We start from the raw sequence: 54,888 nt of genomic DNA, 5'->3' as shown, positions 1-54,888 counted from the left end.
ATTAAAACCCTCATCTGGAAGACAAGATAAAACAGTACTTCTGAGAAGCTACAAGATTTGTCTAAGGTCACAGTCAGTCAGTAAGTGGGTAGATTTGGGATTTTCAATTCAAGTCTTCTAATTCCTTTTCTCATCTTGCTCTCTGTCCTTTCCTACAGTTAAAAGTATCTTTAGAGTAATCAATATGTACAAAATACACTTGAATAGAACAAGTTTTTTGTTTGGCTTAGTTCATGTTAACACATAAAACCATATATTGGTTAATATTACTCCTTGTCTCAGCAGCTGATTCACACCAACTTCTGTTCCCAGCTTTGTATGACTCTCTTTCTCCTTTTTGTCTTTTCTGTTCAATAAAACAGTAAGTGGTAGGGTGAAGTTTCAAAATACTAACCTCAGAGTTTCCTCATTTCTCTCTTCAGGTGTCTTACATTGTCTCTCTCCTCTTCCCACTCACCTCTCTGGAGGAGGACCATGAATTCTTCCTACTTTTAGCTCTTTTGTGACTAAACTTCTGTCATCTTTGACTCTTCTCACACTTCTTCATGCTTCCTGACCCCAGTTTCTCTGAAAATCCTGAGTTCTTTCACCTTTTCTTCCCACAGTGTCATAAACATAGGAGCCTTTTTTTTTCTTCTTCTAGATTTACAGGTCTGATCTTTTGAACAAATGAGTACTATCTTGCTTGCATGCTCAGTCGCTCAGTTGTGTCTGACTCTCTGCAACCCCGACTGTAGCCCACCGGTATCCTCTGTCCATGGGATTTCCCAGCCAATAATACTGGAGTGGGTTGCCATTTCCTCCTTCAGGGGATCTTCCCAACCCAGGGATCAAACCTGTGTCTCCTACGTCTCCTGCATTGGCAGGCAGGTTCTTAACCACTGAGCCACCTGGGAAGTCCGAGTACTATCTTACAGATGACATAATTGCACTACTTTGCTCTGGCCATATCCAGACCAAGAATCCTCTGATCCTTCTGGTAAAAGATTTGATTTGTCTCCTTTACCTAAAATAAACACAATATTAAAAAACCAAGAGACCAAAGGTCTTGAAATGTTATGTATTAAATATTAGTCATTTAAAAGCCAGAAATTTTGATTTTTAGGATCAGGTAGTATATCAATCCTGTTTCTCAGTCTCATATTTATATGCAGAAACAAAGAAGGAAATAAAGGAATGTGCTAGAAATGAAAAGATTCAATATGGACTAATACTTGGGGCTTTGAATGAGTCTCTCTCAACCTCACAAAAACAATTTTACTTAGCACTCAAATCCCCAGTCTTATCCAAATCTCATATGCTTCAGTTGATGTGATGATTCAACATTTTCTCCCTTGCAGCTTCTCAAAATCCCTTTGGGTCCTTGAGCTTTTAAAACCAATTTTGCTTATTGTCACTTAATAGAATAATCATGATGGAAAGCAGATTTCATAGGTCAGAGTTACGGTTTTGGAGATAAGTCTGTAATTAACAAAAGGCAAAGTTTATTTTACATGGAGGATTTAGGTGAAACTTACTTAGCTACAGAACTAACTGGCACTAAATAATCTTTCTAGTTCCTCCACCAGATTCTCTCAGGCTTGAAATGTTGTAATTCTCTGGCTCTCACCTCCAAATCTCAGAGACTAATTTTTTCCATAAGTGTCTACTATGATTAAACAGAGGAAGTAAGTGAAAAGTCTGAACAAATGGTTTACTAAATAATCTGAAAATTTAAAGGCATTACGAGTATAACAGGGTCCAGTCTGGAGACAAGAACAAGATTTATTATTTGAATTGAGTGGATTTTGTATGAAAAATTTCATTTTATTTTTAAAACTTTTATTGGAGTTTAGTTGATTTATGATGTGTTAGTTTAAGGTGTACAGCAAAGTGAATCAGATATATCTATATCTATACCTATATATCCACTCTTTTAAAGATTATTTTCCCATATAGGTCCTTATTAGTTATCTATTTTATATATAGTAGAGTGTATATGTTAGTCTTAATCTTCCAATTTATCCCTTCTCCTCTTACCCTCTGGTAACCCTAAGTTTTCTTAAACTAAGTTGTTAGGTAAATAAAAGAATAAAACAGATATATTGAGATACTATAAATGTAGGAAATTCAGAAATCCGTAGGAATGTTTTCTTTGAAAGGAAAAGGGAAGGAATTAAAACTTAGAAATTTAGAGAGGAGATCATCCTGTAGAGCTGAAACAAGGCATTTTAGGGACCTGACTGACTGGTGCTGATGATTCTAAACTGCAAACCAAATTTAGGTGCTGCAGTGGAAAACATCTGTTGATACTGAAATGAAGAAAAGTTTCTGGGGTCATAATCCTCAGAACCACTAGTATAGAGGAAGCCCCAATTAAGTAGAAGAAAGCAAAAAGAAAGGAATCATCCCTTCTTCCTCCAGCTTTGCAGTTTTCCTCTGTCACCCTCTAGTGGCAAAGCCTGACCCAGAGCCGCTGGTAAGGCCATAATGAAACGAGCAGAGCACTATCACAGCATGACAAATCTGAGTATTGAAGGGAGGGTGTGAAGCTGAGAGATACAACTTCACAACTGGCACAGAGAAATCCACAGCTCCCAAAACAGCCATCTTTAAATCAGCTGAATCTCCCTACACCAGTTTCTTAGTTTCATTGTCTCTTCATGAGCTTTAGAGTCAGAGTTTAGCTCATATTTCAGATTTTATATATGAGCTGTGTGACTATAAGCAAGCTATTTAAACCTCATTTATTTATTTGATAAAAAACACTTTATTGAGATACAATTAATATATAAAAGCTACATATATCTAATATACATAACAAAGCTATAAATATATCCATTCCAAAAGTTTCCTTCTATTCTCTTTTTTTGTGATAACAAAACTTAATATCTTTCCTTTCACTGAATCTATGAATCTATTAACAGAGTACAGCATTGTTAACTATAGACCCTGTAGTGTACAGTGGGTCTCTAAGAATAAATGAAATTTCAAATAAAGAAGCTTATTCATTTTGCATAAGTGAAACTTTTACCACGTGACCATCATCTCCCCAGTTCACCCACCACCAACCTCTTATAACCAGCATTCTACTCTCTGCTTCTTTGAGTTTTAGATTCATCATATATGTGCAATCATCTGGTATTTGCTCTTCTATGTCTGGCTTATTTATCATAATGTCCTACAGGTTCATTCATGTTGTTATAATTCACATGATTTCCTTCTTTTTAAAGGCTGGATAATATTCCATTGTATATAAATACCATGTCCTCTTTCTCCATCTGTTGATGGATGTTTAGGTTATGTCCATGTTATGGATACTGTGGAAAATGCTGCAATGAAAGTGGAAGTACAAATTTCTGAGATACTAAACAACATCTTACTAAAATAACCAGTAGGTCTCTGAAGACATCAAAGAGGATGGAAAATTCACCTGGAGAAAAATGAAAATGGAAACACAGTGATCCAAAATCTAAGTCACACAGCAAAAGCAATACTAAAAGTGAAGTTTATAGTGATATAAACTTACTTCAGGAAACAAAAAAATTCAAGTAAACAACCTCTCCATATACTTAAAAGAACTAGAAAAAGAAGAACAAACAAAACCCAAAGTTAGTAGAAGGAAAGGAAAAATAACTAGAGTGGAAAGAAATGAAATAGACACTAAAAGAATAGAGAAGATCAATGAAACTAAGAGCTGGTTCTTTGTAAAGATAAACAAAATGAATAAATATTTAGCTAGATTCATTCAGAAAAAAAGAGGACTCTAATAAATAAAATCAGAAATGAAAGTTATTTCCTTCGCCCTTCTTAATACCAAAGTTGTAAATACAATAAGACAGAGTAGCTTAAGACTCCAACTATCAACCGGACATCAGAAGACTTAGCTAAGTAAGGGCTGGTCCAGGTTCCCCCATGGCTGGCTGTATAGCCAAGGAGCTCTTAGGACTGGTGTCAGCCCTTTGGTAGTTAGGTAAGCCCCTGTAGCTAGTGGGCTAGAGGGAGGATGCCAAAATTGTGCTTGGTAGTGATCTTGTGGTAGAACCAGTTCTCCAAAATGATGCTGTCAGAGTCTATGTTTCCAGGGAGAGTCCCAGTTGCCTCCTGCCTCCCTAGGCGGCTCTCTGAGATCAGCAGGTAGGTCTGAACCATGCTTCTTTCAACTTAACTGCTTCTCTTCTGGGACTTGGATCATGTGAAGTTTTGTGTTCACCCTTTCAGAGCAGAGTCTCTGTTTCTGACTGTCCTCTGGCTCTCCTGTTCTTGAGCTCTGTTGGCCTTCAAAGCCAGACTTTCTAGAGGTTCATCTTCCTAGTAGAGGAGCCCCTGGGTGGGGAGCCCAATTTGGGGCTCAGACCCTTTGCTCCTTGGGGAGAATTTCTGAATTGTGATTGTCCTCCCATTTGTGGGTCACTCACCTGGGGGTTTGGATCTTGACCATACTACATCTCTGCCCCTCCTACCCGTCTCATTGTGGTTCCTTTTTAGTTTATTTAGTTGTAGCAAATCTTTTTTAGTCTTCAGGTCTTTCTCACCTGAAAGTTATTCTATAAATAGTAGTAATTTTGGTATGCCTATTTGGAAGAGGTGAACTTGGTTTCACTGGTGGATCAGAATGACATTTTGGGTCCCTAGGATTTCGTGTCATCTCAGTGTCTAGTAATCCCTGTGGTAGGCAGAATTTTGATCCCCATGACCTCTGAGCCATTGTTTTAGGCCCATGAATTTGTTACTTTATAGTACAAAAGGGACTTTGCAGATGTAGTTAAGGTGACTAATCAGTTGACTTTAAAATGTGGATAGCGTTCTGGATTATCCAGATGGGCTGAGAGACAATAACTTAACAACTGGCTCAAAGAAGGAACATATTCTGAAGCCCAGAGCTTCCAAAATAGCTATCTTAAAAATCTACTGAGCCTCACCACACTTTTATTTACATCTAATTCCTAATTTTAGTCTCTGTGAATTTTGGAGTCAGGCAGAATTTAGTTCCAATTTCAGCTTTCTCTTTTTCTGTTTTGTTTTTACTTATGTGACTTAAGCAAGCTATTTAGCTTTTTTATATGTACTTTTCTCAGCTACAAGACAGAATAACAATATCTACTTCACAGGATTGTAGTAAGTATTAAATGAAATAAAGCTCACATGAAGTATAGTTAGCATGTGGCACCACATGTGGTACTAAATAAGGTCACGTTGGTTCTCATCTTTCTCCTGCATATGTGTCTTCACCATCACTCTTCCTCATCTTTTTCTTGCCCATTGTCCCTGCATTTGTTATCTACCTACTCATATTATGGTCAATGAACATCAATAAAAACAGTCCACACTATTGCTTTAGCATCTACAATTGATGTCCTTTTGGCATCACTCAACTTATGAATCTCAAGTACTCTTAGGTGTCATATATAGGAAGCTGCCATTTTGAAAGCTTGCTGCAGTCTATTGCTTAGTGTAACAGTTAGGGATGTTCTAGGTTTCCAGTTTTGGAAAAGCCAACAAATACTGGCTTAATCAAAGGACCTATTCTCACAGGGAGGCATTGGTTCAGAGGTTCAGCTATGTCAGGATCAGTGCTTCTTCCATTCTCCTGGGATTTTGTAGCTCTAGGAATCATTTAAAGTACAAAGATTCAGGGTGAAGAGGAAGTGGGAGCATCATCAATATGTGTCTCTTTTATCAACGAAGAGAAGCTTTCTCAGAAGCTCACTTCTGGCTTATGTTTGGATTTCATGACCATTCCTGTATCTTTTTATTTCTGTAACTTTATTTTATTTATTTATTTATTTTTTTTTATTTTTAAACTCAGCAATTTATTTTTAGTATCTTGTCTTTATCACAAAAACATGGAAGAATATTTTTTTTCTTTTTTTTCTTTTTTTATTTTTATTTTATTTTTTTTTTAATTTTTTTATTAGTTGGAGGCTAATTACTTCACAACATTTCAGTGGGTTTTGTCATACATTGATATGAATCAGCCATAGATTTACACTTATTCCCCATCCCGATCCCCCCTCCCATCTCCCTCTCCACCCGATTCCTCTGGGTCTTCCCAGTGCATCAGGCCGGAGCACTTGTCTCATGCATCCCACCTGGGCTGGTGATCTGTTTCACCATAGATAGTATACATGCTGTTCTTTTGAAACATCCCACCCTCACCTTCTCCCACAGAGTTCAAAAGTCTGTTCTGTATTTCTGTGTCTCTTTTTCTGTTTTGCATATAGGGTTATCGTTACAATCTTTCTAAATTCCATATATATGTGTTAGTATGCTGTAATGTTCTTTATCTTTCTGGCTTACTTCACTCTGTATAAGGGGCTCCAGTTTCATCCATCTCATTAGGACTGATTCAAATGAATTCTTTTTAACGGCTGAGTAATATTCCATGGTGTATATGTACCACAGCTTCCTTATCCATTCATCTGCTGATGGCCATCTAGGTTGCTTCCATGTCCTGGCTATTATAAACAGTGCTGCGATGAACATTGGGGTGCACGTGTCTCTTTCAGATCTGGTTTCCTCGGTGTGTATGCCCAGGAGTGGGATTGCTGGGTCATATGGCAGTTCCATTTCCAGTTTTTTAAGAAATCTCCACACTGTTCTCCATAGCGGCTGTACTAGTTTGCATTCCCACCAACAGTGTAAGAGGGTTCCCTTTTCTCCACACCCTCTCCAGCATTTATTGCTTGTAGACTTTTGGATAGCAGCCATCCTGACTGGTGTGTAATGGTACCTCATTGTGGTTTTGATTTGCATTCCTCTGAAAATGAGTGATGTTGAGCATCTTTTCATGTGTTTGTTAGCCATCTGTATGTCTTCTTTGGAGAAATGTCTGTTTAGTTCTTTGGCCCATTTTTTGATTGGGTCATTTATTTTTCTGGAATTGAGCTGCAGGAGTTGCTTGTATATTTTTGAGATTAATCCTTTGTCTGTTTCTTCATTGCTATTATTTTCTCCCAATCTGAGGCTGTCTTTTCACCTTACTTATAGTTTCTTTTGTAGTGCAAAAGCTTTTAAGTTTCATTAGATCCCATTTGTTTAGTTTTGCTTTTATTTCCAATATTCTGGAGGTGGGTCATAGAGGATCTTGCTGTGATTTATGTCGGAGAGTGTTTTGCCTATGTTCTCCTCTAGGAGTTTTATAGTTTCTGTCTTACATTTAGATCTTTAATCCATTTTGAGTTTATTTTTGTGTATGGTGTTAGAAAGTGTTCTAGTTTCATTCTTTTACAGGTGGTTGACCAGTTTTCCCAGCACCACTTGTTAAAGAGGTTGTCTTTTTTCCATTGTATATCCTTGTCTCCTTTGTCAAAGATAAGGTGTCCATAGGTTCGTGGATTTATCTCTGGGCTTTCTATTCTGTTCCATTGATCTATATTTCTGTCTTTGTGCCAGTACCATACTGTCTTGATGACTGTGGCTTTGTAGTAGAGTCTGAAGTCAGGCAGGTTGATTCCTCCAGTTCCATTCTTCTTTCTCAAGATTACTTTGGCTATTCGAGGTTTTTTGTATTTCCATACAAATTGTGAAATTCTTTGGTCTAGTTCTGTGAAAAATACCGTTGGTAGCTTGATAGGGATTGCATTGAATCTATAGATTGCTTTGGGTAGAATAGCCATTTTGACAATATTGATTCTTCCAATCCATGAACACGGTATGTTTCTCCATCCGTTTGTGTCCTCTTTGATTTCTTTCATCAGTGTTTTATAGTTTTCTATGTATAGGTCTTTTGTTTCTTTAGGTAGATATACTCCTAAGTATTTTATTCTTTTTGTTGCAATGGTGAATGGTATTGTTTCCTTAATTTCTCTTTCTGTAACTTTATTTTTTTAAATCCACAAGCCTATATTTTGGGCTTCCCAGGTGGCTCAGTGGTAAAGAATCTGCCTGACAATGCAGATGCAGGAGACTTGAGTTTGATCCATGGGTCAGCAAGATCCCCTGGAGAAGGAAATGGCAAGCCACTCTGAGTTTTCTTGCTTGAAGAATCCTGTGGACAGAAGAGCCTGGTGGGCTACAGTCCGGGGGGTCACAAAGAGTCAGATACAACTTAGTGACTGAGCTGGCATGCAAACTTGTATTTCAGTGTTGGACTACAGGCATCTGCAAGGCTTGGTAGGCAGGACACTTTGACAGCTTTTAATCATCTCTATAGTTTTGTCTTTTTCAGAATGTCATTTAGCTGGAATCACATAGTATGTAACCTTTTCAAATTGGCTACTCTCATTTAGCAATTTGCATTTAGGATTCTTCCATGTCGTTTTGTGGCTTGATAAGTCATCTTTTAAAATAAAGAAGTAGTATTTTATTGTATTCATGTCAGACAATTTGTTTATCCACTTCTGTCTTGAAGAACATTTTGACTGCTTATAATTTTTAGAAATTACAAATAAACCTGCTATAAATGTTTATGTGCTAGTTCTATCATGTGCTCAAGTTTTTAGCTTATTTGAGTAAATATTCAGGAGAGAAATTACTTGATGGTATGTCAAGGATACAGTATTTATCTTTTTATCTTTGATTCATTTCACTAAAGCTTAATATTCCCTGGGTCCATCCACTTTGCTGCAAATGGCAGAATTTCATTCTTTTTTCTGGCTGAATAATATTCCTATACAAATATGTGTGTATATATACATGTATGCACACACACACACACACATATGGGCTTCCCTGGGGACTCAGACAGTAAAGAATCCACCTGCAATGCAGGAGACCTAGGTTAGATCCCTGGGTTAGTGAGATCCCCTGGCGAAGGGAATGGCTACCCACTCCAGTATTCTTGCCTGGAAAATCCCATCAACAGAGGAACCTAGTGGACTACAGTCTATGGGGTTGCAAAAAGTCAGATACAACTGAATGACTAAGAATGTGCACACACATACACATGTGTGTGTGTGTGTGTATGTATGTATACTTATATACACCCATCTTCTTTATCCATTCACATGTTGATGGACAGTTGGATTATTTCCATTTCTTGGCTAGTATAAACAGTGCTGCTATGAACATTGGGGTTCATATAGCTTTTCTTTCAAATTAGTGTTCTCATTCTTTCCAGCATATACCTAGGAGTGAAATTGCTGGATTGTATGTTAGTTCTATTTTTAGATATTTAAGGAAACTCCATGCTATTTTTCATAGTGGTTGCACCAATTTACATTCCTACTAACACTGTACAAGGGTCCCCTCTTTTCCATATTCTCGCCAACATTTGTAATTGGTAGATTTTTTGATTACAGTCATTATAATAGGTGTGAGTGATCATTGTTGATTTGATTTTTATTTCTCTAATAGTTAGCTGTATTGATCATGTTTTCATGTGCTCATTGGCAATCTGTATATTTTCTTTGGAAAAATGTCTATTCAAGTCTTCTGCCCATATTTTGTTTGGGTTGCTTGTGTGTGTGTGTGTGTGTGTGTGTGTGTGTGTGTGTTTTATTGAGTTGTATATCTCTATAGTCACTCTTGGTAAAAACTCTCATCAAAAAAAGTTTCCACATTTCTCTGATAATGAGTGATGTTGAGCATCTTTTCATGTGTTTGTTAGCCAACTGTATGTCTTCTTTGGAGAAATGTCTGTTTAGTTCTTTGACCCACTTTTTGATTGGGTCATTTATTAATGTATGGCAAAACCAATACAATATTGTAAAGTAAATAAATAAATAAAACTGAAAAAAAAAACCGGTTTCCACAGAGGGAACATATCTCAATATAGTAAAGGCCATTTATGACAAACCCACACCTAACATCATACTCAACAGTGAAATGTTGACTATATTTCCTCTAAATTCAGGAACACGACAAGGATGCCTGCTCTCAACATTTGCTTTTTAACATAGTTCTGGAAGTCCTAGCCATAGCAATCAGATGAGAAAAAGAAACAAAAGGCATCCAAATTGGAAGAGAAGTAAAGCTCTCACTATTTGCAGATGCCATGATACCTGATACAGAAGACCTGAAAGTCTCCACTGATAAAGTAATAAAACTAATGAATGAATTGGGTAAAGTTGCAGAATACAAGATTAATACACAGAAATCTGTTGTTTTTCTATATGCTAATAATAATCTATCAGAAAGAGAAAGTAAAAAAAAATGATTTAAAATCATACAGGTTTAATGTGATCCTTATCGAAATACCCATGACACTTTTCATAGAACTAGAACAAATAATCCTAAAATTTATATGGAGCCACAAAAGACCCAGAATTGCCAAGGCAATCTTGAGAAAAAAGAACAAAGCTGAAAATGTCACTCTTCCTGACTTCAGACAATACTACAAAACTATAGAAATCAAAATAGCATGGCTATGGCGCAAAAAACCAGATAAATAGATCAAAGAAACAAAATAGAGAGTGCAGAAATAAGCCTATGAACCTATGATTAATTAATCTGTCACAAAGGAGGCAAAAATATGCAGTGGAGAAGTACTGTCTCTTCAATAAGCAGTGCTGGTAAAACTGGACAGGTTGGGTGCACATATTATATCATATCATGTAAAATATCATGTATTTTTTACATATCACATAAAAGAAGGATATGAGAACATTTGCCCACACTATATACAAAAATAAACTCAAAATCACCTAAATGTAAGATCAGAAACTTTAAAAATTCCAGAAGAGAATATTGGCAGAACACTTTGACATAAGCCATAGTAATATTTTTTTTGGATTTGTGTTCTAAGGCAAAAGAAATAAACTCAAATATAAACCAATAAATAATTTAAATTTAAAAGATTTTGCACAGCAAAAGAAAACACTGACAAAATGAAAAGACAACCTACTAAATGGAAAAAAATATTTGCTAGTGATACGACTGACAGTGTTTAACTCTTTTCCTTACATTTAAAATGACTTTGAAGGCCCACTTCAAAGATCACCTCCTTGTGAAACCTTCTCTGATGATTCCCCCAGGACACTCCCTTCTTGTTCCAAAGTGATCACTTCCTTTTTGAAATCCTGTTGCTGGTCCTTCTGTTTTCTCTGAAGTCTACATAACCAAGATGTTATTTTCCATAGTAATGCCTATCAAAATCTCCTCTACAATTTCTGAGAACTCCTGAGGCATTACTTTCTTGTGGTCCCACTTTTCTGCCTGGCTTCTGGGCTGAACTCCATCTTCCCTTGAATCAATCCAGACAGAAAACTCACTTCCTTCACTGGTTTTCATAGCAAAGATGATTTATACATGAGAATTTTGTAAGTTTGGTAATTTAATGGGAAAGGACAAAAAACAGAGTAATGTTCATAACTTCCTGACTAGATCTCTCCTCTCTCTTTTTTTCCTCATTCCCTTTATGGAGTAAAAAAATGTTCCTCTCTTTGATTCACGTGTAATTATTTTCCATCCTTCTCTGGGCTTTTGGGGTTGCCAACACACTTCTTCCCATGTGGACGTACCTGTTGAAAGTTCACTGTCAAGGCACACTGGCCACAAAAGCATCTGCCCCTGAGACAGAGGGAGTTTTCTTCTATCAACTGCTAAGAAAGTACAGTTTATCTTGTCATACTATAGTAACTACTTTCACACATATACTTTTTCTTGTTGGATAGTAAAGTCCTCAAGGATAAGAACCAATTTTTCATCTTTCTGATCTTCATAGTTCCCGCTTTAGACGTGGTGGTCAATAAATTTTTACTGAAGAAATGAGTAAATGATTACACTGTATATGACTTCAGTCCCTTTCAGAAAGAACCAAATGTATTTCTTTAAAATAAGCATCCTTGAATCAGAAGAAATTAACCCATTTTATGGGTAAGTGGACACAAAGACCATGATTTCTTTGCCCAGTATGTAACATTTATTAACAAATGACAGAAGACATTGAATCACAGATATAATTGAAATAGCCAACAGGCAAAGGGGAGGATGGAATCAGATGCTGAAATATGGGAAAGTCTAGTCTCCTTCTTAGAAGCTGAACATTGGGTGAAGAGCTTCTAATCTCATTGGTGACACCTGAAGATGTCACTTAGCTATACTCTGGTGCCTTTGATGTTGCAAGAATTTGGGGACAAACAGAAGCTAAAAATAGATCATAAAGCAGGAGAAATAGGCTTGTGGAAAGTCCAAAAGGGTAAATTCCATAACATGTCAGCAATATTCAACCTTGCATGAAAATCAGAAATAGTATAACCAAAGTAATTTAATGATGAGCATGTGGTATGCAGCGTCTGCCATGGAAAGTCAAGATATTCATTGCAGAATGGAATCAGACAGAACTCATATACTTGGTAGCACCCATAACAGAAACCCACATGGGAGTCTAAGAACTTGTTAGTTGTCCATGGGTGGTTGAGGCTATAAATTGTTCAGAGATACTGTGTCCTGGGCAATTTTAAATGAGCAACGTGGCTTTTAGCAGGTGGGCTCACAGCAGGTGGGCTCGCAGATGGGCTCAATACAGGTGGGCTGGCAGCAGCAGGCTGGGCGGCAGCAGGACTGCCCACAGTAGGATGGGCGGCAGCAGGAGGCCTGGGCATAGTGCAGCTGGCAGCAGGATGGGGGTGTGCAGCTCACCACACAGCAGGGAGGCAGGCTGGTGCCCTCCACGCGGCAGTCAGGGCGGCACCATCTGGTGCGGCTGCTCACAGCCCCACTGCTGCCCACCTGGCCATAGCCAATGCTGCCACCAATGCCATAGCCGGACTCACAGCCACTGGTCTGGAGGCAGGTTGGCTGGCAGCAGCTGGTCTGGATGGAGATGGGCTGGCAGCAGCTGGTCTGGATGGAAGTTGGCTGGCAGCAGCTGGTCTGGCAGCAGGTTGGCTGGCAGGGGCTGGAGCCACAGGTCCCACCAGTGGAGCAAGTGGGAAACCCACAGAAGCTGGTGGAGCAACAGGCCATGGTGTCAGGAGTTGGGCTGAGAAATGCAATGCCTGGAGGATTTTGGGTGGTGACTTCTCTGTCAGGCCTTTTATATATCTGGGCCAGCTGCTATTTATAAAATTCTTAGCATATCTTCCTTGTTTTTGTATAAATTTGTTTTTCAGTGGTCCTCTGATTGGCTTACATTGAAATACCTATGATACATTATGAGCAGCAGTTTAGAAATTACTTCGTTTTATAGTTTCATTTGGACTCCTTGTATTGGTCCTTTGCTCTTTGGAATAAGTTTGTGGTTTTCCATGTTCAAAGAGCCCTCCCATTTTTGTCCACGTCAACACCCTCATTTTGTAGAGGTAGTTATTCCATGTGATTCTCTGTCCAGGTCTCTAAGGCTAAGAATAATTGTGTTGTTTTTATCTGTTTTTTTTCCTCTTGAATATATAGAGTGAATTCTCTTGAATTTAGAACATCAAGACATCCACTGAATTGAAAGGTACCTTTGGTCACACTTACTTAAAAGCTTCCAACTCATTTATCCCAACATCAAATAAATCACCATTATTGTTCCTTTGATTTCAACCAATTTGAAATGTGTAAATCATTACTTGTATTTCAGGCCAGAAATGTTTCCTTGTGAACCAAATGATATGGCATATAGAAAGATAACCAACACAGTGCTTTGCTTCTGGTAGAACCTTAATAAATGTTTGTTGAATCTGATTTTCAATGGGTGGAGTAAAAGGCATGATTCATGGGTGTCTATACCACTTATAAATGATTAAATAGAACTTTCAAGCTGTAGTGCCTCTCATGAAGCAGTCCTTATTATTGTCAAAAGAGAACAGGAAAAGCTGACATCTTTTTATACTTAATGGTTGAACTAAGTCTTAAGAAAAAGCATCGATAAGCTCTGACATTTTGAAGGGTGCACTGTATCTACTTTACTCTTCTCTGAAGTAAGTAATCGTGTGTGTGACCTATCACTGAATGATAGAGGTGAGTGCTGGGAACTTGTAATTGTCTCAGAAATATTGTTCTCAAAGTGTTCTATGTTTTGTCCTATTGCATTTTGTATGTTGTGCTCACATACTTAAGAACTGAAAAAATCAAATGGTAAGAGGTATTTTTTGTTCCAGATGTGTGTGCATTTATTGAGAACTTTTTCAGATTGGGTTGCAAAGTATAAAATACATAGTTGTTTCAGATTTCTAATGAATGTGTCTGACACATCCATTAGAATGGTGATGGTAGAACTCAATGGTTATCTCTTCAGCTGTTTGTTCTATTCTCATTGAGACAATAGATACACCATAAAAATACAGTTAATGGTGGTTAGTGTTGGATTTGAAACTTAGAGAGCAATTTGGGAATCAGTGGGAAGAATATAATAGGCTAAGGTTTAGGAACTGAACATAAATGATCTTGGAAAATAGATAGTATCTGATAGTATCTGGTTGATATTTTGAAATCTAGTTAATAGGTAATACAATTTATTTAGATATGGGGCCTGCATGAAGGAGAACATCTAGTGTATTAAGTAGAAGGAGATGAAAATACGGTAGGATTACATCTATAGCTTTGATCAATCTGAAAATGTTAAGTAAATATGGCTTGGTGGCTCAGAGGGTAAAGAGTCTGCCTGCAATGTGGGAGACTCGGGTTTGATCCCTGGATTGGCAAGATACCCTGGAAAAGGAAATGGCAACCCACTCCAGTATTCTTGCCTGGAAAATCCCCATGGAAAGAGGACTCTGGTGGGCTACAGTCCATAGGGCTGCAAAGAGTTGGACACGACTGAGTGACTTCACTTTCTTTTCACAACAGATTAGATCAGGTAAGTATTTGAGCAACTACAAAGATTACTTGAAGCATGGAGCATTTTGCTAAGCAATAGATTTAAGTATAATGTAATTTGTATTTAATCTCTCTGGCTTAGACTTTAAGTTCATGCCTTAGCATTACTGTCAAATTCACTCTTGAACTCCAGCTAAAGGTGGATAAACTTCAAGGTAGAAGGAAGAAAATAACTCAGTTTGCTTTGCAAGTTTAAGTATTTTATTTGAAATTAACAGGGGACATTGAAGGAGAAAGCAGGTCTGAAAATATGTGGGAATCAAGAGAGGAAAGAGATCAGAGATGTCACTGAAATGAAGAGCTACTCGAGTCTGGTACTCTGCTCAAGCAAGGCAGGAAATTCAGACACCATGGTTGAGGCTTGTTTTCAATGTGCTATTTCAGAACATTCAAAAGTGTCCTAAGACTTTCATTTCTGAGCAGCTTAGAAACTTCGCGATACTTAGCATCCAAGAAAAATCGAATGGTTCTTCAGAGACCAGCACAGGTTTGTTCTGCTTCCCCTTTCATTCTTAAGTGATCAGCACCCTTGCTTTAGCAGGTGGGCTCACAGATGGGCTCAGTGCAGGTGGGCTGGCAGCAGCAGGCTGGGCGGCAGCAGGACTGCCCACAGTAGGATGGGCGGCAGCAGGAGGCCTGGGCATAGTGCAGCTGGCAGCAGGATGGGGGTGTGCAGCTCACCACACAGCAGGGAGGCAGGCTGGTGCCCTCCACGCGGCAGTCAGGGCGGCACCATCTGGTGCGGCTGCTCACAGCCCCACTGCTGCCCACCTGGCCATAGCCAATGCTGCCACCAATGCCATAGCTGGTCTCACAGCCACTGGTCTGGAGGCAGGTTGGCTGGCAGCAGCTGGTCTGGATGGAGATGGGCTGGCAGCAGCTGGTCTGGATGGAAGTTGGCTGGCAGCAGCTGGTCTGGCAGCTGGTTGGCTGGCAGCAGCTGGAGCCACAGGTTCCCCCAGTGGAACAGATGGGAAACCCACAGAAGCTGGTGGAGCAACAGGCCATGGTGTCAGGAGGTGGGTTGAGAGGAGGGCTGTTAAGAGAAGTTTGAGTTTTGGCTGCACCGTCTACATCTGCCCTTTTATATATCCTGTAGAGCCATGGTATTTCCCTAACATTTAGCATTTTTCCTGGATACCATTGCAGAGTCAGTCTCTGATTGGCTAATATTTGAGTTGTTAAGAAGGTTATAAATAGCATTTTGAATAGCCTGCTTTTGTCATTGTTCAATTAAATCTCATTATGTTTCTTCTTTGCCCTTTGGGTCAAGTCAAGGCTCATTATGGAAATTGCATGATAGATTAGACTTTGGCTAACTGTTGCCCTGGCTTGTTTTGTCATAAATATCCTTCGATAACCTTCAGGCAGAGTTTGTCTAAACTGAACATTCCCTTCCTAAGTGGTCATTCAATTAAGGATCATGATTTTGTAAACAATTTGTCTAGACTTGGAATGGCTACCACTAGTGTCATCAAAACATGAACTATCACCTGAGTCATCAACATCAAAAGAAGTATGCCTTTCTGTGCTCCATTTGTGTAAGCTACAGGATCCTCAGCACTCTAACTAGTATTTTTGTTATTAATGTACATATTCTCAACTGAAACCCTTAGTGACTTTTCCTGTAGATTGTTTTCTGACTCTGCTAATTTAAACATAATAAGATAGTAATGAATACACATTTTAATAAGTCAAACAGTATGCAGACATATAAAGAAAAGTTAATGTTATTCTCCCTTTTCCCGAAACATACATATCCCTCCCCAAACTAGTACTTCAGAGATAGTCAATATTAACAGTTTTGGGGCATGTTCTGTCACATTTCTCCCTGCTTCTGCAAACATAAACCAGAGTATGCACATATATATCATTTAGCTTAGTAGAGCTGGAATCTCCCATACCTATTTATGCAATGCAAGAGACCTGCTTTTGATCCCTGGGCTGGGAAGATACCCACTCCAGTAATCTTGCCTGGAGAACTCCATGGACAGAGCAGCCTGGCAGGCTACAGTCCATGGGGTTGCAAAGAGTTGACACGACTGAGCAACTAACACACTGTACCTATTTATTATTAAAAATTTTTAATAAAATACATATAACATAAAATTTATCATCTTAACAATTTTTAAGAGTTCACTCTACTAGTGTTAAGCATGCTCAGGTTGTTGTGCAATCAATCTCTAGAACTCTTTTTGTCTTACAAAACTGAAACTCTGTTTCAATTAAACACCACTTCCCCATTCTCCCCTCCCCAAACTCTTGGCAATCATGATCCTACTCTGTGTCTTGAATCTAACCACTCTTTGTACCTCATTTATGTTGAATCATAACAGTATTTGTCCTTTTGTGGCTAGCTTATTTCACTAAGCATAATGTCTTCAAAATTCATCCACCTTGAAGAGTATGACAGAATTTCCTTCTTTTTTAAGGCTGAATAAGATTCCATTATATGCATATTCCACAATTTGTTTATCCATTCATCCGTCAATGACACTTTGGCTGCTTCCATCTTTTAATTATTATAATTAATCATGCAAGAACCTGAGTGTACAAATATCTCTTCAAGACTAAGCTCTCAATCTTTTTGGATGTATACTTAGGAGTACAATTGCTAGATCATATGGTAATTCTATTTTTGATTTTTTGAGTAACTGTCATATTGCTTCCCATAGTGGGTATATCATTTACATTCCCACCAGCAGTGCACAAGGGTTCCATTTTTTCCATGTCCTTGCCAATACTTTTTGAGTGTTTTGAGAATAGCCTTTCAAATGGATGTGAGGTGGTATGTCACTGTGGTTTTGGTTTGCCTTTTTCTAATTATCAATGATACTGAGCATCTTTTCATGTGTTTTTTTTTTTTTTTCCACTTGTATATCTTCTTTGGAGATATGTGGATTCATGTCCTTTGCCCAAATTTTGTTGTTGTTGTTTTAGAGTTGGTGTTCCTTTTGTTGAGTTGTAGGGATTCTTTCTTTATTTTGGAATCTATGATTTGCAAATATCTTCTCCCATTCTGTAGATTGCCCTTTCATTTTGTTAATTGCTATTGTTGTTCAGTCAGTTAAGTTGTGTTTGACTCTTTGCGTGTTCTTTGATGCAGAGAAGTTTTTAATTTTGATGTAGTTCAGTTTATTTTTAACTTTTGTTGCCTATTTTTTTGGTGTCATATGCAAGAAATTATCATCATCAAATCCAGTATCATGAAGCTTTTCCTCTACGTTTTCTTTAGATAATTTTATAGTTTTAACTCTATTTTAGTTTTTGATCCATTTTGAGTTAATTTTTGCAGAAGTTTTAAGATAAGGGTCCAACTTCATTCTTTTGCATGTTGACATCCAGTTTCCCAACACCATTTGTGGAAAAGATTGTCCTTTCCTATTGAATGGTCTTGGCACCTCTCTTGCAAATCTTTTGACAGTAAGGATGAGGGTTATTTCTGGGCTCTCTGTTCTGTTTCATGTTTGTCTCTATGCCTGCTTTTGTGTCAGTACCATGCTGTTTTGACTACTCTAGCTTTGTAGTGTAGTTTGAAATCAGGGAGTAAGATGCCTCCAGCTTTGTTCTTCTTTCTCAAGATTGCTTTGGATATTCAGGGCCTTTTGTGGTTCCATACAAATTTTAGGATAGCTTGTTCTATCTATGAGGAAAATGCCATTGACATTCTAATGAGGATTGCATTGATCTATAGATTGCTTTGGGTAGTATGGACATTTAAGCAATATTAATTCTTCCAGCCACGAGCATGGACTACCTTTAATTTATTTGTGTCTTCTTTAGATCCTTTCATTCATGTCTTACACTTTTCAGTGTTCAGACCTATCACCTCCTTGGATAACTTTATTCATAAGTATTTTATTCTTTTTGATGCTATTGTAAATGGGATTGTTTCTTGAATTTTTCTTTCTGACAGAATGTTGTTAGTGTATAGAAGTGCAAGAAACTTTATGTATTGATTTTATATCCAAAAACTTAACTAAATTTATAACAGATTTTTTTTTGTAGAATGTAAAATTTTCTGTTTATAATATCACATCATTTGCAAATAGAGACAATTGTAAATCTTATGACTTTTATTTCTTTTTCTTGCCTAGTTGCTCTGGCTATGCCTTCTAGTAGTATGATTAAATAGAATAGGTGAAAGTGGACATCCTTCTCTTGTTCCTGGTCTAGAAGAAAGGTTTCAGTTTTTCACTGTTGAGTATGATATTATTCTCATGTGTGGCTTTTGTTATGCTGATGCAGTTTCCTTCTAGTTCTAGTTTGTTGAGTGTGGTTTTTTTAATTACAAAAGGGTATTGAATTATCTCAAATACTTTTTCTGCATCTATTGAGATAACCAAATATTCCCTCACTTCATTCTGTTATGTGATGTGTTACCTTGATTGATTTTCATATATTAAACCATATTTGTATCCTAGGACAAAATCTCATTTGGTCATGGTGCATAGTCTTTTTAAACGTGCTGTTGAATCCTATTTGACAGTATTTCATTGAGATTTTTTGTGTCAGTATTCATCAGGGATATTGGTCTGTAATTTTCCTTTCTTGTATTTTGTCTGGCTCTGGTATTAGAGTAAAGCTGGCCTTGTAGAATGAATTTAGAAGAGTTCCTTTATCTTCAGTTTTTTGGAAGAATCTGAGGACTAGTGCTTAATTTTTCCTTAAATGTTTTATAGAATTCACCAGTGAAGACTTCTAGTACCAGAATTTTCTTTGTTGAGAAGTTTTATTATTGATTCCATCTCCTTATTAATTATACATCTGTTAAGATTTTCTATTTATTCATGATTCAATTTCAGTGGGTTGTATGTTTCTAGAAATCTATCCATTTCATCTTGATTGTGCATATTATTCTTTCAAGTAGCTATGTAATATTCCAGAGTATGATCATACTTATTCAATCATCCCCCTATTGATAAACCCTCAATTTTTTTTAGTTTGTGCTTTTTATGGGGATTAACCTCTTCTGGATTTGATCATATTTCCTAACATGATATAAGAAGAATAGCATGGAATATCACAGTCAGATTAGAATCTTTTGTGCAACACTCAATGAAGAAAAAGAGATATGTTTGCTGTTATCAAATGTATATATTTTATTAGATCTTGGTATATTATTCCCTTTTCATAAGAAATGCAATTTGCAAAATGGTGGAGTTTAGGAAGTGAATGTATCTGAGAAGGAGAGATGGTTCTTCCTCAGCTTTGGCAGCAATGAGCTGTGAAGAGGAGGCTTGCTGAAGGTCAATCCCAACTCAAACTGGTTTTTCGCATTTATTGGGTCATATTTGTATTTCGGTCAACTTAGTGGAGAAATCAACATTTTGTTAGTATTGAATGGAATCAGATAAGTCTATTAAGTCCAAATATTTGGTAGCCCTTCATAAAATTTTGATTAAAGTTCAAGAACTTGTAAATGGTCCAAGGATGGTAGAAGAGATAATTAGTTCATGGACTGAGTTGGAAGTTGAACTTTCAAGTTGAAAATCAGCATCCTGGCTTTTAGCAGGTGGGCTCACAGCAGATGGGCTCACAGATGGGCTCAGTGCAGGTGGGCTGGCAGCAGCAGGCTGGGCGGCAGCAGGACTGCCCACAGTAGGATGGGCGGCAGCAGGAGGCCTGGGCATAGTGCAGCTGGCAGCAGGATGGGGGTGTGCAGCTCACCACACAGCAGGGAGGCAGGCTGGTGCCCTCCACGCGGCAGTCAGGGCGGCACCATCTGGTGCGGCTGCTCACAGCCCCACTGCTGCCCACCTGGCCATAGCCAATGCTGCCACCAATGCCATAGCCGGACTCACAGCCACTGGTCTGGAGGCAGGTTGGCTGGCAGCAGCTGGTCTGGATGGAGATGGGCTGGCAGCAGCTGGTCTGGATGGAGGTTGGCTGGCAGCAGCTGGTCTGGCAGCTGGTTGGCTGGCAGCAGCTGGAGCCACAGGTCCCAGCAGAGGAACAGATGGGAAACCCACAGAAACTGGTGGAACAGCAAGCCATGGTGTCAGGGGTTAGGTTGAGAGGAGGGTTGTTAAAAGAAGTTGTTGAGTTCTGATGGACACTTCCACAGGGGGCCTTTTATAAGCCCTGACTAGCTGCTATTTGCATAATCCTTAAAGTCCCTTCCTTGTTTGTTTTAAAACAACTTGTCTCTGAATGGTAATTGGCCTGTTCCTGAGTTATTTGTTCTTCTCTGAAAGCTTTGAAAGTTAATTTCATTTGGTCTTCAATTAGAATTTTTCACCATGGTCAAGTAGTCATTAGCATTCACTGCGTACATAACCCCTAATTCCACATATTTGTTGAAATATGCTCGTTGCCCAAAGAATAGCTGAGTGATGCTTCACCTTTAAAGGGAGTGTCAATATTACTCAGTGTTGATCCTTATAATTGAGCTCTTGGGTCTCATGTGACAGTTTAATTCCCAGCCAAGTGGCCTCCAATGTTGACGGATGCCCATTCTCTGCTTTTCTCATCTTCACCTTGACAGTGAAGCTGGTCAGAAAGAAAAAGATTCTGTCTTTAAGGCTAGGAAATGTGGATGATTTACCACTGATAATATTTTTGGAGCACTTATTATACGCCCAAGTGGTTCTGAAACTGTGCATGTATCTGTTCATTTATTCTTCACGGCAATTCTATAGGGGAGGTACCATTGCTATTCCCATCATCCATGTGATAAAACCAAGTCACAGATTAAGTAATTTGTCCAAGTTCACACTAACAAGTGCTTAATCTTAGATTTGAATCCACACCATGGGCTTCCAGACTAAACTAATTTTTAAACATATTTTGGCCATACCATGCAGCAAGTAGGATCTTAGTTCCCCAACCCAGGGATCAAACCCATTCTCCCTGTAATGGAAGCACAGTCTTAACCAGTGGACTGCCAGGGAAGTCCCCGCACTAAACTCTTTTAACCACTGTAGTCAATTTGTTCTTTCCTCGGTAAGCCATTGTTCTAGGGAAAATCAAAGAGTGAGTGACAAGATGTGGCAATTTGACCACTTTCTGCGGCCTTTTTAGGGTGAAGGGAAGAAAGGTAAACCTTAGGGTAAGTAGTAATGCTCTTCAGTAGAGACTTTTCTGTAGATTTTATTTCTTTTAACTATACAAAAGCACACTCCAAGGAAATAGCAAGTGCTAAAAAATTAACTTACTGGTTTGTGACTTTAATCTTTGATCTTAGGATTTTCTATAGATTTCAATGTTCTTAACTGCATAAAAATACACTCTTTAAAAAATTTTTTTTTTAATTTAAATTTTGTATCAGAGTATAGTTGACTTACAATGTTGTATTGGGTTCAGGTGCATCTTTATATGATTGAACATATAAAGATGTATATATATACATATAAAGATTCTTTTCCCATTTAGGTTATTATTGAGTATTGAGCAGAGTTCCCTGTGCTATACAGTAGGTCCTTGGTTTTCTTAAATAAACTTTCTATTTTGTATTGGAGTATAGCCGTTTAACAATGCTGTGATAGTTGCAGATGGACAGCAAAGGGACTCGACCGTATATATACATGAATCTGTTCTCCCACAAACTCCTTCCCATCCAGGCTTCTACAAAACGTTGAGCAGTTCTCTCTTCTGTACAGCAGGTCCTTGTTGATCATTTTGTAGTGTGTATATATGTTAATCCCAAACTCCTAATTTATATATCCCCCCCACCTTTCCCCTTAAAAGAAAAACCACACTCAATGTATTAATCCTGGAGTATGTAGCATACTATAATGCATTAGAGCTTCAGTGTGTAGTTTATTTCAGATGTTAGAGAGTAATCCAGTTAGCTATAAAGTTTGTATAACTGTATCATTTGAATGAGGCAACTGATAAGGTGAAGATAAGGGTTTTGTTTAGGGACAGTGAAAGGTAATCTGGACTGATGAGGCTTCAGTTCAGTTCAGTTCAGTCGCTCAGTCGTGTCCGACTCTTTGCAACCCCATGAACCACAGCACACCAGGCCTCCCTGTCCATCACCAACTCCTGGATTTATCCAAATTCATGTCCATTGAGTTGGTGATGCCATCTAACCATCTCATCCTCTGTTGTCCACTTCTCCTCCTGCCCTCAATCTTTCCCAACATCAGGGTCTTTTCAAATGAGTCAGCTCTTTGCATCAGGTGGTCAAAATATTGGAGTTTCAGCTTCAGCATCAGTCTTTCCAATGAATATTCAGGACTGATTTCCTTTAGGATGGACTGGTTGGATCTCCTTGCAGTCCAAGAGACTCTCAAGAGTCTTTTCCAATACCACAGTTCAAAAGCATCAATTCTTCAGCACTTAGCTTTCTTTATAGTCCAACTCTCACATCCATACATGACCACTGGAAAAACCATAGCCTGGACTAGACAGAACTTTGTTGGCAATGTAATGTCTCTGCTTTTTAACATGCTGTCTAAGTTGGTCATAACTTTCCTTCCAAGGAGTAAGCGTCTTTTAATTTCATGGCTGCAATCACCATCTTCAGTGATTTTGGAGCCCAGAAAAAGAAATTCAGCCACTGTTTCCACTGTTTCTCCATCTGTTTGCCATGAAGTGATGGGACCAGATGCCATGATCTTAGTTTTCTGAATGTTGAGCTTTAAGCCAACTTTTTCACCCTCCTCTTTCACTTTCATCAAGAGGCTCTTTAGTTCTTCACTTTCTGCCATAAGGGTGGTGGCATCTGCATATCTGAGGTTATTGATATTCCTCCCGGCAATCTTGATTTCAGCTTGTGCTTCCTCTAGCCCAGTGTTTTTCATAACGTACTCTACATATAAGTTAAATAAGCCAGATGACAATATACAGCCTTGATGTACTCCTTTTCCTATTTGGAACCAGTCTGTTGTTCCATGTCCAGTTCTAACTGTTGCTTCCTGACCTGCATACAGGTTTCTCAAGAGGCAGGTCAGGTGGTCTGGTATTCCCATCTCTCTAAGAATTTTCCACAGTTTATTGTGATCCACACAGTCAAAGGCTTTGGTATAGTCAATAAAACAGAAATAGGTGTTTTTCTGAAACTCTTGATTTTTCCATGATCCAGCAAAGGTTGGCAATTTGATCTCTGGTTCCTCTGCCTTTTCTAAAACCAGCTAGAAAATCTGGAAGTTCACAGTTCATGTATTGCTGAAGCCTGGCTTGGAGAATTTTGAGCATTACTTTTACTAGTGTGTGAGATGAATGCAATTGTGTGGTAATTTGAGCATTCTTTGGCATTGCCTTTCTTTGGGATTGGAATGAAAACTGACCTTTTCCAGTCCTGTGGCCAGTGCTGAGTCTTCCAAATTTGCTGACATATTGAGTGCAGCACTTTCACAGCATCATCTTTTAGGATTTGAAATAGCTCAACTGGAATTTCATCACCTCCACTAGCTTTGTTTGTAGTGATGCTTCCTAAGGCCCACTTGACTTCACATTCCAGGATGTCTGGCTCTAGGTGAATGATCACACCATCATGATTATCTGGGTCATGAAGATCTTTTTTGTATCGTTCTTCTGTGTATTCTTGCCACCTTTTCTTAATATCTTCTGCTTCTGTTAGATCCCTACCATTTCTGTCCTTTATTGAGCCCATCTTTGCATGGAGTGTTCCCTTGGTATCTCTAATTTTCTTGAAGAGATCTCTAGTCTTTCCCATTCTATTGCTTCCCTCTATTTCTTTGCATTGATCGCTGAGGAAGGCTTTCTTACCTCTCCTTGCTATTCTTTGGAACTCTGCATTCAAATGGGTATATCTTTCCTTTTCTCCTTTGCTTTTGGCTTCTCTTCCTTTCACAGCTATTTGTAAGGCATCTTCAGATAGCCAATTTGGGTTTTTTTTTTTTTTTTGCCTTTCTTTTTCTTGGGGATGGCCTTGATCCCTGTCTCCTATACAATGTCACGAACCTCCATCTGGTTTATGAATCTTAATCCAGAACAATAAATGTTTGTTGTGCCTCTCCAAGAATGACAACTTTGAGTTTATGCCATAACTCTTCCTTAGTCTGAATTAAGCATTTTCAAATCCCACATTGAATTTGGTATGTTTCTTTGTGACTATTTTGCTTTTTCTTTTTTTTTTTTTCCTCCTTTATTTATTTATTTAATTTTTTCAGTGGGTTTTCTATTTTGCTTTTTCTACTTAAGCAAATCTATATAACGTAGAGTCTTTGATTAGCTCTTTTTTTTACCTTGGTTGTTTGTAATATTCTAACTGTAATAATTGTCATTATTATGATCTCACCAGATATTTAATTCATAGTGAAACTCAGCAGAATCTTTGATACTAAAAGTATTTTTCTTCCATTGCAAAAAGTTTAGATGTTTGAAGAGCTGAAATGCGGGGCACTGGGACAGTAGCATTGCATATCAGCCTTCCATTTCTGTACTTTTCTACTGTGGCGCTATTTGCAACATCTCTCCCAGTGCAAAATTTAGCTCAATTTTCATGTTTCTGTCTTTAGTTACCCTTATATAATTAAGAGTAAGATGTATTAGTCTTTGTTTTCTAGAGAAATAGAAGTGTTGAGATAGATATAAATATGTAGAAAGGGATTTATTAGGCAATTTTGGAAGCTGAGCAGTCTTATGATCTGCTGACTACAAGCTGAAGACCCAGGAAAGTCAGTATTATAATTTCAGTTCAAACTTGAAGTCCTGAGAACCAGGGGAGCCAATGGTGTAAGTTCCAGTTCAAGTCCAAAGCCTGCAGAGCCAGGGCACCATGCCCCAGGGCTGGAGAAGATGAATGTGTGCAAGCAAGAGAGAGCTCCCTTCTTGTTCTATTCAGGCCCTCAATGAACGGGACAGTGCCTACTGATATTGGTGATAGGCAATCTTTACTCAGTCCATCAATTCAAATGCCAGTCTCTTCAGAAATACCCCCCACAGACATACCCAGAAATGTTTTACCAGCTATTTAGGGATTCCTTAGCTGTCAAAGTTGCTACATAAGATTAAACATTGCAAGATATGACACTTAAATTTGAGAATTCTACTGTTCTGCTACAGAATGAAAACTAATTTGAACATTTCTTCACCCCCTCTAAATAAATCAAGAAAATAAAGTTTAATCAGAATCTTTCTTCCTACCACTTAAACCTATTTCTTCCTGATTAGTTTCCATAGAAATAGAATAAGAAGTTGTAAGCATTTGTGATGCTTCCCTGTGTAAATTTTCTATCCTGGGTACCCCTATCTGTAGTCTTCTTTGGGGAAAAAAAATGCCAGGTCCTTTATCATTAACACTTTTTTATTGCTGTGCTTATTCTCTTTGGTTCTAATTACTTCACTGAAGCTATGGGGCCCAGACAATACCAGAGTCATAAATGTGTGTTTGCCTGTTATGCATAAAATATGTTTGTCTGTTATCCTTCAGTGTTTGCCTTTGTTCACAGCGATTAAAGTTTTGAGTTATTATTCTTTAAGATGTTAGGGTTCCAGTTTTCTAGTTAAAGTTTAAGGGGTTGTTTCCAATTTCTTAAACTCTATTTTACCATTTTTAAAATCCAGTTGCATCTACCTGTCTTAGATTCCTCAGACATAAGACATGGTTAAAGTACCAACCAAATGAATAGTCAGTCCTGCCTGGGATTCTGTGTTTCTGGGCTCCCATTCCAGTGACCAAGACTAGATAACACATAAACTTCAAGGACCTCATCTTATCCCCAACTTGTGGCTCAGACAGTAAAGAATCTGCCTGCAATGTGGTAGATCTGGGTTCAACCATGGCATTGGGAAGATCCCCTGGAGAAGGGAATGGCTATCCAAGCCAGTATTCTTCCCTGGAGAATTCCAAGGACAGAGGATCGTGAAGGGCTGTAGTCTATGATGTTGCAAAGAGTGGGACAAGACTGAGTGACTAACACACACAAACAAGACTCTTCTCTTCTCTCCTCAGTGCCCACAAGCTCTTTTTTGTGCTTTGAAGCTGAGGTCCTTCTAAATGAAAGGTGCATCTAACCTAAATCTTACCAACCTGATGGGAGATAAGAGAGTGGTATTTGAGTGGGTAGAGTGATGACCACATTTTGGAGCCACGGTGTTTCAGTTTTTAGGTTGTGTCCCAATGAGGGACTTTGCCTACTCAGAGGAAGTAGATTCTTTCTTTACACAAAGAGCTATGTCTAAACAAGATGTGTATTCCTCATTGTGTCTTCCTCAAGGTGGTGCCTTTTTCTTGAAATCCTTGAAATTTGTGCTAATGGAGACCCCATCCCTTTGATTAATTGAGGTGAAATTCACATAATATACAATGAACTGTTTTAAAGTGTACAATTGAGTGGTATTCGGTGCATTCATAATGTTGTGTAACCACCACGCCTCTCTCCAGTTTCAAAACTTCTTCATCCCCAAGAAGGACGTGTAATAACCCTTAGGTAAACATTCCTAAAGGTTGGTGCTGGGGAAGACTCTTGAGAGTCCCTTGGACTACAAGGATATCAAACCAATCAATCCTAAAGGAAATCAACCCTGAATATTCATTGGAAGGACTGATGCTGAAGCTGAAGCTCCAGTACTTTGGCCGCCTGATGCAAAGAGCTGACTCATTAGAAAAGACCCTGTTGCTGGGAAAGTTTGAGGGCAAGAGGAGAAGTGGGCAACAGAGGAGGAAATGTGGGATCGCATCACTGACTCAATGGACATGAGTTTGAACAAACTCAGGGAGACAGTGAAGGACAGAGAAGCCTAGCCTGCTTCAGTTTATGGGTCACAAAGAGTCAGACATGACTTAGTGACTGACCAACAACAACAACAACAAATCATCCCCATTCTCCTCTTCCTCCTGTGATTGACTCACCACTTTGATTTTATGACCAAAGATTTCATCCTTTAGCACAGAAGTTCCATTAAGTGTCTTTTATTTCATCTTTGCTTCATTCTGGAATGCTCCTTGGAGGTTAAAATGAGGACAGTGAATACCAACTTCGTGTTCATATAAACCCAGCCCTTCAATGGATATTTATTTTCCACTTCACAATACAGGAGGGAATTGTGTAGGTATTAAAAAATACATCAGTTGTAATTCCCTTTCCTCACTTCCCAAAGAATATTTTGAGGAGTACTAGAATTAGTTGCTAACAGGATGTTCAGAGTCAGTCAGTTTAGTCGCTCAGTTGTGTCCGACTCTTCTCGACCCTATGGATGGCAGCACACCAGGTTTTCCTGTCCATCATCAACTCCTGGAGCTTGCCTAAACTCATGTCTATCAAGTTGGAGATTCCATCCAACCATCTCATCCTCTATTGTCCCCTTCTTCTCCTGCCTTCAATCTTTTCCAGCATCAGGGTCTTTTCCAGTGAGTCAGTTCTTTGCATTAGGTGGCCAAAGTATTGGAGCTTTAGCGTCAATAGTTGGTAATAAATGACTCAAGTATTCTCTGGGAACCACTGAGTGATGGTTTAGAGATTCCTCTATTATAGGACATCTCAGTCCTTTTAATTTTCTAAGGTGCTGTATATACCTTCCATATGTTGATAACACATGCAACACTATTTGACCATTGAATATTTTTTCCCCTTTGGGCATCTGAAGGGACTAATTATTAATGTGTCACCTATTTAGGAAATGATCTAATATCCTATGCCTGTAAGGGACATTGCAAGAAATAAAACTCAATTATATCATTCTCCAGGTTAGAAACAGGGTCCCAGGCAAGCAAAGGGACTTGTTCAAGAACTCATGGATTGTGGGTTACAAAGTAGGGACTGGAGTTCAGGATGCCTTACACCTTATGATGTGCTGTGCTGTGCTAGGTCGCTCAGTCATGTCCAACTCTTTGCAACCCCATGGACTGTAGCACACCAGGCTCCTCTGTCCATGGGGATTCTCCAGGCAAGAATACTGGAGTGGGTTGCCATTCTCTTTTCCAGGGGATCTTCCCAACCCAGGGATCAAACCCAGGTCTTCCACAATGCAGGCAGATTCTTTATCATCTGAGCCATCCGGGAAGCTTAATAATACCGGAGTGGATAACCTGTCCCTTCTCCAGGGGATCTTCCTGACCCAGGAATCAGACCCAGGGGTCTTCTGCATTGCAAGCAGATTCTTTAGCAGCTGAGCTACCAGGGAAGCCCACACCTTATGCTAATAACTGTCTTTCCAATTATGTATTACTTTTGTATCCTTGATGATTTAAAAAATTGTCCACAGAATCATATGTGAATGAACTGAATATATTTGGCGACACCTCAAGAAGCCAAATGACATAAAATTGGTATTCTGGGACACCTAAACCATTAATTTGCATGCTTGAGGACTTCAGGGAATAGTGTCTAAATACTGATGTATTCTTTTAATCATATATTTTGACTGCAGATAGACAAGGAAAACCACCTTTTTTTTATATATATATTTTTCCATTTATTTTTATTAGTTGGAGGCTAATTACTTTACAAAATTGTAGTGGTTTTTGTCATACGTTGACATGAATCAGCCATGGATTTACATGTATTCCCAATCCCGATCCCCCCTCCCACCTCCCTCTCCACCCGATTCCTCTGGGTCTTCCCAGTGCACCAGGCCCGAGCACTTGTCTCATGCATCCAGCCTGGGCTGGTGATCTGTTTCACCCTAGATAATATACATGTTTTGATGCTGTTCTCTCGAAACATCCCACCCTCGCCTTCTCCCACAGAGTTCAAAATTCTGTTCTGTACATCTGTGTCTCTTTTTCTGTTTTGCATATAAGGTTATCGTTACCGTCTTTCTAAATTCCATATATATGCGTTAGTATACTGTAATGGTCTTTATCTTTCTGGCTTACTTCACTCTGTATGATGGGCTCCAGTTTCATCCATCTCATTAGAACTGATTCAAATGAATTCTTTTTAATGGCTGAATAATATTCCATTGTGTATATGTACCACAGCTTCCTTATCCATTCGTCTGCTGATGGGCATCTAGGTTGCTTCCACGTCCTGGCAATTATAAACAGTGCTGCGATGAACATTGGGGTGCACGTGTCTCTTTCAGATCTGGGAAAACCACCTTTTAAAGGCCACTGCTAAAAGCACAATAATAAAGAAAAACCGCAGCACTACGCCACATTTATTGACATTTTGAAAAATCCCAGTACCCCAATATCAATAACAGATACCAAAGAAAAGAAAGCTCCAACAATGACTTCATCACTGAAGAATGAAAAATTTTATTAAATCCAAAAGCCGATGAGTTGTTGAAACATTTCAGAAGATATTTATAGCAAAGTATTACACATTTCTTTTCACACTGTAGGACTTCTATTGATATCCAGATTTATGAAATATTTTTGGTTTTTTATTATAAATCAATTTCCATGTTAGGGAAATTATGTAGCCCTTGTGGCATGAGGTGGGCTGGGTTATGGGTACTAGTGCTTAGAAGTTTGTTGGGACTCTACATTGGCTAATTTTGAAGTGCCATGGTCTTAGGATTTCTATCAGAAGGTTTTTAACAGATGGGTTGGCAGCAGGTGGGCTTGCAGATGGGCTCAGTGCAGGTGGGCTGGCAGCAGCAGGCTGGGCGGCAGCAGGACTGCCCACAGTAGGATGGGCGGCAGCAGGAGGCCTGGGCATAGTGCAGCTGGCAGCAGGATGGGGGTGTGCAGCTCGCCACACAGCAGGGAGGCAGGCTGGTGCCCTCCACGCGGCAGTCAGGGCGGCACCATCTGGTGCGGCTGCTCACAGCCCCACTGCTGCCCACCTGGCCATAGCCAATGCTGCCACCAATGCCATAGCTGGTCTCACAGCCACTGGTCTGGAGGCAGGTTGGCTGGCAGCAGCTGGTCTGGATGGAGGTTGGCTGGCAGCAGCTGGTCTGACTGCAGGTTGATTGGCAGCGGCTAGAGCCACAGGTCCCAGCAGTGGAACAGATGGGAAATCCACAGAAGCTGGTAGAACAGCAGGCCATGGTGTCAGGGGTTAGGCTGAGAGCTGGGATGCTTGGAGAAGTTTCTGAGTTAGGTCTGCTTGTTCCACTCAGGCCTTTTATAGACTTTGGCCACTTCCTGTTTTTGTGATGGACAGCATTTTTCTCTTATTACTCTTTTAAACAATCTTTTCCAGAGCCCTCTGATTGTTGAAACAATGAGTTATTTTAAATATACCTCCAAATTGGATTTTCCTTATTGCTCAGCTACTACTCACCAAGTGTGTTTGTCTTTGGTAGAAATACTGATGTTTTGTTTTCAAATAATGCTGTAATTTCTCTTCAAGTCTCAGCCTTTGTTTTGCACTTATGATCACATCACTGTCACTCATAAGACAATGTGACTATGGGATCATATTCTCCAAACCTTCAGTCTCCAGAATAAAATTATTAACCATTGATTGTCCTTCATCTAAGCCTTCCTACTTTTTGTAGGTAATTGAAATTACAGTTTCTACAAGCAGTCAGATAGAAACTGATAAACTCCACATTCATAGGAATTCATAGATCTTTCCAGGATCTCTCCAATTTCTATGATTTCTCTTGAACTTCACACATTCAGACTTGATGAAACACTTATCACTGAGGAGATATGAAATCGCCATCCTAATTTACTGTATTTTGTTATTAATATTAATAGCACAGATTTAAAAGAAGGACTAAAATTCATACCCAGTAATTAGGGAAAAAAGTCACAAAAATTTTATGTGTAATTGACATTTCTCTCTGAAGGATAAGAATCACTTCTCTATGGATTATCTGAACAGTATTTATTTCTCAAAGGTGGGATTCATTTTCAATTTATGTCATGTTTTATGTAACTACAACTTGTTTCCTATGAAAGGATGATATTAGACCAAACAGCATGACAATTGAATTTATGAAAGAGAACCAGTAAAAGAAGCAGCAGAAGCTAGGAAACATTTTTTTTGGATCACAGTCTTATAATGCGGATTAGAGTTGGACACTACTTAATGACTGAACAACAACAACAAAGGGAATGGATAATCAAATGTCATTCAGTAGATACAAGTGAAAAGAGATTAAGATGAATTTCAGCAAAACGAAGGTCAAAACAATTCTTGGTGGTTTCCAAATGTATGTGATTTTCCATTACAAGTTTGGAGTTATACAGGAGGAAATGAAAAAAGTGGTGGCCAAAAGCATACATTATTGCTACTTGTGGTAGGTTTGTTCTTGCCTTCCAACCCTGAGTAGAAGCACATAGTTAGCTTTTATGAGGTGGAGGTTTGGTTTGTACAGTGATAGAATTACAGTAAAGAGTGATTCATGGCAGTGTCAATAAAGATGTCCATGTCATGGTAACCATGACTGTAGGTATGACATTAAAGGACGGTTAGGGGAATCACTGAATGTTAGAGATCAAAAACTTAATATATCATTTTGTCCAACCATTTAATTTTATAGGTTTGGAAACTGACATCATTCTTTTTATAAATAGCACATGTTTATTGAATACTATTATGCCTGGGGCACTGAAGGATTATGTAGAAGGGAAGACACAATCTGCTGCCTCATATCTTACTCTAGCACACAAATCGGCATAGTACCAATAAGCCAGAGTTGAACATAGGAACAGGATGTTCCTATGGAGATGCAGACCAGAGAACAGACTTGTGGACCCAGTGGGCAAAGGAGAGGTTTGGATAGATAGAGAGAGTAGCATTGAAATGTATATATTACCATATGTAAGATAGATAGCCAGTGGGAATATGCTGTATGTCACAGGGAGCTCAAACTGGGTGCTCTGGGAGTGCCTAGAGAGGAGGGATGGGGTGGGAAGTGAGAAGGAGGTTAAAGAGGGGAGGACATCCATGTGCCTGTGGCTGATTCATGTTGATGTATGCCAGAAACCAACACAATATTGTAAAGAAATTATCCTCCAATTAAAAATAAATTTGAAAAAAGATTGATGTGTGAAACAGAAAAAAAGAAGGGAACATTCAGCCTCAAAGTTCTAAATTGGAATATTGACATTGTGGTGTGAACCATTTCTAATTTCCTCTCAGCATCAGTTGATATTAGAATGCTGTGGAGTTTAGGGTTGACTGCACTTTGGAGAGGCTAGTAACTTGCTACATTCACACAGCCAGTACACAGCCAGAAGAGCTGGGTATGAAACTTCTATTCCTCATTCCTAGATCAGTTCATTTTATTTTACACTGTGTTGCTTTCCAGGATCAATTAAAGTTAGTAAAACTCACTGTCTTCTCTGTTTTCTTCTAACATTTCTGTGTGGTTTTAAACACACAGCAAGTAAGTATAAATACTTAAAAATTGTTTTAAGTGTCTTCTGACCAGAAGAGTTTCCCATAGATGTGCAATTTCTAATTATTTTATTCTTAGTTGTTTCTTATTTCCTACATTCAGATTGGTTAATTCTCCACCTGGGTTTCTATGTCTGCCATATTCTTTGTGTCTTTTTTATTCCATGGTAATATCTCAGTTAACACTTACTGTGTATCACTTAGACCATGGCAATGGCCTCTTGATTGCTTCTGTATAGTCATTATTATGTCTAGCCTTTGGCCCTTTGTTTTTATAAACATCTACCACGGAAATCATCCTTATGCTCAACTCCTGTCATGCCATTCCCCTGCCCTAAGGCTTTCAACAGTTCTTTGTGTTTGTTGAATAAATGGCATATTCCTTTGGCTAGTTCTAAAAGCACACCAGCTTTCCAAAATGATCTTCCATTATTACTCTACCTATAACCCATTCTAATCATCTCTGAACAACTTCTTTATACCTTTGTCAATACTGTTTCCATTACGGAAAATACCATCTTCCCTGAGATCTGGACTCCTAAATCTTAACTCATATGAAATGTTAGCTTCTTTTTCAATCTTCCTTGTTCTCCCCAATTGATAGTAACTTCTCTGTTGACAGTGTGTTGTACATTTTCATATTCTAATTGTTGATTAATTACTGTGAGTTTGTTTCATCTCCTGGAAATTTCTTGAACAGGGTGACATTAACCCAACTTTAATACAGTCTATGGTTTGCAGACGGTAGGCAATCAGTCTATTTTTGTTAGGCTTACATTTAATACAAAAAAATTGAATGAATAAGTAAGACCAAAGTTGTGTTTGCTAGGCCAAAAAAGAGAAGTTTATTAGAAACCAAACATGCTGCAAGACTTAAGACCTAAGAAGGGAAGAAGGAAGTTGTTACTATTACTTGAGAATAGCCCAAGCCTCAATAGATGAGCCTGGATCTCCAGCTCCCAGCTGATGTGAGGTCTTAAGGGCTCAGGGCAGGAGGTTTGTTAGGTAGAGAAATGGGGGTAGAACTTTTTCAGACGGTCGGTTGCGTGCTCGGCGCAGGCAGTGCACCGCTCAGCAGCAGGGGGAGGTCCTGCAGGTGCGGCAGGTGGTGCGGCAGGGGGCAGGCCGGCAGCAGGTGGGCCGGCAGCACGGGGACTGCACAGAGATGGGCTGGCAGCTCGTGGTGGCCCAGCAGCAGGGCCGGCAGACCACGGCCTGGCAGGACGAGGGGCAGCAGGTGATGGGCCGGCAGCAGCCCTCCTGCAGGCCGCAGGGGTCGCAGCAGACTGGGCGGCGGCAGGGCTCGCAGATGGGGCGCGTGCAGCGGGGCACGCAGGTCACGGGCCGGCTCACGGTGGTCTGGCAGGACACTGGGCGGCAGCAGCAGGGGTCGCGGTAGAAACAGGGCTGGAGGCAGCCTCCGCCACAGCTCAGGGAGGAGACGATGGGGCCGCAGCAGGAGCCGGTCATGGTGGTGTGCGGGGCTGAGTGGGGTTGAGGTGGTGAGAGGAGTTGAGTGTTCTGAGGTGTAAGTGTCTTCCCCCTGCTCTGGGCCCTTTTTATACCCTGGTCAGGAGATGATGACGACTCTTGTTTATTGTTTGCTCAATTAAATAGAAATTTGTTTTGACTAATGGTTGCATTTTTGGTGACATACTCATAATCTCATTAAAGAACATCTGTTGCATTCCTAAATATGGATGTATTCATGCTGTTCATCATCAAAATCTAAATACTCTGGAACTTTGGAGCAGCTCTTGATGCTTATTTTGAGTAGATGGCATCTGACAAATCCTGGGCAAAATGGTCCTGAAGGGGCTACACTTTTTAAAGACATTAAAGGCATAAGAGTTTCTACAGCACTGCCTAGATTCTACCATTGACCCCCAAGAGATTCCCTGAAAAAGCCTGCATGTGAATCAGACAGGTGTTAGACAGTCTTCGGTGTGGATTCCTTGGGAAAACGTTTGTGTTTCACTTGATATAGAGTTGGACTGCTGAGCACAGGAGAACTGATGCTTTTGAACTGTGGTGTTGGATGGCATTACCGAGTCAACAGACATGAGTTTGAGCAAGCTCCAGGAGATGGTGAAGGACAGGGAAACCTGGCATGCTGCAGTTCATGGGGTCACAGAGAATTGGACACAACTGAGTGACTGAACAGCATAGTGAAATGTACATGCCTTGAATAATACTGCAGCTCATATATTTGTATTGAAAAGGTGAAAGTTGATTTTCATACACTGAGTATTAGAATAAAACACCCAAGACTGACATCTATTTTTTTTCTTTTTTCCAGCTCACTTAGGGGCAACTCTGATTTTTCTGTTTTTTCTTAATATTGGTTTTCCCTGAGGCATGATATTTTTTATACTTGTCTTTCTTGTGTATGATATGGAAGATAAAATAACTTTTTTCTAACTATACCTTGACATGGTTGCTACAACTATGAAGTAATAAGGCAGAGGTTTTTTTCCTACATAAGAGATGTAGAAAACAAACTTGTTTGCCAGGGGGAAGTGGAGGAGGAGTAAATTAAAAGACTGGGATTGACATAAACATACCTATATAAAATATAGATAACTCTATATAAAATAGATAACTCTATATAAAATAGATAACTAATAAGGACCTACTGTATAGCACAGGGAACTCTTCTCAATACTTTGTAATGACCTATATGAAAAAAGAATCTAAAAAAGAGTGGATAGTGCTTGCTTTGGCAGTACCTATTCTAAAAAGCAAAGACTTCACTTTGTCGACCAAGGTCCATATAGTCAAAGCAATGATCTTTCCAGTAGTCATGTACAAATGTGAGAGCTGGACAATAAAGAAGGCAGAGCTCCAAAGAATTGATGCTTTCAAACTTTGGTGCTGGAGAAGACTCTTGAGAGTCCCTTGGAAAGCAAAGAGATCAAACCAGTCAGTCTTAAAGGATATCAACCCTGAATACTCTTTGGAAAGACTAATGCTGAAGCTGAAGCTTCAATATTTTAGCTACCCAATGCGAACACCTTACTTATTGAAAAAGACCCTGATGTTGGGAATGATTGAAGGCAGAAGGAGAAGAGGGTGACAGAAGATGAGATGGTTGGATGGTATAACCAATTCTATGGACATGAACCTCAGCAAACTCTGGGAGATGGTGAGGGACAGGAAAGCTTGGCTTGCTACAGTCCATGGGATCACGAAGAGTCAGACATGACTTGGTGACTGAACAAAAATATTCCATTGTATATATGTACTACAGCTTCTTTATCCATCCATCTGTCACTGGACATCTAGGTTGCTTCCATGTCCTAGCTATTGTAAATAGTGCCTCAGTGAACACTGTGGTACATGTGTCTTTTTCAGATATGGTTTCCTCAGGGTATTTGCCCAGTAGTGAGATTGTTGTGTTATATGGTAGTTTTATTCCTACTTTTTAAAGGAATCTTCATACTGTCTTCTGTAGTGGCTGTATCAATTTACATTCCCACCAACGGTGTGAGAGGGTTCCCTTTTCTCCAAACCCTCTTCAGCATTTATGTTTGTAGATTTTTTGATGGTGGCCATTCTGACCGGTATGCACTCTCACCACTTTTATTCAACATAGTTTTAGAAGTCCTAGCCATGGCAAACAGAGAAAAAAAAAGAAATAAAAGAAATCCAAACTGGAAAAGAGGTAAAACTGTCGCTGTTTGTTGATGACATGATACTATACATAAAAAATCCTAAAGATGCCACCAGAAAACTACTAGAGCTAATCAAGCAGCTTGGTAAAGTTGCATGATACAAAATGAATACACAGAAATTTCTTCCATCCCCACACACTAACAATGAAAGATCAAAAAAGAAATTAAGGAAACAATCTCATTTACCATTGCAACTAAAAGAATAAAACCCTAGGAATTAACCTACCCCAGGAGGCAAAAGACCTGTACTCAGAAAACAATAAGACTCTAATGAATGAAAGTAAAGATGATACAAACAGGTGGAGAGATACACCATGTTCTTGGCTTGGAAGAAGTCATTGTGAAAATGACTCTACTACCCAAAGCAATCTACAAATTCAGTACAAACCCTATCAAATTACCAAGGGCATTTTTCACAGAATTAGAATACCCCAAATAGGCAAAGCAATCTTGAGAAAGAAAAACAGAGGTGGAAGAACCAAGCTCCCTGACTTCAGACTATACTACGAACCTACAATCATCATGACAGTATGGTGCACTGGCACAAAAACAGAAATATGGATCAGTGAAACTGGATAGAAAGCCCAGAGATAAACCCACACATCTTGGTCACCTAATCTTTGACAAAGGAGGCAAGAATATATAATAGAGAAATGCAGTGTCTTCAATAAGTAGTGGTGGGAAAACTGGACAGCTACATGTAAAATAAGGAAATTAGAACACTCCCTAACACTATATACAAAAATAAACTTAAAATGGATTAAAGTCCTAAAGGTAAGGCCAGACACTATGAAACTCTTAGAGGAAAACATAGGCAGGATACTCTTGGACATAAATCACAACAAGACCTTTTTTGATTCATTTCCTTGAGTAATGGAAATAAAACCAAAAATAAACAAACGGGACATAGTGAAACTTAAAAGCTTTTGTGCAGTGAAGAAAATCATAAACAAGATGAGAAGACAGCCCTCAGAATGGGAGAAAATATTTGCAATGAAGCAACTGACAACAGATTAATCTCCAAAATACACAATACCAATATCGCTTACTATCAAAATCAAATCAGTATCAAAAAACAAACAATGCAATAAAAAAATGGGTGGAAGATCTAAATAGACATTTATCCAGAGAAGACATACAGATGGCCAGCAAGCCCATGAAAAGATGCTCACCATCACACATTATTAGAGAAATGCAGATCAAAGCTACTGTGAGGAATCACAGTCAGAGTGGCCATCATCAAAAAGTTTACAAACAATAAATCCTGGAGAGAGTATGGAAAAAAGGGAGTCCTCTTACATTGTTGGTGGAAATATAAGCTGATACAGCCAATATAGAGAACAGTGTGAAGATTCCTTAAAAAACTAAAAATAGAACTACTATATGATCCAGCAACCCCACTCCTGAAAGGATACCTGGAGAAAACTATAATTAAAAAAATACATGCATTCCAATGATTATTGCAGCACTATTACAGTAGGCAGGGCATTGAGGCAACATGAATGTCCACCAATAGAAGGATGGATAAAGAAGGTGTGATACATGTGTACAATGGAACATTACTCAGTCCTAAAAGGAATGAAATTGTGAAGTTTGCAGAGACATTGGCAACCTAGAGACTGTCATACAGAGTGAAGTAAGTCAGAAAGAGAAAAACAAACATTGTTTAATATTGCTTATATGTGGAATCTAGAAAAATGATACAGATGAACTTATTTGCAAAGCAGAAATAGAGACACATGTAGATAGTGGCCTTATGGATACAAGGGTGGGAAGTGGGTAGTGGGATGAATTGGAAGATTGGGATTGACATATATATATACTACTATATATGAAATAGATAACTAATAAAAACCTCCTGTATAGCACAGGGAACTCTGCTTAATGCTCTGTGATAACATATGGGAAGAAAATCCAATAAAGAGGGGATGTATGTATACATATGGTTGATTTGCTTTGCTGTACAACAGAAACTAACACAACATTGTAAAGCAGCTGTACTCCAACAAAAATTAATTTAAAAGAAGAGTTTTTTCCAATAAACATTGTACACATATTGATACACTGTTCAGAGGTGGTGGGTTGGGAGACTATGCAGCTGTTCTGTGATGGCACAGTCTGAAATGTGATTAATGGGCATGCTTCTTCAGGAATCATTGCCATGGGCAGTTGAGGAATTGCATGGGTGAAACATTCTCATTATTTTTCAGCTTTACTCCTCCTATGATTCACCAGACAAGGTATTGGATCACTTTAGTATCATTTCCATCATTCAAAAGAAAGCGACTCAGGCCTCAAGAGCTAAGGCTCCCAAAATGGAATTTCAAACATAATTTCAAAACTTTAAAAGGAATGTAAATTGACTGAACATGCAGTCACAGTTGGGAGAAAATCAAGCACAATCTCATCTAAGGAGATCCTCAACTCTCTTGCTTACATTTGGTTGTCCATGTACACTCAGGATTTCTTCAAAGCCATAACCAGAGCCTAGAAAGAAACTTGTTACTCTGCTCTTTTTTCCCTTCCTCCCACTCCAACTTTACTGAGATACTAAAAAAGGATGTCCTTTTCATCATAGGGGACTGGAATGCAAAAGTAGGAGGTCAAGAGATATGTGGAGTAACAGGCAAGTTTGGCCTTGGAGCACAAAATGAAGCAGGGCAAAGACTAACGGAGTTTTGCTGAGAGAACGCACTGGTCATAGCAAACACCCTCTTCCAACAACACAAAAGATGACTCTATCCATGGACATCACCAGATGGTCAATACCAAAATCAGATTAATTATATTCTTTGCAGCTGAAGATGGAGAAGCTCTATACAGTCAGCAAAAACTAGACTGGGAGCTGACTGTGGCTCAGATCATTAACTCCTTATTGCAAAATTCAGACTGAAACTGAAGAAAGTAGGGAAAACCACTAGACCACTCAGGTATGACCTAAATCAAATCCCTTACGATTATACAGTGGAAGTGACAAATAGATTCAAGGGATTAGATCTGATAGACAGAGTGCCTGAAGAACTATGGATGGAGTTTCAAAACATTGTACAGGAGGCTGTGATCAAAAGCATCCCCAGGAAAAAGAAATCAGCAGTTCAGTTCAGTCAGTCATGTCCAGTTCTTTGCAACCCCATGGACAGCAGCACACCAGGCTTCCCTGTCCATCACCAACTCCTGAGCTTGCTCAAACTCATGTCCATGGAGTTGGTGATTCCATCCAATCATCTCACCCTCTGTCATTCCCATCTCCTCCTGCCTTCAATCTTTCCCAACATCAGGATCTTTTCCAATGAGTAGGTTCTTCACATCAGGTAGCCAAAGTATTGGAGCTTCAGCTTCAACATCAGTCCTTCCAATGAATGTTCAGAATCGATTTCCTTTAGGATTGAGTGGTTTGATCTCCCTGCAGTCCAAGGAACTCTCAAGAGCCTTCCCCAACACTGCAGTTCAAAAGCATCAATTCTTTGGTGGTCAGCTATTTTTATGGTCCAACTAGCACATCCAGACATGACTACTGGAAAAACCATAGCTTTGATTAGACAGACATTTGTTGGCAAATTAAAGTCTCTGCTTTTTAATATGCTGTCTAGGTTTGTCATAGCTTTTCTTCCAAGGACCAAGCATCTTTTAATTTCATGGCTGCAGTCACCATCTGCAGTGGTTTTCGTGCCCATGAAAATAAAGCCTGCCACTGTTTCCATTGTTTCCCGATCTACTTGCCATAGGCAAAATGGTTGTTGGAGGAGGCATTACAAATAGCTGAGAAAAGGTGAGAAGTGAAAGGCAAAGGAGAAAAAGAAAAAATATATCCAACTGAATACAGAGTTCCAAAGAAGAGCAAGGAGAGATAAGAAAGCCTTCCTTTGATCAATGCAAAGAAACAGCAGAAAACAATAGAATGGGAAAGACTAGAGATCTCTTCAAGAAAATTAGAGATACCAAGGGAACATTTCATGCAAAGATGGGCACAATAATGGACAGAAACAGAAGCAGAAGATATTAAGAAGAGGTGACAAGAATACACAGAAGGACTATACAAAAAAAGATCTTAATGACCCAGATAACCATGATGGTGTAAACACTCACCTAGAGCCAGACATCCTGGAATGTGAAGTCAAGTGGGCCTTAGGAAGTATCACTACAAACAAAGCTAGTGGAGGTGATAGAATTTCAGCTGAGCTATTTCAAGTCCCCAAAGTGCTGCACTCAATATGTCAGCAAATTTGGAAAACTCAGCAGTGGTCACAGGACTGGAAAAGTTCAGTTTTCATTCCAATCCCAAAGAAGGGCAATGCCAAAGAATGTTCAAGTTACAGCAGAATTGCACTCATCTCACATGCTAGCAAAGTAATGCTGAAAATCCTCCAAGCTATGCTTCAATAGTAGCTGAACTGAGACCTTCCAGATGTTCAAGCTGGATTTAGAAAAGGCTTAGGAACTGGAGATCAAATTGTTGACATCCATTGAATCATAGAAAAAACAAGAGAATTCCAAAAAAACATCTACTTCTGCTTCATTGACTGTCTAGGTTTGACTTTGACTGTGTGGATCACAACAAACTGTGGAAAATTCTTAAAGAGATGGGAATACTAGACCTCCTACCTGACTCCTGAGAAATCTTTATGCAAGTCAAAAACCTAGAGGGGTGGGATGGGTAGGGAGATGGGAGGGAGTTTCAAAAAAGGGAGGGGTATATGTATCCCTATGCTGATTCATGTTGAGGTTTGACAGAAAACAGCAAAATTCTGTAAAGCAATTATCCATCAAAAAGAGAAAAAGAAACAGAACCAGGCATGGAACAATGGACTGGTTCAAAATTGGAAAAGATGTACGTCAACACAATATATTGTCACCCTGCCTATTTAACTTATATGCAGAGTACATCATGTGAAATGTTGGACTGGATGAAGCACAAGCTGGAATCAAGATTGCCGGGAGAAATATCAATAACCTCAGATATGCAGATGACACCGCCCTTATGGCAGATAGCGAAGAGGAATTAAAGAACCTCTTGATGAAAGTAAAAGAGGAGAGTGAAAAACCTGGCTTGAAACTCAACATTCAATAAATGAAGATCACGGCATCTGGTCCCATCAGTCCATGGCAAATATATGGGGAAATGATGGAAACAGTGAGAAACTTCATTTTCTTGGGCTCTAAAATCACTGCAGGTGGTGACTGCAGCCATGAAATGAAAAGACACTTGCTCTTTGGAAGAAAAGCTATGATCAACTTAGCACAATTACTTTGCTGACAAAGGTCCATCTAGTCAAAGCCATGGTTTTTCCAGTAGTCATTTATGGATGTGCTAGTTGGACCATAAAGAAAGCTGAGCACCGAAGAATTGATGCTTTTGAACTGTGGTGTTGGAGAAGACTCTTGAGAGTCCCTTGGACTGCAGGGAGATCAAACCACTCAATCCTAAAGGAAATCAGTCCTGAATATTCATTGGAAGGACTGTTGCTGGAGCTGAAGCTCCAATACTTTGGCCACCTGATGTGAAGAACCAAGTCTTTGGAAAAGACCCTGATGTTGGGAAAGATTGAAGGCAGGAGGAGATGGGGATGATAGAGGGTGAGATGATTGGATGGAATCACCAACTTGATGGACATGAGTTTGAGTAAGCTCTGGGAGTTGGTGATGGACAGGGAAGCCTGGTATGCTGCAGTCCATGGGGTCACAAAGAGTCAGACATGACTGAGCGACAGAACTTAACTGACATATAGCTATGTAATTTTAAGGTGCATGTTGTGATGATTTGATATATGTCTATATTGCAAAATATTTACCACAGGCTAGTTAACACATTCTTTCCTTACCTAATTGTCATTTTGTTGTTGTTGTTATGACGAGGGTATCAAAGCTCTACTCTCAGAGTACCTTTCAAGTGTACAGTATTCAGTTGACTCTTGAACAACACAGGTTTGGACTGCATGGGTCTACTTATATGGAAATCTTTTTCATTCATAAATGCTACAGTGCCACATGACCTGTGGTTGGTTTCATCATGGATATGGAGGAACTGCAAGTACAGAGGAACCATAGATATGAAGTCTCGGATATGGAGGGCAGAATATAAGTTGTACTTGGATTTTGACTGTGCAGAGTGTCGGTGCCCCTAACCCCAGAGTAGTTCAATCATCAGTCATAGTATTGTTAACTATAGTCACCATGCTGTACATTAGATCCTTGGAATTTATTCATCTCATAACTGAAAGTTTGTGCCTTTTGACCCAAATCTCCTCATTTCTCCTACCCCTCAGCCCTTGGTAATTACTTTTCTACTCTATGTTTCTTTGAGTTTGGTGGTTTTAATTCCATGTATAAGTGAAATCATTACAATATATGCTTTTCTCATGTCTAACTTATTTCATTCAGCATTATGCCTTCAAGTTTCACCCCTGTTATCACAAAAGGCAGGATTTCCTTCTTTTTGTGGCTATATTATATATATATATATATATATACACACACACATATATAATTTAGCCAAATTAATGACTAATTTTATTTAGTCATTCATCTGTTGGTCTTAGCTATTGTAAATTACTGTCTTGAACATGAGAATGTGGAAATCTCTTTGAGATAGTGATTTCATTTTCTTTGGATGTATACCAAGAAGTGGAATTGCTGGATCATAGAGTAGTTCTATTTTCAGTTTTTTGAAGAACCTCCATACTGTTTTCCATAGTAGCTGTAGCAATTTATACCCCCCCCTCCCAATAACAGTGTACCAAGGTTCTCTTTTCTCCACATCAGCACACTAGCATTTATTTTCTCTTGTCTTTTTGATAATATCCATTCTAACAGGTGTGAGGTGATATCACACTGTGGTTTTGATTTGCATTTCCCTGGTGATTAGCAATGTTGAACATCTTTTCAACATGTACTTGTTGACCGTCTATGTGCTTTCTTTGAAAAAATGTTTACAAACCCTCTGCTTATTTTTTAAGTGAATTGGTTTTCTGCTGTCTTTTGTTTGTTTTGGTTTGTTGCTTTTTAGTTGTAGGGGTTCCTTGTGTTTTGTGGATATTAACTGCTTATCAGATACACAGTTTGCAAATAGTTTCTCCCATTTGGTAGGTTGCTTTTTCATTTGTAGATTGTTTCTTTTGCTCCGTAGAAACTTTTTAGTTTGATGTAGTCCCATCTGCTAATGTTTGCTTTTATTGCTTGTGCTTTATTATTCTCAAGGCACATTGCCTAATAATCAATTTTCCTGTTGCTGGGGGTGAGGTGTCTGCATAATGATCACATTTTGGGCAAGGAGAACCTCTTCAGAGGACAATCTCAGGTAAGAAGGACTCATTACTCTACTCTAAACACTTCTGATCCAAAACTGTTCTAAGATGACTTTTTTCTTCCTTTTATAAAGATACACAAAGAATGAGAGGCCATGAGCCCTTCAGTAAAGTAATTCCAGTGTTTTCAGTCAAGGATACTCATTCTACCCGAAACCCAAGTTTCATTTCCTGGCAGAGAAAATATGGGTCATGTGTGAATAATTCATACCACTGAGCTCTGTGATTTGACACTGGTGGCAAGTTATGTGCTATTTTCTGATGCCACTTATTCTAAAACCAGACAACACTCATGAAAAACTGCAGCTTACTGACTGTGTGTCTTTGGGCCATATGGGATAATAACAGATGTGTAATCAAGGTTGTTGTGAAGATTAAATGAGCTAATAATTTTGTCAAGCACTAAGAACAGTGCCTGGCACTTAGTGTCTTATGTTTGTTGAGTTAATAAATATATTTTAATAGGTATTGTTTCAGTGGTGCTGTATAAGCTCTAAATTTTGAATTTAGAACAAAGTTGAGTGGTGTTTGATATGGTAAGTAGCCAGTTCTCTGCTCCATCACCAGAAAATACATATTAAATAGGATTATTCAGTGGGGGATTTCATTAATCATGTAAAATAAAAATATCTTGAAGGAAGATATTGGAATTCCCTCTATTTGAGCACCAATCTCTGTAAGGGGAAGTCAGGCTACTGTAAAACTGACGAGAAGAACATGTGTCAGAATTGTGGCTAGTGACACTAACCCTATTGAGAGTCCCACAGCCCATGCAACAGAGAGAGGTCTTAAAAACAACCATAAAAGAAAAGGCTTAAAGTTTAGACAGATTCTTCGTGATGATGGACAACATATTTGCAAAATGAATGCTAGGGCTTTATTTAACAGTATCATCCAACAACCACATTATGAGCGAATTTTAACATGAAAATATTGTCTTGTGTTCTCAATTCTCAGTTGCTATACAAAAGGAGAAAAGCAATTGCACATGTAATCAGAAACAGCTAGCAATTTTTAACAATTTTTATTGGTACATATTGAAAGTGCACCTTACTTTAGGCCATTGAGATGATCCTAAAAAGTTAAAATATGATTTCAGTGTTTAATAATTTGATCACATTTTAAAGACCTCAGAGAAGTCCATTATTTACAACATAATGGCATACTCTTCTATATATAATAAGAGACTTCTTTAGGAGTACAAACAGATGCTCTCTAACTTATCTGCTTTAAATTCATTTAGACTTTGGATAAATATGTTTTTAAAAAGCATAGCATAATCATAAGAAAGTTTTAAATAATTTCCCCCAGAATATATATGTTTTAATAGTCCATTTCATTAAAAATAAAATGTGTGTTCATTTTTAAAAATAATTAAGAAACCCTATATGAAGAAGAAAATATTATTCCCAGTGACTGTTAGATTTTTGTTGCATAATGTTCCAGGTATATTTTTAGGTATAAAAACACACAGACACAGACATACAGAACATACTTTTTCTTCATAAGATAATTTAATATTTTACAGCTTACTTATTTTTTACTTAAAAGTGACAGGACAATTGTATGGGGTTTCCTAATAGGTTTACAGTCTTCAACTATTTTCAACTATTTTTGGTAATGCTGATATTATGTATTATTTGACTTTTTTCTTATTTATATCTCATCTCCCTAAGTAGATTATAACCTCTTTGAAGCAGGAACTCTGTTTTATTCCTTTATCTTCCCTCAGGGCAAATCAACTCAGTGCCCTATTCATAGTAGATATTCAATAGATACATGTGGATAAGCAGTGATTTATTTGCCTGGAAGATGCCATAAATGGCCAATTCCTGAGCATCAAGACAAGCAGCTCTCAAGAGCCAGTGTGGATTTAATATCCACACTAGTTGACATTGTGAATAACAGTCTAAATAACAATCAGACCTGTAATATATAGAAGGGAGTATATTACATGAAGAAGCAGTCATACTTGGTCACAAAATACAAAACAGTTCCCCTGGGCAGAGGAACATGTCTGTGGTCATACTAAGGTGAAATGTTTGGCTTAAAAGCCTAATATCAGGGGCCATGCATTCTCTTGGGTCTTTTCTGAACATCAGTGGTTATAAATACATTAAGAAACATAGGGAGCTTCCCTGGTGGTCCAGAGGTTCAGAATCTGCCTTGCAATGCAGAGAACATAGGTTCAATCTCTGGCAGGGAACTAAGATCCGTGTACAGCGGAGCATCTAAGCCTGTGTGCCCCAACTACTGAGCCCTCACGCTACAGCTAGAGAGTCTGTGGACCACAAAGAAAGATCCTGCATGCGGCAACTAAGACCCATGCAGCCAAATAAATAAATATTAAAAAAGAAAGAAAATTATTTAATCTTTTATTACTCATTGCTCTTTAAATTCAGAGATAGACAATTGGCCAGATGCCTCTTTCTATGCTGAGCTAACAGGTGTCATTTCCCTGAATGAATACTCAGACTGGGAAGGTAAGTGGTAACCCGATGCAGACTCCTTACTGGTCACTGCTGAAGACATTTCTCAGGTGTTTAATACCTGTCCGAACTGTGGGCATTCGTGACTTGGGGACGTAGCTGTTTCTGTCTTCCGTAGTCAGCTACTGTGTCCTATAAATGCCATTTACAACGATCATGAGGAAACTACCCAGATTTTGTTTATTTTAGAGAACAACTTAAGAGGATTATTTCCTATCTTGCTTTGGATATCTCTGGAAAATAGAGACAGTATCTAATGAAAGGAAATATCACAGAGACCATGATTTCTATGCCGAAAGTGTGAAGTTTATTAGAAAACCAACAACACAATATAGGAGTGAGCAGGGGTCATGGGAGGACAGGATATTTTTCATCAGTAATTAGTTTGAAAAGGGTGCCAACGAGTTTGAAGAGAGGAGGAATGGGTTTCTCAAGAAAACAGGTGGTTCTGCTGTGAAGCTGTGGGACAGCAGGATAGACCCCGCCATCTACTTAAGGATGATGCGCGCCTAGGAAGCACCGCTCAGCAGCAGGGGGAGGTCCTGCAGGTGCGGCAGGTGGTGCGGCAGGGGGCGGGCCGGCAGCAGGTGGGCCGGCAGCACGGGGACTGCACAGAGATGGGCTGGCAGCTCGTGGTGGCCCAGCAGCAGGGCCGGCAGACCACGGCCTGGCAGGACGAGGGGCAGCAGGTGATGGGCCGGCAGCAGCCCTCCTGCAGGCCGCAGGGGTCGCAGCAGACTGGGCGGCGGCAGGGCTCGCAGATGGGGCGCGTGCAGCGGGGCACGCAGGTCACGGGCCGGCTCACGGTGGTCTGGCAGGACACTGGGCGGCAGCAGCAGGGGTCGCGGTAGAAACAGGGCTGGAGGCAGCCTCCGCCACAGCTCAGGGAGGAGACGATGGGGCCGCAGCAGGAGCCGGTCATGGTGGTGTGCGGGGCTGAGTGGGGTCGAGGTGGTGAGAGGAGTTGAGAGTTCTCAGGTGTGAGTGTCTTCCCCCTGCTCTGGGCCCTTTATATACCTAGGCCAGGAGCTGATGATTCCCCACGACACATCGTCATTTCCTTATATTTGTTTATTCCTTTTGAAATGGCCCTAGCAAGTTTAGTTAAGTTCCCTAGACATTTTTTTCAGATGCTCAAGTACTCATAAAAGACTGTTTTCCTTACTTAATGAAGACTCATTATATTTTTCTATTTATGGTTCAAATATGAATTTAATGGCCCTGACTTCAAAGTGTCCAATTATCTTTATAATTCAGTGATGCTTTTGCCAGTTGATGTTTTGATAACATAAGATTGGTTGTCATGCTCTTACTAATAGTGGAAGTGAATTCCCCAACTTATGAGTATCCTTTAATACTGTTAAGCTTCCTGGGCAAAGCAAGTTCAGAAAAATACTATAGAGATATTTTAAAAGTCACAGTTTGTCAGTAGAAGAAGAAATTTTCTGTCTACTTTTTGGAGCTACAGGAATGCATCTTAGTAAAATTCTATCATCAGTAGTCCCCCCCCCCCAATTTTTTTAGTGCTAAAATACACAGAACATAAAATTTAATGTTTTAATCATTTTTGTGTGTACAGTTCAGTAGCATTAAGTACATCCACATTTGTTGTGCCACCATCAGCACTATTCATCACCAGAACTCTTTCATCTTGCAAAACTGAAATCCTGTACCCATTAAATAATGACTCCCCATGACCCTCTCTCCCCAGCTCCTGGAAATCTTCAATGTAACTTTTAAAAAATCTCCCCTTTCCCCCCTATCCCATAAATATTATTTCCAACACAAACACTGGTCCTAGCTAAAGGACCTTAGTCAAGTCAATTATCTGGTATCTGATGTGTAAAATGTGGAATATAAACCCAGCTTCTGGAAAGCACCATTCTACTGTTACTATGTGTATAGCTGTTTTTGGTCTTAGGTACATGTTTATTAATTTGCATTAGTTATATCTCTCCAAATCATGGTGAATTTTATGTAATTTTTGTGATAGCCAGAATCCTTGAGTTCTAACCACATTCTAAGCATTATGCTAAAAGAAATAAATGGATTAATTTATTCTTCAAAAAATCTTATGACGACTAGAGAAAAAACTTATGATTTTCAAAGGGGATAGCAGGTGCTGGGCTGTACTGTGCTAAATTGCTTCAGCTGTGACTTTTTGCAACTCTATGACGGGCTCTTCTGTCCGTGGGATTTCCCAGGCAAGAATACTGGAGTAGGTTACCATGCCCTCCTTGGAGATCTTCCCAGACCCAGGGATTGAACCTGCTGCCTCTCTTATGTCCCCTGCATTGGCAGGGGGTTCTTTACCACTAGCGCCATCTGGGGAAGCCTGGATAGCAGGCAGAGGAGGACAAATTAGGAGTTTGGGATTGACATATACACAATACTCTATATAAAATAGGTAAATAGCAGCGACCTACTATATAGCACAGGGAACTATGCTTAATATCTTGTAATAACTTATAAAGGAAAATAATCTGAAAAAGAATATATATACATATATATATATAAATTATAATTGGACTGCTTTGCTGTACACTTGAAAATGATACAACATTGTGAATTAACTCTACTTCAATAAAAAGAAATCCTGTGAGGTAGTTATTGTTATATCTCTTATTTTACACATAAAGCCAGATAAGTGACTTGCCTAAGGTCATCTGCTAGTGTTGGAGCCAGTAGTTATTCCAATAGTTATTAGTTATTCCAATCTATGGCAACATTGTAAGCCTAAGGAGTTGAAGAATGAAACTGTGAAAACCTCACTCCCTGTCAATAAGGAATGTCTGCTTTATTTAGGAATTTCAACGACACATTATTTTAAAAATTGTTCTTGTGTGTGAAATGGCTAATTTTGAGAGTCATCTGGAAGAACTCTACATCTTAATTAGTATCCTCAGGAATCTGAGGAATTATCTCCCACAGAGCCTTCTTAGAATTCCAAAACACACTCTAAGGAAAAAGTATTAAAGTTGGACATAGTTGAGTGGTCCTGAGGCACTACAAACAGAACCACCATCTAGATGAAGGCTGCAGCCTGCCAGCACGATGAATCCCCCCAGGTATAGGTCCCACAGCCCGAGGTGGTCTCAAGCCCGCCCTGCCTTCACCCCACTGTCTCTTGCTTCAGTGTCCCCCATGTACTAGGCTTCCTTCTGCTTACAGGCCCCTTGTGATTTTCAATTATTTCAAATTGTCAGGGTCTGCAGGAAAATCATGTCACTCAGCAGTTTTGTTTTTTTTTTTCTCTGCCTCTGGATTTGCTTGGTTCGGACCTGTGCTTTACATCCAAGTCTGTTCTAGATCTGTGGCTGAAGGCTGCAATTTAAGCCTTCTTTTCAAGTATTCTGCCCACACAATTCCTTGCAGGCTTATCCAGACCTGCACCAGCCACTGTGGCTGACCAGGGTATGGTGTATGGTGCAACAAACATGATCCAATAGTAATGATGAGCTTGGGATCAAACAGAACATTCTACATCTGAGAAAACACGACAAGATGAGCAAGTCTCTAGAAGGTTGAGGAGGAAAATTCTGAGAAAATGAAAACAAAGTTTAGTGAGAGAATTGAAGAAAATAATTTTAAAAATTATTAATAAAAAACAAAGATCAAGAATATAAAGATAGAAATTGGACTTTTGAACTGTAAACCAGTAAACTGTCAAATACTTTGGCCACCTGATGCGAACAGCTGACTCATTGGAAAAGACCCTGATGCTAGGGATAGATTGGAGGCAAAAGGAGAAGAGGGAGAAGAGGGTGGCAGATGATGAGACAGTAAGTAGCATCACTGACTCAATGGACATGAATTTGAGCAAACTCTGGGAGCTAGTGAAGGACAGGGAAGTCTAGTGTGCTGTAGTCCATGGGGTCACAAAGAGTCAGACGACTTAGCGACTGAACAACAAAAGTGTCAAACTTAATTAAGAGGAAATTCCATTGTATATACTGACAATCGGTAAAGGTTTTAAAAATAATGAGCTACTTCTTGAGAAAACTTTATTCCAGGAAGGAACTTTATTAAGGAAGTTGTGATATATATACACTATGGAATATTACTCAGCTATTAAAAAGAATTCATTTGAATCAGTTCTAATGAGATGGATGAAACTGGAGCCCATTATACTGTGTGAAGTAAGCCAGAAAGATAAAGACCAATACAGTATACTAACACATATATATGGAATTTAAAAAGATGGTAACAATAACCCTATATGCAAAACAGAAAAAGAGACACATATGTACAGAACAGACTTTTAGACTCTCTGTGGGAGAAGGCGAGGGTGGGATGTTCTGAGAGAACAGCATTGAAACAAGTATACTATCAAGGGTGAAAGAGATCACCAGCCCAGGTTGGAAGCATGAGACAAGTGCTCAGGGCTGGTGCACTGGGAAGACCAAGAGGGATGGGGTGGAGAGAGAGGTGGGAGTGGGGATCGGGATGGGGAACACATGTAAATCCATGGCTGATTCATGTCAATGTATGGCAAAAACCACTACAATATTGTAAAGTAAAAAAAAAATAAATAAATAAACAGGAAAAAAATAAATAAAATAATCATTGAAGAAAAAGTCAGGCACAGAGATTAAAAAAAAAAAGAAAAGAAAACTACTTCTCTTCAAGAGATGGCTTATTGTTCTACTGTAAAAATGCACATGTCCAGCCTGAGAAGAGAACTGGGGTGTAATGAAATCTTTCTGTCTCCCAACTCCTTAGAATTTATTCATTCAATTATGTAGTAAATAATTTCTGATCATATACTATGTATCAAGTATTGTGCTGGTCAATGGGAATCCAGCAGTGAACAAAGTCAGTCAAGATCTGGGTCTTCACAAAGATTTCCTTGCCTGATTCCTGTAGCTGGGCAAGTAGATGAGACCAGGTGTATAAATAGCACATTCCCAAAACTCTTTAAGATCAGATGTCAGGAAGTCAATACATTATTTCTCAGGATAACAATAGTGGCTAGTTTCCTGACCAGCCTACAAGTATTTAAAAGCCACAAAAACATATCCAGTGTGGATTAATGTTATTATTTCAAATACATTGGCATGGTTTTGATAGTAAAATTGTTTAGAGTTCTAAATTAGAAATGGTTCTAGCCAAGCTACATTTCTCCTTCCTTGGCTGGAGGGATTCTGGAAAATATGGCATATTGGTTCTTCTGGGACAGGCATTTCAGTGGTTAGGAATTCCAGGTACCAATTGATATTAATCACTGCACAGTTCTCTAAGTCAGGGAACAAATGGGATTCTGACTTAGGCTGTTGTTGTTCAGCCGCCAAGTGGTGTCTGACTCTTTGTGACCCCATGGACTGCAGCACGCCAGGCTACTCCGTCCTTTGCTATTTCCCAGAGTTTGCTCACGTTCATGCCCATTGAGTTGGTGATGCTGTCTAACCGCTCATCCTCTGCTGCCCTTTTCTCCTTTTGCCTTCAGTCTCTATCAGCATCAGGATCTTTTCCAGTGAATCGGCTCTTCGCATCAGGTGGTCAAAACATTGGAGCTCCAGTTTCAGCATCAGTCCTTCCAATGAATATTTAGGACTTAGGTTTTCTCCCCCTTACCACAGATGTGAGAATGATTCATTAGTCAAGTTTGGGATCAGAGAGACTTCCTATCAACTCTCCACTTCCTCAGCATGAATGAAAACTTTGACTTGAAATATGAAGTGCTTCATGTAAGAGGTTCTAAATTATTTGGATTGCTATTAAAATTAGAGAACTTGTGCCTGAATTGTTCCTAAAATTAAAAAATGGCCCTTGGAAAATCTTTCTTCACTTGTTTCTTCTGACCCCACGTATCATAACACAAGCTTAAAAATGAACTTTTGAAGATTAATAAACAATAAAGAAACACATTTGCTTTTGAGAAACAAAAATTTATTATTTTACCATTGCAAAGCCGCAGGATAAATGTAATATTATCCTAGAAAAATATCTCATCTTGAAATAGTAGAGAAGTGATGATGAGTCAGTGGACTAGGGCTCTATTCATGAGCAACTTTGATCTTTGTTTATTCATTTTTTTTTTTCAAGCTGAGAATTCAAATCCTGAAAGCTGGAATTTTTTTAAAGATGGTCAAAGAAGGCCAGGATTAGCTACGGATTTATGTGGGAAAAGGGATAAACAGTTAATGCTCAGTTAGTTGTTGCAAGCAGGTAGGTTCCAAAAGTGGTATCTCTCATCTGATCCATCAGGGGTGGGAAGGGCTGGCACATGTTTCTGAATTCCTGGGGCGATTTCCTGCAGGGCTACTCAGCAGCAGGGGGAGGTCCTGCAGGTGCGGCAGGTGGTGCGGCAGGGGGCGGGCCGGCAGCAGGTGGGCCGGCAGCACGGGGACTGCACAGAGATGGGCTGGCAGCTCGTGGTGGCCCAGCAGCAGGGCCGGCAGACCACGGCCTGGCAGGACGAGGGGCAGCAGGTGATGGGCCGGCAGCAGCCCTCCTGCAGGCCGCAGGGGTCGCAGCAGACTGGGCGGCGGCAGGGCTCGCAGATGGGGCGCGTGCAGCGGGGCACGCAGGTCACGGGCCGGCTCACGGTGGTCTGGCAGGACACTGGGCGGCAGCAGCAGGGGTCGCGGTAGAAACAGGGCTGGAGGCAGCCTCCGCCACAGCTCAGGGAGGAGACGATGGGGCCGCAGCAGGAGCCGGTCATGGTGGTGTGCGGGGCTGAGTGGGGTTGAGGTGGTGAGAGGAGTTGAGTGTTCTCAGGTGTGAGTGTCTTCCTCCTGCTCTGGGCCCTTTATATACCCTGGCCAGGAGCTGATGACCCCCATGACAAGCTGTTGATTCCTGGAGTTGTGGTTGCCCATTGAAATGAGAACCCAAGATTGGTGGATTCAGCTGCTGAGGCAGCAATACCAGCATCTCTGATAGGTGCTTTTCTTTCTTCCTGTCTGCTTTCCCCCTTGAAATGAATACTTGATGATTTACATCATCTGAAAAATTACTCATTGAATAGCTAATCCTTCCAGAGCATGTCATGTGACAGGTGAGTTGAAAGTTTGAGGCATCCAGTGTTGTCACCATCACACTTTCCTCTGTTCATCATCCATGACTAAGCATGGGAATATAAGGTTCATGAGGTCTTAAGCCTGGTTTCTGATTGACACTGAAATGAAGGATGAGTTTCTGGAAAACCAAAATGGCTTGTAAAAGGTGATGTGTACTGCTTCTGCTATGGAACAAATGGCCCAGCGCTTCTGTAAAATAATGTGTTGCTTCACCTTGTTTATAAGGGAATAACCACCTAAGTCACTCAAGTAATGTTGTTTAGTGGCCTGAATTGGCCTATCACTTCATAGCAACATATGGGACCCTTACTAAGTAAATAGTGCTGGACTGTAGTTTCTCATCACAGAGTAATTACAAATTTTAGGAAGGCAAGACAGAGGCAGGGAAACCAATTAAAGGAGACAAACTTTTCATGCGATAGTAAGGCCAAACAAAGTAAGGATTTTATTTGTATTATGCCTTTCTGAGTATTCCTTCTTGAGTCTTAGAAATAACATAGAAATTGGAATATTTCTTGCTTCCTAGGTGTGACACAAGCACTTGTACTGAGTTCTTCAAAGCACATTAAAATATTCATAAAGGGACTAATTATCCGTTGTAGATGATTTGGTTTGTAGGCTGAGGATTTTGCTTGCTTATGTATCAAGTGTGAAGGTGGGCTTCTAAGAAAGACAAGGGGAGGGACTTCCCTGGTGGTCCAGTGGTTAAGACTCTGTGCTTCCACTGCAGGGGGCATGGGTCCCACCCTTGGTTGGTGAAAGAAGATCCCAGATGACACATGGTACAGTAAAAAAAAAATAATAAAAATTTAAAAAATGACAAAGGGAAGTAAGTGAGCTGAAGATTGATAAAATTGTTTTGTCTGTTTCAGTCTCAGCTAAGACAAATGGGGGTACAGAAAATAAATGTAAATTGGAAAAAAAGTTAAAAATAACACTGTACTCTTTTCTATTGGCATAACATTGTAAACCAACTATACTTCAAAAAATGTGACAATAAATAAATAAGCGCTAAAAAAAGATAACATTGTACAAAGGTTGCTGAGGCAGTCGGCACACTTTGGTCCACCATAATTCTGGTCCTTAAAGGCTTTTGAGTTTCTGATCCATGATAGTCTATCCCAGTTTGTGGAAGGCCAAACTGGTAAAATGATTTCTCCAGAGACATACATGTAAAAGAGTGGCAAAGCTTCAGCAACACTGCACACCATCTTTTGAGTACAAACACTGATGCATAACTCCTGGTCTTTTTCCAACTCTGAGTCACTTTAAAAGAGTGAACAGGTAATAGTAGTAATCAAAAATTCTGTCTCATATAGGGAAATAAAACAAGAACTCGCTTAATTTATGGTTTATTTTAGCATATTGTTATTCGGCTTAGAATATATTGTTGTTTGTTTAGTCACTAAGTCATGTCCAACTCTTTTGCGACACTATGAACTGTAGCCCAGCAGGCTTTTCTGTCCATGGGATTTCCCAGGGAAGAATAGTGGAATGGGTTGCCATTTCCTCCTCCAGGGGATCTTCTCCGCCCAAGAATCAAACCCGAGTCTCCTGCACCTCCTGCATTGGCAGGT

At 39.4% G+C, this 54,888-nt stretch overlaps 7 protein-coding genes across 7 annotated transcripts; all 7 read right to left on the bottom strand.

The window, feature by feature from the left end:
- Positions 1 to 11,759: 11,759 nt before the first annotated feature.
- On the bottom strand, positions 11,760 to 12,872 carry LOC122444196 (keratin, high-sulfur matrix protein, B2A). The gene has a single exon (XM_043472981.1). The coding sequence runs from the start codon at positions 12,826 to 12,828 to the stop codon at positions 12,340 to 12,342; it is 489 nt and encodes a 162-aa protein (XP_043328916.1). The 5' UTR covers positions 12,829 to 12,872; the 3' UTR covers positions 11,760 to 12,339.
- A 1,970-nt stretch (positions 12,873 to 14,842) lies between these two features.
- Positions 14,843 to 15,734, bottom strand: LOC122444095 (keratin, high-sulfur matrix protein, B2A-like). Its single transcript, XM_043472930.1, has one exon. The coding sequence runs from the start codon at positions 15,670 to 15,672 to the stop codon at positions 15,199 to 15,201; it is 474 nt and encodes a 157-aa protein (XP_043328865.1). The 5' UTR covers positions 15,673 to 15,734; the 3' UTR covers positions 14,843 to 15,198.
- A 4,007-nt stretch (positions 15,735 to 19,741) lies between these two features.
- On the bottom strand, positions 19,742 to 20,713 carry LOC122443991 (keratin, high-sulfur matrix protein, B2B). The gene has a single exon (XM_043472827.1). The coding sequence runs from the start codon at positions 20,659 to 20,661 to the stop codon at positions 20,173 to 20,175; it is 489 nt and encodes a 162-aa protein (XP_043328762.1). The 5' UTR covers positions 20,662 to 20,713; the 3' UTR covers positions 19,742 to 20,172.
- Positions 20,714 to 29,755: 9,042 nt separating this feature from the next.
- On the bottom strand, positions 29,756 to 30,584 carry LOC122443925 (keratin, high-sulfur matrix protein, B2C). Its single transcript, XM_043472742.1, has one exon. It carries the CDS (start codon positions 30,517 to 30,519, stop codon positions 30,061 to 30,063), a length of 459 nt encoding a protein of 152 aa, XP_043328677.1. The 5' UTR covers positions 30,520 to 30,584; the 3' UTR covers positions 29,756 to 30,060.
- Positions 30,585 to 33,641: 3,057 nt separating this feature from the next.
- Positions 33,642 to 34,355, bottom strand: LOC122442144 (keratin, high-sulfur matrix protein, IIIA3-like). Its single transcript, XM_043469521.1, has one exon. It carries the CDS (start codon positions 34,293 to 34,295, stop codon positions 33,897 to 33,899), a length of 399 nt encoding a protein of 132 aa, XP_043325456.1. The 5' UTR covers positions 34,296 to 34,355; the 3' UTR covers positions 33,642 to 33,896.
- Positions 34,356 to 46,573: 12,218 nt separating this feature from the next.
- LOC122442135 (keratin, high-sulfur matrix protein, IIIA3-like) lies at positions 46,574 to 47,274 on the bottom strand. Its single transcript, XM_043469493.1, has one exon. The coding sequence runs from the start codon at positions 47,209 to 47,211 to the stop codon at positions 46,813 to 46,815; it is 399 nt and encodes a 132-aa protein (XP_043325428.1). The 5' UTR covers positions 47,212 to 47,274; the 3' UTR covers positions 46,574 to 46,812.
- A 4,887-nt stretch (positions 47,275 to 52,161) lies between these two features.
- Positions 52,162 to 53,013, bottom strand: LOC122442139 (keratin, high-sulfur matrix protein, IIIA3-like). Its single transcript, XM_043469507.1, has one exon. It carries the CDS (start codon positions 52,951 to 52,953, stop codon positions 52,555 to 52,557), a length of 399 nt encoding a protein of 132 aa, XP_043325442.1. The 5' UTR covers positions 52,954 to 53,013; the 3' UTR covers positions 52,162 to 52,554.
- Positions 53,014 to 54,888: the final 1,875 nt, after the last annotated feature.

This window comes from Cervus canadensis, chromosome 1 (assembly GCF_019320065.1).
Source record: "Cervus canadensis isolate Bull #8, Minnesota chromosome 1, ASM1932006v1, whole genome shotgun sequence".
Classification (NCBI taxonomy): Eukaryota; Metazoa; Chordata; class Mammalia; order Artiodactyla; family Cervidae; genus Cervus; species Cervus canadensis.
This window is presented reverse-complemented; position numbering and strand designations above follow the sequence as displayed.

Coding starts and splice junctions, on each gene's coding strand:
- LOC122444095 (XM_043472930.1), bottom strand. CDS start 15,672: ATGGCCTGTTGCTCCACCAGCTTCTGTGGGTTTCCCATCTGTTCCACT.
- LOC122443925 (XM_043472742.1), bottom strand. CDS start 30,519: ATGGCCTGCTGTTCTACCAGCTTCTGTGGATTTCCCATCTGTTCCACT.
- LOC122442135 (XM_043469493.1), bottom strand. CDS start 47,211: ATGACCGGCTCCTGCTGCGGCCCCATCGTCTCCTCCCTGAGCTGTGGC.
- LOC122442139 (XM_043469507.1), bottom strand. CDS start 52,953: ATGACCGGCTCCTGCTGCGGCCCCATCGTCTCCTCCCTGAGCTGTGGC.
- LOC122443991 (XM_043472827.1), bottom strand. CDS start 20,661: ATGGCTTGCTGTTCCACCAGTTTCTGTGGGTTTCCCATCTGTTCCTCT.
- LOC122442144 (XM_043469521.1), bottom strand. CDS start 34,295: ATGACCGGCTCCTGCTGCGGCCCCATCGTCTCCTCCCTGAGCTGTGGC.
- LOC122444196 (XM_043472981.1), bottom strand. CDS start 12,828: ATGGCCTGTTGCTCCACCAGCTTCTGTGGGTTTCCCACTTGCTCCACT.